This window comes from Callorhinchus milii, unplaced genomic scaffold (genome assembly GCF_018977255.1).
Source record: "Callorhinchus milii isolate IMCB2004 unplaced genomic scaffold, IMCB_Cmil_1.0 Scaffold25, whole genome shotgun sequence".
NCBI classification, from domain to species: domain Eukaryota; kingdom Metazoa; phylum Chordata; class Chondrichthyes; order Chimaeriformes; family Callorhinchidae; genus Callorhinchus; species Callorhinchus milii.
In genome coordinates, this window is record NW_024704766.1 from 6,419,895 (window position 1) to 6,490,440 (window position 70,546).

Here is a 70,546-nt window from a genome sequence, read left to right on the forward strand (position 1 = left end):
TTGGCAGCACAATCGCTAGTTTGTGCTGCTACGATGCTGGGAGGCTCAACACATAAAACTCAGTGCCCCAGGATAGTGAGGAGCAAATCAAGCAGGGTTCCTGCACAGCAAGTTGCCTTTACAGAGTGCCCTTCACGTGGGGTAGCGTCCCAGAGCGCTTGACAACGGTGCGAGCCTGACGCCGAGCCGGGGGGAGGTGACCGTAAGCACGGTCGAAAGAGGAAGGTCTTCATTGCGCAACCTGAAGATGGGGAAGAAGGGATTGAGGGGAGAGGTTTCCGGAGTTCTTGTAATGGAATACCGGGCAGCAACCTCTGATGGAGGTGTGTGTGTGTGCGTGTGGGCGTGTGTGAGAGCGAGAGAGAGAATGAAGCTGATACATGGGATGCCTCCCTCTTGCTGAATAGCCTGACAACATCCACCTTTAAGCACCACACATAAAGCCAGTTACCGGAGGCCGACTGGGGAACCTGCAGAAGTCAAGAAATCAAGTTCAAAACGTCTTCAAAAGGAGAGAACGGGATAAAAGTTTTGTAGCCTGATGACCGGAATAGCTAACCGTGGAATCTCTAACCTTCAACTCCAATTGGAATCACCTTGACTGGCTTTTGAGCAGCTGCACATCTCAGTAGTGACAAGTTCCACCTCAGGGGGAATGGGGCAGATGCGGGAGCCCGGTGACTGTTACCTGAAGGAAACGCGTCAGCCAAGTGGGAAACTAAGGGCAAATAATATGTACATCCAAAGAGAAAAAAAAACTGCATTTAAAGTGCTCTTTCTCTTTTGATTACCGCACCTTCAGGTTTCCTTCAATGGATTCCAGCCAGACAGCGATATCAATGGCAAGTTATGTGGTTTTAGCTGGTTACACTCCAGCAGTTATCTCAACACACACTCTGGGGTCCCCCCAAGCCTTGGGATTTTTTAAAACCTCCCCCACCTACACATGCAAATTCCAATGATAGATTGTTGGAATGGAATGCGCCGTCTCTCTCTCTCTCTCTCTCTCTCTCCCCCCCCCGGAGGGACGCCTCCTGCTTACCTAATTCCGGAAAGTATTAAGCACAGATTGGCCCCGGCAAAAAAAAATTCCATAATGACGACTATTCCAGGGCAGTGTCAAATAAGTTAGCGGTATTAATAACTCAATTGATACTTCAATTCATATCATTTCGCTCACAAAACATGCAGTCAATTCACTTTACTATATACTCTGTGAAGGGCTTTGAGACGTCTCAACTACGTGATAAGGCGCTATATCAAATGCAATGTTTATTATTATTATTATTAGGGAATTCAGAGCAACGCTGAACCACATCAAGTATCAGAGCATTAAGAGTTAAGTCCTGACAAGGAGAAGTGGTTTGTACTACCATCTGTCTTCGGTACTGAGTATTGGTCGGGGTGGTGGGGTGGGGGAGAGAGTTAGAGAGTAAGAGAGACAGAGTGAGTGCAATGCAATTTAGGGAGGCCATCGATAAACTGCTTATACACCATGGTCACCTTAGAAAACATCCGAATGGTCCTCACACACACACACACACTATTACCAGGGGCGGGGGGGAAGGTGGGGGGGGGGATGTGGCTGCTGAGGGCCGGACGCTCTGTTTGAGAAACCTCTGTGGGCCGCATAAGCAATATTTTTGTGTTATAGAGGGAGTGAGTGGGCAGATGAAATGGAGGAAGTGGTGGGGAGGGAGCGCCTGAAATGGAGTGGGGCGCAGATAATATGGAGGGAGCGTAGGTGGGTGTGGGGTGGGGGTGGGGAGGGCGGTGTTGAAATCCGCCTGCTCGCTGCCAGGTGGACCGCCCTGACCTACAGCATAAACAAGTCAAGGTCAACATTGTTTTTAAGAAGAGTCAATCCTACTCTTTGGAAGAAGCGACTGCAGAGTGCTTTAGCCATTGTGTTCAACCAAGTAATGTGGAGCAAGCGTACACCAGCAACAGTATAACACGGGTAAAGAAGCGTCCATTTTTAGTTACATTGGCAGCGCTTCTTCAAACCTCCACTTCTTATAAGTTTTGACAAGTCTGCTACAGATATCGCAAAGTTTCATCCCCCCCCCCCCCCAAACAGAACTGTCCCTCCTGCCAACGCTGCAGATCTATTTAGCGAGGAAAACAATATACAGTATATTACAAGGACGTGGATGTTGGGATGTGTACGAGCCGTCCACATCCAATCTCGAAGCATGGCCTGTGTGTCAGAGGCCTCGGCGTGTATCAGGCATTGTGCCGTGTCCCGTTCTGTTCCGACGGTGATTTCTACCCGATTATTTCGATGCCGAGTTCTTCTGCGGTCTTTTCTATGTTGTCGCCTGCGCCTCCCTCCATCTCCATGGCAGGTTCCTCGCTCTCGGCGACGTGAGTCGAGTTGGTCAGGACGTAGTAAACGATCTCGCTCTCGCCCTGCTCGTTTGTCCGGTTGACCACACGGATAATCGGGCTTTTGTTGGAGTCGGAGTGGGAGGAGGAGCAGTCTAACGGCGGCTGTTGAAGCTGCTCTGGGCCCTCGCTCGGAGCGCTCTGCGAAGTACAGTAACTCAGCGTGTCCATGTGATGTCCCTCAGCGCCATGTCCCTCACCGTTCTCTTCCTCCACTGGCTCCAGAATAATCCCCCGGAGGTTGGCTTCCGACAAGACCAAACTGTCCGTCAGGCTGTCCAAACGCCCCTCCTGCTTCTCCCGGTCTTTCATGAGCTGCTCAGTCAGTTCCACGCTCTCGTAACGCACTAACTGGAGACGCATGTAGCCATCTTCGTGCTCCTTGTATCTGGACGGATGGGGAACAATACAAAGATGAGAGTGGGTGGCTTTGCAATTTTTTCTTAAACCTCTCTGAAGCATTTTACTGGGCAACAGGACAGTAAATTCTTGCTCAGCCTTCGATCCTACCAATAATCCTTCCTTGACAAGATACAAGGTTCTGTGTGGAGGCTTGGGGGGGTGGGGGAGGGGAAAGGGCAAAGAAAAAATGTATTTATCAGATGCCCCATTAAAAACATAGAGAAGCACCTGCTAAATACAGTACGAGTCACATAGGTCGTATCAGTTGGGAATATAACATTTATAACAGGTAGAATACTGCAGATATTGGAAATCTCCACGGTAAAGCTGCCTGACCTGCTGCGTTTCCAGTCACTTCTGCTTTTATTCCAGAAAATGTAATATGACTTACGAATTACTTTGCGCAAGCCATACTATATCATATAAAATATGATTTAATTGTGAGTCGTATAATATGTGATTTAATCAATCATCTGCCCTGCGCGTGTGCGTACTTCAATGCAGCCGGTAAGTTAGGAGATAATTTGCTTTATTAAATAAAGACCAGTGTTAAGAAATCGAAGTGTTTTTTGGAGCGAAAGTGAATGGGACTCATGTACGACTTAGGCAATTTTACGATTTATAAGAGAAGGCTTTCGAGAGATTTACTGTACACAGCAAACACAAACCTCAGAACAAACCTCGGCCAAGTGTCCTCTACAGACACGGCAAATCCATTTCAAGTCACCAGTTAACCTCTGAAAGAGAGATCACTAACCTAGAACCAGTTTATGGGCAGTTCTGCACTATATCCCCAAGTAACTGGGATTGAAACTTCCCCCCAAATCAGGTAGGGCTCTTAAAACTGAGAGAGAGACATGCGCGCAGAGAGAGCAAAGGCTGAATTTCTACATAAGAAAAATGGTTGAAGGAACTGAATATTTCTCAAATATTTGTGGAGTTCTGCAGCGTAGTGGTTACCGCTCTCGCCTTGCAAGCGAGAAGACCCAGGTTTGGTTCCCAGGTGGGGGCGAAACCTTAGGTCAGTTTCCTTACTCTGCACGTCTGTTTACCTAGCGGTAAGTAGGAACCCGGCTGTTAAGTCGATTGGCGGATCGCTTTCCAGGGGTAATAATCCTGGCAAGGCGAGTGCTCTTAACCAACACACTACAGAACTCCACGTGAATTGTGACTAACGGACCTGAAGCGTGGGTGACCTGAGGGCCACTTAAACTGATGTTTCTTCCGGAGATGCACAGTCAGGTTATTTCCTCTGGTGAAGCATTTGTCACAAACGTGACACTTGTACCTGGGTTCCAAATCCCCCTGAAAAAACAAGGTGAAGAAAATCCAGAATTCAGACAAAGTTCAGAAAAATTGGCCCTGAAATCTCCAGACCTTCCGCTTTGACCGTGGCCTTCGGTTATCCTCCCACCCCCATCGCCCGCCCACCCACCTCGATTCCAACCCCCCCAACTCGGGTGACTTGGGAGGTCATCCCGACTTAAAAGTCGATCGTCGGATCGCCTTCCGGGTAATAATCCCTCCAAATTGTTTGATAAAATTGACATGACTATTTGTGGGACGCTGCTGTGCGTAATTGGCTGCCGTGTTTCGCCCCCCAAAAATATACAATCATTTCATTTTACAGTATATTCTGTGAAGTGCTTTGAGACGTCTCAATGACGTGGTAAGGCGCTACATCAAATGCATGGATTATTATTATTCTAATAAATGCAATTTGTTGTTGAAAAAAAATAAATTCGTTGATGAGTGTGACATATCTTACAGTCAGTTTCAGGGTGAGAAAACAAGTCAGTAACGGACTTCTGTTGAGTGTTGGTGTGAGATTAAATACTACTGAGAAACTGCTTTATGAGGAAATGCAGAATTAGTAACCAGGAAATGTTCAGCACAGATGCGAAAGCCCATTCGGCCTATTGTATCTCTCCTCTGCCACCTGTTTCTCTGTGCCACGTAACGTACAGTTGAAGCACTCAACAGTTAGCCTGAATTTCCTCTGATCACGGGATATTAGTGAATGCTTAATAATTATAATAATCCTTGCATTTGATACAGCGTCTTATCACGTCTTCTAGACGTCCCAAAGCGCTTCCTAAAATATATTGTAAAGTGAATTGACTGTATATATATTGTGGGAAAAATACAGCAGTCAATTGAGACTATCAAGGCTGAGACTGATAGATTTTTTAAAAATAGAGGGATTAGGGGATATGGGGATAGGGCAGGGAATTAGAGTTGGGTCTGAAGATCAGCCATGATCTTATCAAATGGCGGGGCACAGGCTCAAGGGGCTGAATGGCCTACTCCTGCTCCTAATTCTTATGTTCTTATGTTCTTATAGCAGTGTTCCGCAAACCTTGGCGGATTATTATTTTGGTTTGTTTTATTTTGAGGGCTTACTATCCCCAGAAAGTGATCCGCTAATCGACTAACAACCAGGTTCCTACTTACTGTTAGGTAAGCAGAGGTGAGTGGAGTAAACAACAACAACAAAATGACACTTATAGAGCGCCTTTCACGTCGGGAGGATGTCCGAAAGTGCTGAACAGTCAGGTGTCGGGGCGTGAGCATGGGGGAGGGGTGGTGTAGGGGAGGCAGAGAGGTGGGAGGGAGACCAAAGACACGATCGAAGAGAAGGGTCTTGAGACCGGCCTTGAAGGACGTGAGGGAGGAAGCGAGGCAAAGGGACCGTGGGATAGAGTTCCAGAGTGTGGGGGCAGAGAGGCTGAAAGCCCGGCCACCGATGGTAGGGCGGGTCGGGTGGGAGACATGGAGTAGGCCGGAGCCTGAGGAGCGGAGGGAGCGGGCGGGTTGGTAGGGAGTCAGCAGGTCAGAGAGGTGGGAGGGGGCAAGGCCATGGATGGTCTTAAAGGTGAGGACGAGGATCTTGAACTCGATCCTCTGGGGGATGGGGAGCCAGTGGAGACGGGCGACGGTGGGAGTGATGGGGTCGGGTGAGGGTGGGAGTGACGGGGTCACTGGTGCGTGAGAGTACACGAGCTACAGAGTTTTGGATGATCTGCAGTTTGTGAAGGGAAGAGTTGGGAAGGCCGATGAGGAGGGAGATTACGTTATCGAGCCTTGAGGTGACGAATGCGTGGGTGAGGGTTTGGGGGCCTGAGGGGTGAGGCAGTGGCGGAGTCTGGCAATGTTGCGGAGGTGGTGGTAGGCAGTGCCGGTCATGGTGCGGATGTGGGGGAGAAAGTTCAGGGTCAAACAAGACACCCAGGTTCCTGACTGGCTTAGTGAGGGTGAGTGTGCAGCCGTGGAGGCTGATACTACCAGCGCCTGAGGTGTGGAGACGCTGGTGCAAGCCAATCAGGAGGGCCTCGGTCTTGCTGACGTTGAGTTGGAGTAAGTTGTCCCTCGTCCAGAACTTGATGTGAGATGGGCAGTTGGTCAGGACGTCAGTAGTCCTGGAGTTCAGGGTGGAGGCAGAGAGATAGAGTTGGTCCATTTAGTCCACATACATGTGGAAATTTAACCCATGTCTGCGGATGACGTCATCAAGGGGGAGCATGTAGAGGGTGAAGAGGAGGGGACCTTTCTTAAGGTTTTGCCCTGTCTGGGAATCAAACCTGGGTCTTCTCGCTTGTGAGGCGAGTGCTCTAACCACCATGCTACAGGACTCCATGATTAAAGCCAGCTTGACAAGGCATCTTTATTTTAATGCTGCAAAGTCAGACGTGGAAACCCTCCTCACCTCATGCACCTTCCTGTAGTGGGACTTAATGGAGTACTGGGAACGGGCACTGAAGGTGCAGCCTGTAATTTCACAGCGATAGGTGGGCTCCTCGCTGTGTGTGTCCAGATGTTTTCTCAGGTCCACAAGATTCTTACAGCTGGAAAGAAATAAACATTTAATCAGAGGACATGTGGTTCCACAAAGTAGAAGGTCCTGGGCTACCTCTCCAACCTGCTCACCCCCCAACCCACTGCCCTCCACCTCCGCTCGACTGGCTCCAGTGTCCTGCTTGTCCCTCATGCCCTCCGTTCCACCATCAATGGCTGCGCAGTACATGCACACAGCAAAATAATAGTGTAAAAGATCAGCCCTCAGCTTTAATCAAATGCAATGATTATTATTATTATTAGAGGGGATTCCCACTTTTCACTCAAATTTCAAAATACACAGTGCAAGAAGTTGAGTGCTACAGGTTTATTTAAACTCAGACATTTTGAGAATTTGTAGCTCATTGGGTTTAATCCTGGAATTGTGATGTGTGGTTCATATCTAAATAGTTTCCCCGATAATTACAGAGCGATCAAATGTAATCTGCGGAGAAGCATCGCATTGTATCCTACAAAAATCACCAGTAAGGTTGACAGAAAGCAACACCCACTGTCAACCAAAGGAACGTGAAGCAGGCACGGCAAGAGTTGCCAGGTAAAAGAAGACCATTTAGTTCGCCTTCCACCATCCTGGCAGTCATTTGCACACATCCTGTCCCAAACTATATACTGTATCCCACGATATTATTTCCTATGCATCTGATTTGTTCTTTCTGCTTCCACTGTCTCCCTGGGCAGCCTGTTCCATATTTTTACTACTGAAATAAGTGCTTCCGCTGATTTGTTCTGAACTTGCCCCCACTACAGTCGCAGAATGGAAACACGTTTGACCCACACACAAGGGGTACTGTACCTATATTCACAGTATTCACATCTGAAGGGCTTCTCGTCGCTGTGCCGAAATTTTATATGGTTCCGCAAAGCCGAAGGTGCTGGGCAGGTCATGTCACAGAATGGGCACTTGTAATGGTTCACTGGGAAACACAGCACACAAGGTTATCATTCAACACCGTCACCATATGATAGAAACTGTTACACGTGCCATACAGTAGGTAATACAGTAAACCTAAGTCGTATCAGTTGGGACCATTCAGTTAATACGACTAATGCAAAAGTATGACTTATGTCAAACTTGCACAGAACATAAACTCTTGAACGGACTTGGGCAGATGTATGACTTAGACGATTATATGATTTATAGGGATCAGACTTATGTGATTTCCCCTGTATTGTGGATTTCCCCTGAAAGTGCACAGCAAAATCATACAGTGAAAATCAGCCGTCAGTTTTAATCCATCGGGGATAAAGGTAAATTAAACTGAGCTGAAAGCTGACAAAGTAAATGGTTTAAGAGCTGAAAAGAGTTTGCATCTAACACAGTCCTTTGCTTACCGTGATGTCGCATGTGATCTCTGAGTAGCCTTTCTGTTGCAAACCTCTTCGAACAATGAGAGCATTGAAACCGCTGGTCTAAGCGAGACAGAGGAAAGAGGCGTTAGGAACCTGTGACAGGGGGATAATAATAATCCTTGCATTTGATATAGTGCCTTATCATGTCTTCAAGACGTCTCAAAACGCTTCACGGGATATAATTGTAAGGTGAATTGACTATGTATTCTATTATTATTTTCTTTATTTTTTTTGAGGGATTAATAACCCCGGAAAAGCGATTCGCAAATTGACTAATGACCAGGTTCCTACTTACTGCTGGGTAAACAGAGGCACAAGAAAACCTGCCTAATGTTTCACCCTGCCCAGGAATTGAACCCAGGTCCTCTCACTGGGGAGTGCTCTAATCACTGAGCAACGGGGCAAAATTGTAACTGCCTCCCTGTAAATAAAGGCAGCAGAGACCAGAGACAGGGTTTTTGATATGGTTCTGCAAAGCACATCATGTCACAACATGGGTACTTGTAATGTTCACTGGGAAACACAAGGTGTACATTCAACACAATCCCAATATGATAGAAATTATTACACGCAATTATTACAGTGGATTTTCTCTGGTTCCTTCATTTGAGTAGAGTGTGAAGAGATAGGGCCTCAGCACAAGGGGACAGGTCTGTTGAGGTTTCTAACGGTCTACGAAAGAGTTTTGGGGACAGGGAATCCTCCAACTCAGCTCCTGTTAACCCTGCAAGCCAAGGCCCTAATGGTGAGGGTGGACAAACAGCAGGAAAGCTTGTCAGACAGCACTCTCAATGGCAAGCTAAGCGGTTAGACTCCAGCAGTTACCCCGCTGCACACTCTCGGGTCCCCCCCAGCCTTGGCTCTTGCCAACCTGCACCTAATACTCTCCAGAATTAGGTAAGCAGGATGTGTCCCTCTAGGAAGAGAAAGAGAGAGAGAGAGAGAGTGCGCATTCTATTCCAACAATCTCTGTTTGGGATTTCCATGTGTGGTTGAGATGCATGAAATTTTCTTTTGGTTCGGAGATTCTTGAGCACAGTGATAAGTTTCCGCAAGTGTCAGACACCCAGCTGACCCCCCAAAAAGTATCCAATGGAGGGATTTTGCTTGCGTGAATATATTTTTCATACCGATAGATATATTTGATTAAAAAAAAACCTTCAATTGAAGGACATCGGACTTACATTCCATTGCAGTCTGTCTCCGGATGTGGTCAAAGAATTTGGTGTTGCTGGCAAACATTCCCCCACAGGTGGGACATGCCACCACTTTCTCTTGAGTGTGGCTGCGTAGATGCTCGCGGAGCTTGAACTTGACTTTAAAGGTCGCTTCACAGTCTTTAAGCCACGAAACAAACAAACAGAAAACTTTCAAATGAGCTGCTTTTTGCTGCTTTTTAAGGTAAGAGATCTGGAGAATTCTGTTCAGCATTTGCAATATAATAACAATATTCCTTGCATTCGACATAGTGCACCACCACATTGTCAAGATGCCTCAAAGCGCTTCACAGAATATACTGTGATTGACTGTAGATTTTGTGGACGAAATGCGGCAGCCAATTACTCACAGTAGCGTCCCATGAGCAGTTGTCGATTGAGTGACCAAAATTTTTTTTGGAAGGGATTATTACCCTGGAAAAGGATCCGCCAATCGACTATTAATTGGGCTGCTACTTACTGCTAGGTAAACAGAGGCATGTGGAGTAAGGAAACTTGCCTAAGGTTTCGAGCCCACCCGGAAAGCCAACCCGGGTCCTCTCGTTTGCCTAACCAATACGCTAGAGGAATCAACAATATACTGAGCAACTAACTCACACAAACCAGGAAGCTTGCTGCTGATCTGTCAAACCAGAAACCAGGTAACATGCTTGCCAGGTAATCTACTGAACTGTAGCATTATTATCCAGTTCTGAGCTCAGCTCACCTTTCCAGCAGCAGGGGATTATTAGATTAGTGTCGGAGATTGCGTCTCGGTCTGAACACATGCCGTGCATGTCCACGTGCCTGTAGAACCACTCGGGATTGTCAAAAGTGCTCTGAGCAGAAACAACAAAGGACAAAGCAAACAAATAAGCGTCTAATAACGGAAACAAAAGCCTTGCACGTTTCATCCTTGCATTTGATATAGGGCTTGCGTTGAACCTGTCTCGCAGGTAGTTGCTGCCGAGTGCAGTCACTGTATTTGTGGACAAACCCCAATACTCAACAACAGCTTGCATTTATATGGCACCCCTCACACAGGGTAGTGTCCCAGAGCTTGACAGTGGCGGAGCCCAACGCCAAACTGGAGGGAGTAGGGAGGTGAGCTAATGGAGGGGGAGGTGACTGTAGGGAGAGGGGAGTCACTGTAGGGAGAGGGGAGGTGACTGTAGGGAGAGGGTTGGTGACTGTAGGCACGCTTGAGGAGGAAAGTCTTCAGGCACGGTCTGAAATGGCGAAAGAGGGGCAAGGCCTAGGGATTGAAGGAGAGAATTCCAGTTTTGTGGAGTAAACAGCTGAAAGCGCTAGATTGAGTGGCCAAATTATTATTATTATTTATTATTTTTTTTCGAAGGATTTATTATGTTATTATATAGGAATTAAAACAAAAAAAACGGCTGACATGAATGCAGCAATTTTAAGCAGCGACTCACATCACAGTGTCCCCAGAGGCAGACAAAGCTCTCTGGGATTTCAGGAATGACGTTGCGACTCTGTTGATCCAGCAAACACTGCTCGAGCTCAGTCTGTGCCTGTAGGGACTGGAGACCCCAGTGCTTCAGTTTGGTGTGGTAACCGTGGAAGTAAACGTGACGCATCAGGTCAGCCGAGCTCTCCACAGAGTAGTAGCCACAATCCGCCCACAGGCACTGGTATTCCTCTGGTGAGCGAAACACAAGGAAGAACAAAAGTGGCATCAATAATAATAAAAATAATCCTTGCATTTGATACACCCCTTTGCATGTCTTCGAGACGTCTCAAAGCGCTTCACAGGATACACTGTAAAGTGAATTGACTGTACCTTTTGTGGGTGAAACGCTAAGGCATGGGGTAAATGTTTCAAACTCCTAGCACACTCTCAGAATGTCCAACCCACAAAGAAAAGCTTTGTTTCCCGTCACGCAAATTAGGTCCGAAGTGGCCTTTTTTCAAAAATCAACAATAACTTGAATTTACACAGCACCCGTCACGCAGGGTAGAGTCCCAGAGCGCTTGAAGAACGCTTCTCCGCTGAAGGCGTTCTTTTCGACCGCGCCTTTGGTCACCTTCCCCCCCACCTCCCCCCGGCTCGGTCCCGGGATCCGAAACTGTAAAGTACTCTGAGACGCTGTCTGGTGTGGAGGGCGCTATATAAACCCAAGTTGTTGTTGTTGTTGTTGACAGTGGCGGAGCACGAGGTTGAGCCTGAGTAGGTTTCTTAAGCAATTATTCAAAGTGCCACTTATTTAAAAACAAAGTGCTGCCTTCAGCTTACTGTCCGTTTCATTATGTGGCACAAAAAGATATTTCGTCCCCAATCTCCTCTGCACAACAGTTTTGAAGTGACAAATCCAATACAACAAGAAACAAATAAATAGTAACCAATGTTAGATATCATAATATTTCAATGCATAATAATAATCCTCCATTTGGTAATAGTGCCTTAGCACCTCATTGAGTCGTGGAAACAGGAGGAGGCCATTCAGCCCCTTGAGGCTGTTCCGCCATTCTATAAGATCGTAGCTGATCTGTAACTCAAGTCCAATTACTCGCCCCCCCCTGTATCCCTTGATACCCCGACCCATACATTGATTCAGTAAATGCCTTCTCATGAGGGAGTGAGAGGGGTGGGGAAGAAAAGGAGAAATTCAGCAGCTGATCTGCTCTAATAGAACGTTCAATAGCAAATCCAGAACGGCTCTGATGGACTCTAACCCCAGACCACAGCCAGACATTGGCCAACAGGCAAAGAAACGAGGAAGAACAGGCAGCTTTTATTACCCGTTACAGATGTAGCAAATTAACTGTGTGTTTTGTGGGCAAAACGTGGCAGCCAATAGCGCACAGCAGCGTCCCACAAACAGTCGTGGATTGAGTGACCAAATTATAATTCTTTTTATACATTGCGCCTGGAAAGGGATCCGGTAATCGACTTAGAAACGGGATCCTACTCACTGCTAGTAAACAGAGGCGAGTGGAATAAGGAAACTTGCCCAAGGTTTCGCCCTGCCCGGGAATCAAACCCGATTAACTAAAAGATGATGGCTAGCCGAAGTGAACTGAGTTGCTCAACAGCTAACGTTACTGTTACCTTGGGGTTCAATGTCTTCTTCTTCACCCTGGAGGTGCGCCTTTAAATGCTCGGCAATGTGGTTGCTGAAATCTTCCATCCGAGATGCTGTGAATCTGCACGACCCCCATTCACACAAAAGCACCAGAGAATCGTACTTCATATTCTTTCCCGGAGCCATTATATCACATCTGAACAGACAAAAAAAAAAGGATTTCTATGTGCAAAATAATTTTGTGTTCCATATTTACAATAATGCTTGCATTTATATAGCGCCTTATCACATATTAAGTGCTTCACAGAATATACTTGAATTGAATTGACTGTGTATTTTGTGGGCGGAATGCAGCAGCCAATTGCACAGCAGCGTCTCACAAAAGCCGTGGATCGAGCGAACAAATTATTATTGTTTAAAAAAGGGATTACCCCCCGGAAAGCGATCTGCCGATTGACTAACAACTACCTATTGCTGGGCACAGAGGTATTCGGTGTAAGGAAACTTGCCTAAGATTTTGCCCATCAGGAATTGAACCTGCGTCCAACGCTTGTGAGGTGAGCGCTCTAACCAATTTGCTACAGGACTCCACAGTTCTTATTTAGGCAATTTTTCTGTATTAGACACCTGCGAGTTTATTTCTTTGGGCGAGGAAAACACGGGAACTCACAGTCAGAATGTTTAACTGAACATGGCGGCAAAGCACGTGATTCAATTAAAAAAATAATGACGTAAATGCTCAACACTTTGAAATGAATTAATAAGCCACGTTAATCATAACACTGTCCAGAAATTGGTCGTTACAGTGGATGCCAAAACCCACAAGTCAGAAAGAGAAAGGGATAAGGCAGAGTGAGAACATTTAGTGGCACACGATCAAGCTGAGCTGTTTTGTTCTGTGTTTAGCTGAGCTGTGGTGTGTGTTAAGGAGTGTTGTTCTGTGCAGCTGAGCTGTGTTAATAATAATAATTAATCCTTGTTATATTGACTTGAGCTGTTCTGTGCTGTGTTAATCTGTGCTGTTTGTTTTGAGCTGTACTGGTTGAGCTGTGCGTGTCTGCACTGGGCTATTATGTTGAGCTGTTATTTTGTGCAGTTTGTTCTGTGCTGAGCTGTTGAGTGTGTTGTTGTATGTCGTGTGTGCTGTGTAGTTGTGTTTGTTGTATGTGCTGTGTTTATCTTGTGTGTATGTTGTGTGTGTATATGTGCTGTGTATGTTGTATGTGTACTGTATATGTTGTGTGCGTGCTGTGTATGTTGTGTGTGTATGTGCTGTTTATGTTGTATGCACTGTGTATGTGCGGTGTATGTTATGTGTGTGTTGTGTATGTGTGTGTGTCTGTCCCAGCGCTTTGGGAAGTCCTCCCAACGTGAAAATCACTCTATAAATGTAACTTTGTTGTTGTTGTGTATGGTATATATGTTGTGTGTGTATGTGCAGTGTGTACGTGCTGTGTATGTTATGTGTATGTGCGTGGGTATGTGCTGTGTATGTTGTATGTGTATGTGGTGCGTATATTGTGTGTGTATGGTGTGTGTGGGTATGTATGTGCTGTGTGTGTATGGTGTGTATGTATGTGCTGTGTATGGTGTGTGTGTGTGCTTTGTACAGTGTGTATATGGTGTGTGTGTTTATTTTGTGTATAGTGTGTGTTTATGGCGTGTGTATGTGCTGTGTACGGTGTGTGTTTATGGTGTGTGTATGTGCTGTGTATGGTGTGAGTGTATGGTGTGTATGTGCTGTGTGTGTATGCTGTGTGTATATGGTGTGTGTTTATGGTGTGTGTGCTGTTTATGGTATGTGTTTATGGTATATTGTGTGTGTATGTGCTGTGTACAGTGTGTGTTTATGGCATATGTATGTGCTGTGTATGGTGTGTATGCTGTGTATGGTGTGTGTATGTGCTCTGTGTGGTGTGTGTATGTGCTGTGTACGATGTGTGTTTGTGGTGTGTGTGTATATATGGTGTGTGTTTATGGTGTGTGTATATGCTGTGCTTGGTGTGTGTTTATGGTGTGTTTGTATACGGTGTGTGTTTATGGTGTGTGTGTGTGTATGTGCTGTGTATGTGTGTGTGCTGTGTTTATGGTGTGTGTTTATGGTGTGTGTATGTGATGTGTATGGTGTGTGTGTGTATGTGCTGTGTACAGTGTATGTGCTGTGTATGGTGTGTGTTTATGGTGTGTGTATGTGCTGTGTACGGTGTGTGTATATGTGCTGTGTACAGTGTATGTGCTGTGTGTATGTGCTGTATACGGTGTGTTTATGGTGTGTGTACGTGCTGTGTACAGTGTGTGTGTATCGTGTGTATGTGCTGTGTACGGTGTGTGTTTATGGTATGTGTGTGTGCTGTGTACAGTGTGTGTTTATGGTGTGTGTATGTGCTGTGTACGGTTGTTTATGGTGTGTGTGCTGTGTATGGTGTGTGTTTATAGTGTGTGTACGTGCTGTGTATGGTGTGTGTTTATGGTGTGTGTACGTGCTGTGTTTGGTGTGTGTTTATGGTGTGTGTATGTGCTGTGTTTGGTGTGTATTTATGGTGTGTGTATGTGTTGTGTACGGTGTCTGTTTATGGTGTGTGTATGTGCTGTGTACGGTGTGTGTTTATGGTGTGTATGTGCTGTGTACGGTGTGTTTATGGTGTGTGTATGTGCTGTTTATGGTGTGTGTATGTGCTGTGTTTGGTGTGTGTTTATGGTGTGTGTATGTGCTGTGTTTCGTGTGTGTTTATGGTGTGTATGTGTTGTGTACGGTGTGTGTTTATGGTGTGTGTATGTGTTGTGTTCGGTGTGTGTTTATAGCGTGTGTATGTGCTGTGTTTGGTGTGTGTCTATGGTGTGTGTATGTGCTGTGTACGGTGTGTGTTTATGGTGTGTGTTTATGGTGTGTGTATGTGCTGTGTTTGGTGTGTGTTTATGGTGTGTGTATGTGCTGTGTTTATGGTGTGTGTATGTGCTGTGTTTGGTGTGTGTTATGGTGTGTGTTTATGGTGTGTGTATGTGCTGTGTTATGGTGTGTGTTTATGGTGTGTGTATGTGCTGTGTATGGTGTGTGTGTATGTGCTGTGTTTGGTGTGTGTGTATGTGCTGTGTTGTGTGTGTATGTGTGTGTATGGTGTGTGTATGTGCTGTGTGTGTGTGTATGTGCTGTGTTTGGTGTGTGTATGTGGTGTGTATGGTGTGTGTTTATGGTGTGTGTATGTGCTGTGTATGGTGTGTGTATGTGCTGTGTTTGGTGTGTGTTTATGGTGTGTGTATGTGGTGTGTATGGTGTGTGTTTATGGTGTGTGTATGTGCTGTGTTTGTGGTGTGTGTATGTGCTGTGTTTGGTGTGTGTTTAGAGTCTGATTCTCACCTGAAGACAAACACACCAACTACACCGGAAGTGCGCCCCTCCCCCGCGAGCGAGTCAGTCAGAGCCACGAGTACTTCCGGGGCTTAACGGCCACCTGGCGGGGGCGGGGCGGGGGGCGGGGCNGGGGGGCGGGGCGAGCGGAGGCCCCTCCCACACACGGGCGGAGCCGCCGCCACGGCATTAAGTACCGAAGGTTCGCGAAGCTTCTGAACCCCCACCTTCCCGTACAGACACCGTCACACAGACAGACACACACACACACACAGACAGACACACACAGAGACACACACACAGAGACACACACAGAGACGCACAGACACACACACAGAGACACACAGACACACACACAGACAGAGACACACACAGAGACAGACAGACACACAGACAGACACACACACAGACACACACACAGACAGACACACACACAGACACACACACAGACAGACACACACACAGAGACACTGACACACACACAGACAGAGACAGACACACAGACAGACACACTGACACACACACAGACAGAGACACACACAGAGACAGACACACACAGAGACAGACACACACAGAGACAGACACACACACAGACAGAGACACACACACAGACAGAGACACACACAGAGACAGACACACACAGAGACAGTGACAGACACAGACAGACACACACACAGACAGACACACAGAGACAGTCAGACACAGACAGACACACACACAGACAGAGACACAGAGAGACAGGTGGAGGTGAGTTTGTGCCTTTAACTTTTTTTTCTAATTCACATCAATATTTTGATATATTAATATCAATATATTATATAATGTTTTACTTGTACATTATATATTGCATTACATATAGTGTACAACAACTATACCCTCTGAATTTTACACATTGAAATATTTTTATTTCATATAAAATATACATTAAGTGTAATATATTTGCTATACATACATCTGTATATTTATATTTGTTTATATTATATATATTTTACATAACACATATGTTACAGCAAATATATATATTTTACACAAATATATGTAAAATATAAATATTTTAATGTAAAATATATTTTTTTATCTTTACATAAAATATTTTTGTGCACAGCACATTTATATTTGCTCTAAACGTTAAAGAAATTAAAAAATTTGGGTAACAGACAGAGGGGCACACAGACAGAGGGGCACACAGACAGAGGGACACACAGACAGAGAGAGAGACACAGACAGAGAGAGAGACACAGACAGAGGGACACACAGACAGAGGGGCACACAGACAGAGGGACACACAGACAGACAGAGGGACACACACACAGACAGACAGACAGAGGGACACACAGACAGAGGGGCACACAGACAGAGGGGCACACAGACAGAGAGGCACACAGACAGAGAGACACACAGACAGAGGGACACACAGACAGAGAGAGACACACAGACAGAGAGAGACACACAGACAGAGGGACACACAGACAGAGAGAGACACAGACAGACATAGGGACAGACAGAGGGAGACACACTGACAGAGAGAGAGAGAGACAGACAGAGACACACATAGACAGACAGACATAAGGACAGAGTGAGACACAGTCAGAGAGCAGAAGCAATGTTTAAACTGTGTGACGTACCCGGTCTGACCAATCAGCGGCAGGGAGCAGACGGGAGACCTGGCCAATCAGCGGGAGGATCGCGGGGCGAGGCTGTCCAATCAGCTTCTCCGATGACTCTGATTGGCTCCCGCTGGCCCTGGTCGGGCAGTGCAGCGCTGCCGGGGGGTCCGGGGGAACTCGTAACCCGGAGCAAAGGTTCCGCCTGAGCAGTGCGCACAGAAACCCCACAGCGAACTGTGACTGATTTCACAATGATAACAATTCCGGCATTTGATATCGCGCCTTATAATAATAATAATAATCCTCGCATTTGATATAGCGCTTTTCACGTCGGGAGGACGTCCCAAAGCGCTTCACAGAACACACTGTAAAGTGAATTGACTGTATATTTGTGGGCGAACGCGGCAGCCAATTGCGCACAGCAATGTCCCACAAACAGTCGTGGATTGAAAATGACCAATTTATTATTGTTTTTGGTTTTGGAGGGTTTATCACGTCATTGCGACATCGCAAAGCGCTTCACAGCGTATACTGTAAAGTGAATTCACTGTTTGTGGACGAAACACGGCGGCCAATTACACACAGCAGCGTCCCCACAAACAGCCGTGGGTGGAAGTGACCGATTTATTATTTTTTTTCTTGAGGGATTATTATCGGGCGTATGTGTGGAGTAAGGAAACTTGCCTGAGGTTTATCTCTGACCGGGAATCGAACCCAGGTCTCTCGCTTGCGAGGCGAGTGCTCCAGTCACTGAGCTACAGGGACTCAACTTACTGCATACAGAGAAAGGGGCAAATACACCAGAGTGTTTTGAGTCTTACAACAACAACAAGATTGCATTTATAGAGCGCCTTTCACGTCGGGAGGACGTCCCAAGGCGCTGTACAGTTGGGTCAGGACCTGAGCATTGGGGGGAAATGGTCAGGGTGAGGGGAGGGAAGGGAGGAGCGAGGAGGGGGAAATGGTCAGGGTGAGGGGAGGGGAGGGAGGGAGCGAGGAGGGGGGAAATGGTCAGGGTGAGGGGAGGGAGGGAGGGAGCGAGGAGGGGGTAGAGAGTCGAGAGGGAGCTGAAGGCTGAAGGTCAAAGAGAAAGGTCTTGAGACCGGCCTTGAAGAAGGAAAGGGAGGAAGCGGCGAAGGCACTGGGGATGGAGTTCCAGAGCCTCGGGGCTGAGACGCTGAAGGCCACCGATGGTAGGGCGGTTGGGGCGGGGGACGTGGAGCAGACCGGAGCCAGAGGAACGGAGGGTACGGGCAGGTAGGGAGGGGGATAGTAGGTTGGAGAGGTAGGAGGGAGCGAGGCCGTGAATGGCCTTGTAGGTGAGGACGAGGATCTTGAATTGGATCCTCTGGGGGATGGGGAGCAGTGAAGGCAGAGTTTCGGGAAGCAGTGGCTGAAAGTGCGGCTACTGATGGTGGAACGGAGGGTATGAGAGACAACAGGAGGCTGGAACCAGTCGATCGGAAGCAGTGGGTTGGGGGGTAAGCAGGTCGGAGAGGCAGGGAGGTGCCAGAGCATGAAGGGATTTGAAAACGAGTGTGAGGATCTTGAAATCGATCCATTTGGCGATAGGGAGCCAGTGGAGCCCGGCTAGAACTGGTGTGATGGGGGTACAGAGTTTAATACGGGTGAGTATACGGGTGGCGGAGTTTTAGATTAGCTGGATCCTGTGCATGGTGGCTCGGGAGACCACGAAGAGGGCATTTGAAAAGTCGAGTCAGGAGGCGTCGAACGCACCGACGAGTATTTCGGCTACGGCTGGGGTAAGGTATGGTTGGGAGGCGGGCAATGTGGCAGAGATACATCAGCAAGAACTACCCAAAGCAGAACAAATCCACTAACCAAACAAACAGTGCAGTTCGTTACAAGCACCACAACAGACTGGAACTCGTTCTAACGCTTTAATGTCTCAAGGTTTAAATGACATTGAAAAAACATTAACAGCGTTGCTGGTGCCTGGCAAGTAACCTTGATTCGAATATTATGCATTAGGTTACAACAAAGAGCAAATGCATTAAACGTTCATTGGTATGTCAGACCTATTCATCGTAATGAAGTAGGGCATGACTCATGCAAAATTTAATTGCATTCTTACCATTTGTTTTGCTGCATATGTTAATTTTTATTTAATTGATCAATTTGATAAATTCTAACAAACAAGTTATATCTCTCTGATTCACTTGTACATATATATACATTGTACACACAACATATTTATTTTTTAAAATAATATCCAGTTGCACTTCACTTTGATCAATACTTCATTCATTAGTTTGGCTGCCAAATTGTACCGCGACGGAGAGAGAAATCAGGATAGGCTTCGTGAAACCACTCACATTGGGGATTACATTTTGAAACCGGTAGTGGGGAGTAACCCGTATACACCCAAAACATATCAAAAGGACACCCGGTTTGGGGAATCTTATGCAACACCATGTTCACAATGTGACGATAAGATGGTACAAAGTTATTGACCCAAAGTGTATCTTGGGGCTATCTTGGCTAGTTGTAAAGCTGATCTCTGCTGGAGGTTCTCATCAAGGTAAAGGCTCTCTATTCTATTTCTCTATTGAATAACAGAACCAAATATTCCCAAAGTCAATTGCAACATGGGTCAGATGCAAGATAACCCCCTGAAAATACATTTCAACACCAGTCTCAGGCATTTGGTTATACGCAGTTAATTGTTCTGATTTTTATTAGTCATGTCGATGCACTAGTGCAAATAAGGATGATAAGTGTGAGAGATAGACCATTTTCCACAATTTTCACACAACTTGTCTCTTTGAGTTGAGTATAAACAGAATCTTACATGATATTCCGTCCAGAAAGTGGATGTTACAGGAATCAGAACTGTGCACAACCCCAAATCGACATGACATTAAATATACGTCGTCATTATCAGTAATGTTGTAAACCTATGATTCAAGTAAACAGTGTTGATCAGAAACAAATACCTTTTATTTGACTGTCCCTTTTGAACATTTCCCACCAATTTCTACCGTAGAAATCAATCGGAGGGGAAGAGAAAAAAAAACTTTTTTCACATTGCATGATCTTGGGATAAAACCTCGGGCGTGTCATAGGCTAACTATGCAGTAATGGAATGATGCTGCCTGTGTAAGACAAAGCTACGCACACAATCAATTAATAATAAGCCTTGCATTTGATATAGCGCTTATCACATCGTTGGGACATCTCAAAGCGCTTCACAGAATATACTGTAAATTGTAGTGACTGTATATTTTGTGGGCGAAATGCAGCAGCGAATCGCGCACAACAATCCCACAGTTATGGATAGTGGCCAAATTATTTTTATTTATTTGGAAGGAATTATTGCCATTCCTCTGATAATCTTTTCTTCTGCTGAAGATCCAATATGGGAATTAAAATGCATCATTATTCACTTTCAATTTGAATGTGTTGCATGGAACTAGAAAAGGCTCTGATTATGTTCACCATAAGTGGGTTCTAATTGGTGGGTGTGGGATGATGCACAGTATTGCTAAACGTATCTTACTGTACATCACAAGTTCCAAATATGTAGGATAGTACTTGAATAAATTGCATGTCAAGCAATCTTTCAATGAATGATTCCTATTTGTTTTAAAACAGGTGAATATCCAGCACATTGAATGCAGGGTCAGTGCAGATCATGATCCATTGTGTAAATGAAGAGTATGGTTTTTGTTTTAAGATTTACGCAAATCTGCAATAAAAATATTTAAAATTTCAATGTGCCTCTCCTCTTCGCAAACAGCAAAGCGCAGATTTGGCTTCATAATATTTAACCATGAATCAATAAAATTATTCAATATCTCTGGTTAATAAATGCTGTCCTCCATCCAGCATGACTGGTTTGAAACACTGGATAAAGGACAATTTACTTGGAATTTAATTATTGTAACGTTGGCAGCCATACAGTTAAAATGCCAGTTAAAATGACATACAGTCATTTTAAGGTGTGTCTCTTGCTTCTTAAATTCTTCAAAAGGGTAATATTATGAGCTTGATTGTCCCTCTCTTCACCGTAAAAACAATCATCTGTTTTCCTCTATTGAAAAAGAAACAGAAAGCAAAAACAAATCTACCAACTTCATTTTCAGCAACATTATTCAGCAATGAAGTGCAGAAGCCAGAACCTAAGTCCCCAGCACTGGCCTAGATCAGCCGATAGGTGCTCAAGTGTCACCGAGACCCAGAGAAAGGACATTCCATCAGTGCAAAGAATCCATTCAAGTGCTCGCAGAGGGAATTCAGACATCGTAAAACCAACGGACGAAGTGGTATCGAATCGTGAAAGCAAATACACTTCCAATGACCTGAAACAGGAGAGATTGAAACTGATATAAGAGAACACAATACCTGGCGAGGAGTGATTGAGTTCTTAAACTTGATGAAAACAGGGATTCTATCGTGCTCCATAGAGTAATGCAAGATGTCTGGATTTCCAGCACATCAGTTTTAATTTCACTCTACACCACTGCCTATGGCATTGCAGACCACAGAGAGATGTCATGAATTCAAAGGAGCGGATATCATCAAAAGATCCAATTTACAGTGACCTCTAGTTCTCCCCTTACTATCTGATTCAACTGAGAATATACTGTGAATCAGGACATTTGTGAGCAATTTAACAATTTTCACAGAACCAGGTCTCTCAGTACTTAAATTTACTGCAAACTTCACTGAATAAAAACCTTCCCCAAACCGTCTCCTGCCTCCTGTCTTCACATCAGCGGAGGGTGAGGGGGAACAGTGAGTCAGAAGGAACAGAGGGTCAGGTGCCTGCTGTGCCTCTCACCTGGATGAGCAGAAGTATAATGGTCAGGTTTCTCTCGTGGGTGGGTCCTATCAGCTTTATGACAAAATTGATCAGCGTGAGGTTGTTGCACTCGATATATTCACCGTCTTCTCCAACTCCGTGCCTCACTTTCACGACCCGGAATGTCTCGGCCACCTGCAGGAAACATTGCACTTCGGTTTGAACAGATTTATAATCCTTGCATTTGATATAGTGCTTTATCACATCTTGAGCACAATCACACAAACCTTTAGGAACCAGTCACTGATATAACCAGTGACGAGTATGGCTTGGAAGAACCAGGCAATTTTGCATTTTGATTTAGCGCCTTATCAGGTTTATGAGACGTCCCAAAGCGCTTCACAGAATATACTGTAAAGTGAATTGACTGTATTTTGTGGGCGATTTCTTAAGGTAAAATATCTATGTGTAAGTAACTCTGTGTAACTAACACACATAAATGGCTTTCTTAGGATATGAGCAGCCATGCTAATGTTCAATATCTATATGTATCTACACTGCTGTGCACAATTAGCTGCCGCATTCACCCACAAAATATAAAGCCAATTCACTTCATAGTATATCCTGTGAAGCATTTTGACACGCATCAACGACATGATAACGTGCTATGTCAAATGCAAGGATTATCATTATTATTATACACAGTTGAATCAATACATTTTTTGTTGATAGGGTGCTCTCATTCAGACTATATCCTTCAATTCACGCAGACAAGGATTTTGTTTCACCACACGCACATATGTAGGCAAAATATATATTAATTTAAAATGATTACCTTTAAGATTAAATATCCAAGTTTAGGCAAATCATTCGTTTTGAACTTTGAGTAACTCATGCCCAGCTTTCCCGTAGCAGGATCCAGTCTGGAGAGTGGGAACAGAAGAGAAAGAACATCACTCCCACTGTGAACTTAATGCCCGTTTACTGCCATGTGTTAGTTAACGCCTCACCTTGAGTTCACTCTACTGCAACAACAAATTACACTTGTTTATTGCTCTTCACATCAGAAAGACATCCCAAGGTGCTGACAGTCAGGGGTTTTTGAACCCAAGCTTTGGGTCAGGTAGAATCTGACTTACAATTAACTTTGTAAGTTTGACGTAACGCATACTTTGCATAAGTCATAGTACAATACAAAATTACATTTGTAAAGTGCCTTTCATGTCGGGAGGACACCCCAAGGCGCTGGGACCATAATAAATGTATGATTCCCAACTGACTTATGTGAGGTTTACTGCATTATCTATTTAAAACGTGGTAAATTGCAGATTTAAATGTGGGCTTACCTTGGCAGCCGGTGCCGGGGGCAGGGAATGACGTGGATGAGCTGCGGTAATGAGTAGAGGAAGTTGAGCACCTGAGGGATGAAGAACAGCAGCATGGTCTTACTGAAGTGCCCGAGGATTCCCACCACGGCAAAGGTCATTCCCGCAAAATAACAGAATGTGTCGCCCACAAAGACACCAGATGGGTACCTGTGTACAAAGAGGAATGAAGATCAAAAATGGCTTTGCCACAGCACATTAATAATAATAATCCTCGCATTTGATACAGCGCCTTATAACATCTTCGAGACATCTCAAAAAGCGCTTCACAAGATACACCGTAAGGTGAATTGTCTATATTTTGTGCACGAAACACTAGGATAACAACAAACAACAAATTACATTTACTCAGGGTCTTTCATGTCGAGAGGAAGTCCCAATCCTGGACAATACTGATAAGATTAACGCAATTACTGACAGACAGGGAGCATCACTGAAGATAAAAGAGAAATGTCAGCACAACCCTAAACACAACACACCCCAAGTTAATGGGTACCTGATTGGGTCAGATGGGCGTTTACCTGGGAGTTGACTCCCCGAGGCAACAGCTCTGAAACAAAATGTTGACCTACCAGTTATGATACAGCAGACCTAATGTGGTGAAGAAGAAGGGAATCATGAAGTACAAGGAGAATAAATGATCGTCCTTGTAATCCCCTAAAAAGGAAACAAGCAAGAAAATACATGGGAGCAAACGAGACAATGGCTAATTTATCTTCTATACTAATAAAGACAAAATATCTGTCTGTCTGCCGCTAAGAACGCAATAACCGGTTGATGTAGAGACATGATTTATACATCATCGGAAAGGTCTTGCATGAGGAAGTGTCATGGGCATATTTTTTGCCGGACATCTCCTATTAAAAAATGCTTTAATTAAGATCCAAACATGTGAGTTACACATGGTAATCTGCAACAAAGTAGGGACAGAGGAAATCGGGAGAGAGACCGAGAGAGGGAAGAGAGTGGTGAAAAATAATTTAATGCCACATTTTTTGAATTAAATCTCTTTTCCCCCCACTCCCCCCAAAAATACACTGAATTTATGTCATTAAATGGTTTGTGAGTGGTATCACTGAAATCTCCTTCGGTTGCAAGCGTAGCTAATTCCTTATAAATGTAACATATTTATTCCCTTATGTATGTTGCAACTAAGCAGCTAACACTCAAAAATCCTGGTTAAAGTTAAAATCCTGATAAAAAACTCCTCTTTATTTTCCTCCTCTCACTTTATCCCTGCTTTCCTTATTCCTGCTTAATTTGACACATTAGTTTAACCTTATGCCTTACATTTGATATAGCGCTTATCATGTCGTTGAGATGCCTCAAAGCACTTCACAGAATATACCGTTAAAGTGGGACGACTGTATATTTTGTGGGCGAAACGCGGCAGCCAATCGCGCACAGCAGCGTCCCAACAGTCTTAGATTGACTGACCAAATTATTAATATTATTATTTAGTTTGGGTGAGAATGTCAACATATCAGTGAGCCCGAGCTCAGATCCCCACTGCACCGACACAGTACCGAAACTTTGCACCGTCCTTCCCACTGCAAGGTTTGAAAGATCAGCTTACCATTTAATTCGATTACATTGAAAACGATGATGGAAGAGGCAATTACCAGCGACTGCCCAGCCTCAATACCATTGATGCCTGCCAGAATATTGATGGCATTGGTGCAGAACACTGCCAGCATTCCCATGTACACATAATACAGGATTCCTGAAAGAAGACAGAAGTCTTTACCAAAGGAAAAAATTGGACAAGCTGTATATAGTAACAACAACGATAAATTACATTTGAAATATTTCAAGTGGTCTGTGTGGAACGCTATATAAATGCAAGTTGTTGTATGTCTTTGAAGTCCAAATGCAAGTCTTTCACGTCGGGAGGATGTCTCAAGTTGCTGAGTAATTGTAAGAGAGTTCCTTTTAAAAAAATCAAACTGGTTTATATCAGATCATAAATTTGCGCTTCGAAATATAATTTCCCTTGGAAGTTGCACCTGATCTACACAGCATGGGGTGTATACTGGCATAACATAGTGACACAGGAATTTCTTAAAGAGGAAGTGTCTGTCTGAATTCTCCAAAATCTGGAACCAGTTTGAACTAATCCTACAGGTGTGAATGACGCTGAGAATGAAGATGTTTTTAATTCCCCATTTGGCCTCAGAACTTATCCAGAAATAATCATTAGCTACTTAGATCCAGTGGATTTAAATAACTTGCTTCCTTTTAACCAACGATAATAATCTTCCCTCTGATACAGCGCCTCACGCGGCTGAAACTCTGGTCCACGCCTTTATCACCTCAAGGCTGGACTATGGGAACTCTCTCCTCGCTGGCCTTACCGGCCCTCCCTCCACACTGCAGGTCATTCAGAACTCTGCAGCTCGTGTACTGTCCCGCACCAGACACCGCGACCACATCACTCCCACCCTCGCCCTCACCCTCGCCCTCGCCCTCACCCTCGCCCTCGCTCGCCTCCACTGCTCCCCATCCCCCAGAGGATCCAATTCAAGATCCTCATCCTCACCTACAAGGCCATTCACAGCCTCGTTCCCTCCTACCTCTCCGACCTACTATCCCCCTACCTGCCCGTACCCTCCGTTTCTCTGGCTCCGGTCTGCTCCACGTCCCCCGCCCCAACCGCCCTACCATCGGTGGCCTTCAGCCTCTCAGCCCCGAGGCTCTGGAACTCTATCCCCAGTGCCTTCGCCACTTCCTCCCTTTCCTCCTTCAAGGCCGGTCTCAAGACCTTTCTCTTTGACCTTCAGCCTTTAGCTCCCCTCTCGACTCTCTACCCCCTCCTCCCTCCCTCCCCTCACCCTGACCATTTCCCCCCTCCTCGCTCCCTCCCTTCCCTCCCCTCACCCTGACCATTTCCCCCCTCCTCGCTCCCTCCCTTCCCTCCCCTCACCCTGACCATTTCCCCCCTCCTCGCTCCCTCCCTTCCCTCCCCTCACCCTGACCATTTCCCCCCTCCTCGCTCCTTCCCTTCCCTCCCCTCACCCTGACCATTTCCCCCCTCCTCGCTCCCTCCCTTCCCTCCCCTCACCCTGACTTTCCCCCCTCCTCGCTCCCTCTCTTCCCTCCCCTCACCCTGACCATTTCTCCAATACTCGGGTCCCGACCCAACTGTACAGCGCCTTGGGACGTCCTCCCGACGTGAAAGGCGCTCTATAAATGGAATCTTGTTATTGTTATCGTTTCTTTGAAACATCTCAAAGCGCTTCATAGAATACATTGTAAAGTGGATTGACTGTATTTTGTGGGCAAAAGATAGCAGCTAATTGCGCACAAATGCGTCGCACAAACAGTGGAGGATTGAATATGGTAACAGGATACAGTTATACCAGAATAAACTCCTAGTTTAGTTTTGCTGTTAAAACACAATGATGCTGGGAAGTGAATAGGAATCCTGCTGATAATCCTCAAACATACCCAAGTCCAAATGGAGCCCCATGAGGGAGCGGAAGGGCTTCGGTACCACAATGGTGGTGTTGCCAAAATTGGTGAAGTAGACCATGAGGAGAGGCAGGGAGGCCATGGTCGGCAACATCAGTTTGTGTCTCCATCGCAAGTTCAGGACATCGTCAGCAAAGCCCAGGAATATCATGCAGCAGATGGCGAGCAGCGCCCCAATCAACTGTACAAACTGGGAGCAAAATCCATGTTAAGATTATAACACAAAAATGGACACCTTTAATACAGATGTTGCACAAACAGTCGTGGATTGAGTGACTAAATTATTATTATTTTTTGGAGGGAACGTGATCCGCCAATCGACTAATAACCGGGTTCCCAATTCCTGCTAGGTAAGCAGAGGCGTGTGGATTAAGGAAATGTGTCTAAGGTTTTGGGGGAGACATTAACAAATGAGACAGTAACCAAATGTTTTGTCTCCTTGTTCAGGTGGAAATGACAGATTCGGATGAGACTGTTTGAAAGGAGAATGTTAGATGTAATGGCTGCATTTGCTGGTGAACGCAGCAGCCAATTTGCTCAGAGCAGTGACCATGAATGATCATTTTTGCAGGCTGGAGAACACAGGGAGAATCTCCCTTCCATTTTCAAAGAATGCCACAGGATCTTTAACCTGATCAGAACCAGCTCACCACAAACAAGTAGAGATGGTGTGTGTGTGTGTGCGAGATACTCACCACATCGTGGGGGAAGCTGGTGCATTGCTCCTTTACCCAGCAGTGCAGGAACGGAACAGGGATGAAACAGAAGAGAATGATGAGAAAGACGGCGCCACTGATCACTCCTTGGGATTCTGGGCTGTGGGAGAGATGAGCAGAAGTTCCATGTAAATAATAATCCTTATAATCCTGGCATTTGATACAGCGCCTCATCATGTCTTCTAGATGTCTCAAAGCGCTTCACAGAATATAAAGTGAATTGACTGTATAGTTTGTGGGGGGAACGCGGCAGCCAATTGCGCACATCAGTCCACAAACAGTTGTGGATTGAAAATGACCAATTTACTATTTTTTAAGGAATTATTACCCCCGGAAAAGCGATCTGCCAATCGACTAACCATCGGGTTCTTACTTACTGCTGGTAAACAGAGCCGTGTGGAGCAAGAAAATTTGCCCAAACATTTTGCCCTGCTGGGAATCGAACCCAGGTCTCTCGCTTGCGAAGGGAGTGCTCTAAACACTGACCCACAGGGATATGTGTCCCAAGTATCTGTGTCTGTCCTGTGTCCCTGAATCTGTGCCCTGTGTCTGTGTCTTGGTGTATGTGCCCTGATGCTATGCTCCTGTGGCTGTGTTTCCTTATACTGTGTCTCTGTGCCCTCTGTCAGTGTGTCTTTGCCCTGTGTTAGTGTGTCAGTGTCTCTGCCCTGTGTCAGTGGGTCTGTGCTCTGTGTCTGTACTGTGTCAGTGTCTCTGTGCCCTCTGTCAGTGTGTCAGTGCCTCTGTGCCCTGTGTTAGTGTGTCAGTGTCTCTGTGCCGTTTTAGTGTCCCCTTGTGTCTGTGTCCCTGTGTCTGTCCCTGTCCCTGTCCCTGTCCCCCTGCCCGTCCCCGTCCCCTGTCCCTGCCCCTGTCCCCTGCCCCCCATGTCCCTGTCCCCCTGTCCCTGCCCCCTGTCCCTGTCCCCTGTCCCTGCCCCCCTTGTCCTTCCCTGTCCCTGCCCCCTGCCCCTGTCCCCTGCCCCCCTGTCCCTGTCCCCTGCCCTGCCCCTGTCAACAACAACAACAACAAGATTCCATTTATAAAGCGCCTGTCCCCTGTCCCCTGCCCCCTGTCCCCTGCCCTGTCCCTGCCCCCTGTCCCCTGCCCCCCTGTCCTTGTCCCCTGCCCCCCCTGTCCCTGTCCCCTGCCCCCCTGTCCCTGTCCCCTTGTCCCTGTCCCCCTGTCCCCTGCCCCCTGTCCCTGCCCCCCTGTCCCTGCCCCCCTGTCCCTATCCCCCTGCCCCCCTGCCCCCCGTCCCTGCCCCTGTCCGTCGCTGCCCCCCAGTCGGTGACCCACATCTGTTGGCTGCTGGTCTTGTTGAGATCGGCCCCGTACAGTCTGGCTCTGATGAAATGCTCCTTGAAGGCGGGGATGAGGGTGAGGGTGGCCAGGCAGCCCAGCAGCGAGCTGCACAGGTTGACCAGCAGCGGCACGGCGGTCAGGCCCGACATGGGCCCCGGTCACAGCGGCAGCTCAAACCCGGGGGTGTGGGGGGGAGACACGGGCCAGGAAAGCTCGAGGCTCGATAGGCCCGAGCGCAGTGCGCCTGCGCGGCGGTGACCGAGCGGGCGCTGGTGCGCGTGCGCAGCTCGCGCGCCGCATCCTGGGAGTTGTAGTTTCTGCGTCAGAGGCTCCTCCCCCTCATTATTACTCAATATAATAACAAAGTAATATTAAAATAGCAATATAGTAATAATCCTCGCATTTGATATCACGCCTTCTCACGTCTTCGAGACGTCTCAAAGTGCTTCACGGACTATACCGGAAGGTCAATTGCAGAATAATAATAATAATAATAATCCTTGCATTTGATATAGCACTTTTCACGTCGGGAGGACGTCCCAAAGCGCTTCACAGAACACACTGTAAAGTGAATTGACTGTATATTTGTGGGCGAACGCGGCGGCCAATTGCGCACAGCAATGTCCCACAAACAGTCGTAGATTGAAAATGACCAATTTATTATTGTTTTTGGTTTTGGAGGGAATATTATTAGGCTCTGTGTGGAGTAAGGAAACTTGCCCAAGGTTTCGCCTTCTGCCTGGAATGTAGGGAAGTGTGAAGTCATCCGCCTCGGTAGAAAAAACAGTAGAGTGGGTTATTTTTTAGAAGGGGAGAGATTGGAATGTGTTAGCGTCCAGAGGGACTTGGGTGTCCTTGTACACCAATCACAGAAAGTTAGTCTGCAGGTGCAGCAGCAATTAGGAAGGGGAACGGTATGTTAGGGTTCATTATGAAAGGATTAGAGTATAAGAGTAGGGAAGTCTTGCTGCAACTGTACAGGGCCCTGGTGAGACCACACCTGGAATACTGTGTCCAGTTTTGGTCTCCTTATTTAGGAAGGATGTACTTGACTTGGAGGGGGTGCAGCGTAGATTTACTACGTTAGTACCAGGGATGAAGGGGTTGAGTTACGAGGATAGGCTGAACAATTTGGGCCTATATTCTCTAGAATATAGAAGAATTAGAGGGAATCTTATAGAAACCTATAAGATCATCAAAGGGCAATGACAGAGTAGATAGTGGGAGATTGTTTCCCCAGTTGGAGAAACTAAAACCAGGGGTCACAACCTTAAAATCAGAGGCAGCCCTTTCGCACTGAGTTGAGGAAGAACTTCTTCTCTCAAAGGGCAGTGAATGTATGGAACTCACTACCCCAAAGGGCTGTTGACGCTAAGTCCTTGAACCTATTCAAGACTGAGATAGATAGATTTCTTATTGCAAAAGGGATTAAGGGATATGGGGATAAGGCAGAGTCAGGTTATTAGCTGGAGATAGATTAGAAGATCAGCCATGATTGAATGGCGGGGCAGGCTCGAAGGGCCGAATGGCCTACTCCTGCTCCTACATGTTATGTCAATTGACTGTTTGTTTTGTGGGGAAACCCGGCAGCCAATTGTGTGGATTGAAGTGACCAAATTTATTAGTTTTTTTGTAAAAAGTTTTTTTTATTATCCCCGGAAAAGCAATTTGCCCATCGACTAACAACTGGGTTCCCAGTTACTGTTGGGTAAACAGAGGCGTCCGGAGTAAGGAAACTTGCCCAACGTTACGTCCTGCCCGGGGAAATGCTGCCAGATTGGCTGGGTTCACGCCGAATTGGACGTGTTTTTTTATTACCTTTGAGCGGAAGCTCAATTTTTATCTTAATTTTTTAGTTATACCTGTCATATTCATAATCACTCCCCCTCCCCTTTGAAGACTTCTTAAACAGTCCCAAAGCTTGTGGCTCTGGGAGGCAAAGGGATGGGGTAAAGATAGATCAACAACGATAATTTATATAGTGCCCCTCATGCAGAGTATTGCAACAAATCAATACTATTTTAAAAATCAAATCAGTAATAATAATAATTTAATAATAATCCTTGCATTTGATATTGCACTTTTCATGTCTTCTCGACGTCTCAAAGTGCTTCACAGAATAGACTGTAAAGTGAATTGACTGTATGTTTGTGGGCGAAGCGTGGCAGCCAATTGCGCACAGCAGAGTCCAGTAATCCAGTGAACGCAAAGGACACAAACTTGAGCCTGGCTGCCTTTATTGCCACCAGAAAGATCTTTCACACTTGAAAAATTGTTATTGATGCCATAGCGGAAGCACCATCTGGTGAGAGTCAGAAACCTTTACAGTGGAACAGACAGCAACAACAACAACAAATTACATTTACACAGCGCTTGTCACGTAGGAAGGATGGATGTCCAAAGGTGCTGGATTTGGACCTGAGCTGGGGTTTGGGATCAGGAAAGGTGGAGGACAGGGAGAGTGGGAATAGGAGGGTGATTGAAGGCGAGGTCAAAGAGGAAGGGTCTTGAGACGGGTCTTGAAGGAGGCAAAGGCTGGGGACTGTGGGATGGAGTTCCAGATGATGTTCCAGGCAGAGGCGCTGAAGGCCCGACCACTGATCATGGGGCGGGCCGGTCGGGACATTGAGCAGAGAGGGGAAGGAACGGACAGATCGGTATGGGCTTAGCAGATCACAGAAGTACGGAGGAGCAAGGCCATGGAGAGCAATAAGCCATTGATCAATAAATAGATTGAATAGAGTATGTGTACTGCTGAATAGATGGTCACATTTCTATTAAATCGTAAGGAGCTAAGAGGTTACATTTTCCCAAGAGTCCAGCTCTGCCTCCAGTTCCCTCACTTGCTCCAAGAAAGCTTGTTTCTTTGCTACCGCATTTTCCTGCATCGTCAGCACCGACTGAAGAGCCACAGTTAGCTCAGCAGTGAGATTATCGATCTTCTCCTCAATGCGCTCCCGCTCCAGCTCTGCCCTTGATTCCAGTCCATCTCTGCAAATACAGATATTAGTGTTTACCAAGAGCAACAACGCATAAAACATGGGAATTGCTAGACGAGAAAAGACCAAGGTCCATCTAGTCCAGTTCTACCATCCTAGTAGTCGCATGCTACAATAATGGAAACGTTGGGCAAGTTTCCTTAAACACAGGCGCCTCTGCTAACACAGCAGGACGTAGGATCGCTTTTCCGGGGTAATAATTCCTTCAAAAAAAATAATAAACTGGTCATTTCAATCGATGACTGTTTGTGGGATGCTGCTGTGCGCAATTGGCCGCCGCGTTTCGCCCACAAAATATAGTCAATTCACTTTACAGTATATTCTGTGAAGGGTTGTGGGACGTCTCGAAGATGTGATAAGGCGCGATATCAAATGCAAGGATTATTATTATTATTCATTCCTTAATACTTTGAGGCCAGCTTGGTAACTAGCACACAAAGGAGAGAGAAGGAACAAAAATCGCAGTGATTTACAGCTTTCTCTTACCCATTGCTCTCCTGCACTCTAATCCGACTCCACAGTCGTTGCGTATTCCTCTCTGCATTTGTCTTTGTGATTCCCTGGTTCTCCAGAGACTTTCCAGTCACACGGGACGTCCCAGCTTCCTCGCACATCTGCAGCTTCTGAAAGATATTTTTGGAGCTCAGTTTGGCAAGTCACTTGGATCCCCAGACGATCAGTGGAAGTGTCTCAAAAGTGGGTTAAATTGGACCAAATGGATTTATGTAAACTAACCTCAACACACGTGGTTACACTTTGAGCTATTATTTAAAAAGGAAGTACAATATGTCCATTCAGAACACCAGATACTCTTGTGTTGTGAGCCTCTCGGGCCTGAAATTCCACTCAGTCTCAGCCCGCAACACGATTTTGCCCTGCAGTTTAAGCTTGTTCAGAATTGCGAAAAAATTCTCAATCTAGTCCTAATTTAGAAGTAGGTTTCTCCCAGCTCTTAAAAAGAAACCAGCTTCCAAATTAAGACCAAGGTTTAAGAATTTTTGCAACTTTGCTTGATCTTGTCCTGTGGTGCATTGATTGGAGCACTCGCCTCAAGCGAGAGGACTTGGGTTCGATTCCCAGGTGGGGCGAAACCTTAGGCTAGTTTCTTTACTCCACAAGTCTCTGTTTACCTAGCAGTAATTAGCAACCCGATAGTTAGTCAATTGGCAGATTGCTTTTCCAGATATAATAATCCCTTTAAAAAATAATTTGGTCACTCAATCCACGACTGTTTGTGGGACACTGGTGTGTGCAATTGACTGCCACGTTTCACCCACAAAATATACGGTCAATTCACTTTGCATAATTCAGACGGTCAAAAACACGATAAAGCGTTATATCAAATGTAAGGATTATTATCATAAGTTCAGGTGCAATTTTAAATGAAGTCCAGAGTATGCTTTTTGCCAATCATTTCGTCTGAATACTGGTGTCTATTAAGCACTGACTGTGAACACCGTCAGTCTTTGGTTTTGTGTGTGTGTAATGCTATTTCCCTTTGTAAACCGATCAGTTGATCTGCAAATTTTTAAACAGGGAATTTAAGGAAGTTGATGAGTGTTGTCACCATGTTCCAAATTGGATGTTCAGAAACATTTGTATCGACGCACAACGTCTGGCCTTACATCGTTTTCAGTTGAGCTGATGACAACACAGCCCAGCCTGGCTCACCATCAGGACCTGGAAGGGCAGACCAGTCATTGAGGACAGGGAATCCTCCCACTGAGCTCCTGTTAAGCCTACAAGCCAATGCTGTAACAGGTAAGGGTGGTCCTAGCTGGACAGCAGGAAAGCTTGCAAGACAGCGCTATCAATGGCAAGCTATGCAGTTTTAGCTGATTAGACTCCAGCAATTACCCCCAACACACACTCTGGGGTCCCCAAACCTTGGCTCGTGCCAAGCTGCGCATCCCATGTATAGGTGGGATGTCTGGAATTCTCAGCTTGGTTTGGATACTCGGTGATGGGTTTCCGTGTCTGGCAGACACCCGGCTTACCCCCAAAAAGAGTTAAAATAATGTCTCACCTCAGCAGAGAATTCCACCTGTGTCGCCTCCTTCATATTCAGGTTCAGTAACTCGGAAATGGTGTCAAAATACTCTTCAGAGCAGAGTTCCCCCGGTAAGGGTTGTCCCTTGAGCGACGGCTCAGCTCACACGCTTGTGAAGCAGGAGTAAGGCAGAGTCGGGTGGAAAACATGTAATTGAATAAGGCTTTGACAGCCTGCGGATTGGAACACAAGAGCGGTTAACAACAACAAATAATATTTGCACAGTGCCTTTCAAGTCGGGAGCACATCCAAAGGCGCTGGACAGTCAGGGATTTAGACCTGAGCTGAGCTGTTGCGCCTCTTTCTTCCCTTGGATCTAGAAATGTTCAGACTTCAGATATTTCTTCTACTGCAGTCGGGTTCCCTGATCACCAATTGCCCTCCCATACCTTGAACATTATTCATGCAAATCCCCTTTTCACCTCCTACCTTTCTGACTTGCTTTCTCCCCACTCCACTACCCGCTGCCTGCGCTCAGCTGGCTCTGGTCTCCTGCTCGTTCCCTCCGCTCCACCGTCGGCGGCCGCACTTTCAGCCACTACACTCCGAAGCTTTGGAACTCTCTCCCTCAATGCCTTTACCTTCCCCACTTTTAGTTTGTGACTGAAGACTTTCTTCTTCCACAGTGCGTATGGGCACCTCATCCCTCCCCCACCAGCTCGATGTCAGACTACGCTACTGGTAAGCTCTCCGAGACACTGCCCCGCATGAAGGGAGCTATATGAATGCAAGTTGTTGTTGTTGACAGTTCTCAACTGGAATCCCCTGTATGCCAGGGGTCTTATCCTGAATAGAATGCTGATTTTCTGTAAACCTGGAAAATGTGTGGTTCCACAATTGATGCCCAGTGCTACAGAGAGGGATTTGAACCTGCAGCTCTGTGTCTTGGTTGTCCTGGCCCAGTCCAAGAAGTGCCTTTAACCACTAGACCTGCCCGCCTCATCCCTGTTTCTATGTAGAAGTTCATTTCCGAATGAATTGTGCACAAATACCTGGTGGAAGAGCCTGAGGAAGAGAGGATTGGTGTCATCGCTCAGTTCATCTGCAGTGACGTGAGCCAGACAGTGGGCCAAAAGGAGGGCAAAATCACCGAGTGATTTCAATCGTTGACGCCGGATAAACAGCCGCCTCTCGGAGTGCTGAAATACATTGGTTTCTTCAATAAATCTCTTACACAAGATTCACAGTCCCTGCACTTTGCAGTAAATAATAATAATCCTTGCATTTGATACAGCGCTTTATCAGATCAATGAGACATCTCAATGGACTTCACAGGATATACTGTAAAGTGGAGTGACTGTGTATTTTGTGGGTGAAACGCAGCAGCCAATTCCATACAGCAGCGTCCCACAAACAAGTCATGGATTGAGTGACCAATTATTATTTATTTTTGGGGGAGGATTATTACCCCTGGAAAGTGATCTGCCAATTGACAAACAACCGGGTTCCTATTTACAGCCATTAAATTAAATCTTAAATTAAATTATTAATATCTGAGCAGTGTTTTGGTATGTCTTCCTGATGCGAAAGGTGCGATACCAAATGTGATACCAATAATACCAATTGTTATTATTTATTATTAAAGTTGTCTTCCATTCCAGGCACTGACGTTTATTTCAGCCTGACATTTATTGTCCTTAATTTCTGCTTCTACTTCATATTTACTTCAAATAAAATTGGTCGCTCTCTGTTGGTCTGTTGTATGGGACACTGCAGTGGGTAATTGGCTGTCACGATTCGCCCACAAAACATACAATCAATACACTTGGACAATATATTCCGTGAAGCTCTTTCAGACGTCTTGAAGACGTGTTAAGGTGCTATAATAATAAAAATCTTTGTATTTGATACAGCGCCTTCGCATTGTCGAGACAGCTCAAAGCGCTTCACAGAATCTACTGTAAAGTGGATTGATTGTGCATTTTGTGGCCGAAACACACAGTCCACTCCATATCAAATGCAAAGATTATTAGCATTATGATTATTATTCTTTCCAGCATCTGCACGTTTCCTCTTTATCCCTGAGATGCATCGTGTACCTGGTAAAAGAAGGAGTTGCGGAAGGCGTTGTAAGTATAATCGTTGCGTGGCAAACTGCAGGCAAGAAGCAGACTGACCTCGGGAGCCTTTAGAGAGACCAAACATGACATTAATCTCTGTCTCACATGCTCTCGACGTCAAGGATAAAAGGTTCAGATCTAACAAGCCTCTTTGTTGGGATTCACGGCTTTGCTGGATCCCCATTCCTTAGAGGATCGAGTTCAAGATTCTCGTCCTCGCCTTTAAAGCCCTTTACGGTCTTGCTCCTCCCTCCCTCTGCATGCTACTAAACTGTTACCGACCTGTCCGTTCCCCCCGCTCAGCAGGTACTGGCTTTCTCCACGTCGCCTGGCCCACCCTGCCCACCCTGCCCACCCAACATCAGCGGTCAGGCCTTAGGGTTTCTGCCCCCACCCTCTGGACGTCCATCCCAGATCCCCTCCACCCTCTTCTCCCTTCTGCTTCCACAGAAAGCTCACGTTGATAGATCGTTTCATGAGTTGCACGATGAAGGTCCCGAAGCGATAGACGACAAATTCCGTCAGTGACAGCCTCTCGGGGTTTACTGGGATCAGTTCCCCTTCGCAAGTCCACTGGGCATCCAGCAGGTCAATAAAAGGTTGGTCTGTTACTACAAGAAGAAGAAGAATTCATTTGGTTATTCTCGAAGGCTCACTTTATTGAAGATTTTTTCTAATGAGATTGTAGCTTGGAGTTAATTTTCACCCATTTTCTAACCCTACTGTGTATTATACGTGGAATCCTATAGCGGAGTGGTTAGAGCGCTCGCCAAGTGAGAGGAACTGGTTTGATTCTCAGGCAGGGAGAAACTTTAGGCAAGTTTCCTTACTCCACACGCCTGTTTACCTAGCAGGAAGTAGCAACTCAGTTGTTAGTCGACTAGTAATAATCCCTTCAGCAAAAAAACATTTAATCTACAGTGTTTGTGGGATGCTGCTGTGCACAGTTTGCTGTCGCGTTTCGCCCACAAAATACACAATCAATTCACTTTACAGTATATTCTGTGAAGCGCTTTGAAACATCTCAAGGGCGCGATAAAGCGCTGTATCAAATGCAAGGATTATTATTATTAATATTTATCTATATATATGTAATATTATTAATTAATCATGTGACAGAGTTATCCTGTGTGACGTAAGCCGTCAAGACCTTGGTATCTGGCCATGTTTGGGCTCCACTCCTGTTGATGGTCTTCACTTTGTCCCAACACCTTTGGCTCCAAGTTGGCTTCCAGCTTTTCATCTGCTTCCTGAAGGTGTTGGAGCATTGGGGATGATTTCAGATGCTGAGCCTGGTCTCCCTCTGTGGGTGGGAAGTATCTCTGTGTAAAGCGGAACGTCAGTGCAGTCTATCCTCCTTGAATCGAGCCAGCCTTCTGTGGCGGTCTCCAGTGCCTTTCCTGAGCCAGGTTCATCTGCAGTATTCCAGGACACTCACTGCTGATGACAGCACAGCCCGGCCTGGCTCATCAGCAGGAACTGGAATGGCAGACCAGTCACTGGAGAAGGGAATCCTCCCCTCAGCTCCTGTTAACCCTGCAAGCCAAAGCCCTAATGGGTCCTAGCTGGACAAGCACGGGAAAGCTTGGCCAGACAGCAATATCAATGGCAAGCTGTGTGGGTTTAGCTGGTTAGATTCCAGAAGTTACCCCAACACACACTCTGGGCTCCCACCGAGCCTTGGCTCTCGCCAACCTGCACTTAATACTTTCTGGAATTAGACAAACAGGATGTGTCCCTCCAGGGAGAGAGAGAGAGAGAGAGAGAGCGAGAGAGAGAGCATTCTATTCCAACAATCTATCTTTGGGATTTCCATGTGTAGGTGGGAAGCTTGGAATTCTCAGTTTGGTTTGGGGAGTCTTAAGTAACGGTGATGGGTTTCCACACGTGTCAGACGCCCGGCTGGGCAAAAAAAAGAAGTCAAATTGCCGTGTTCACAAATAAAACTGACTCATGAGCCAAGGGAAGTCCTGTTGACCGCACATACTTACCCTGGAGTCCAGGATGACTGAACTCTGCCTGAAGTAATGGAATCCTCAGGGGGGAGAAGGTTGCCGCTTGCTGAAAGTCTTTGGTGACTGGGGAAAGGGGAGAAGGAAGGAACACATTGAGTAATAATAATCCTTAACAATCCTTGCGTTTGATACAGCACCTTATCACATCTTCGAGACGCTGCTGCGTGCAATTGGCTGCCGCGTTTCACCCACAAAATACACAGTCAATTCACTTCAAAGTATATCCTGTGAAGCCCTTTGAGATGTCTCAATGATGTGATAAGGCGCTGTATCAAATGAAAGGATTATTATTGTTGTATTATAATTAATTGTTGTTGTTATACCTTCAGTCAAAAGGTGCTCAATTTGACAAGAATATCGAGCATCGTCTTCCTGTTCCTCCACTGCCATCTTTTCCAGAATGTGTCTGAGACCCCAGGCTCTCTTCTGTTCCCTTCTGGCTTCTTGCTCCTTCTCGATTCGCACAGTCTCTTGCTGCAGAGAGGTCTGCTGGAGCCCCAGGCTCTCACTCTGCTCCTCCACCAGGTTCTACAAAGAAGGAAATTTTTGTGAAGTGGTGTCCTGTAGCGTTAGCGAGAGGACCTTGATTCGAACCTTTAGGCAGGTTTCCTTACTCAACACCCTACGATTACCTGGTTAGTTAATTGGCGGATCGCTTTCTGGGGCTAATAATTCCTTCCAAAAAAATGGTCATTCAATCCAAAACTGTTTGTGGGACGCTGCTGTGCACAATTGGCTGCCATGTTTTGCCCACAAAATACACAGGCAATCCACTTTACAGTATATTCTGTCAAGTGCTTTGAGACATCTCAACAATGTGATAAGATGCTCTATCAAACACAAAGATTATTATTATTATTCGAACACGCCTTCTTCTCCCTTCAGCTTGGGTGCCCGTAGCCAGGACCGTCAAGTGCTTTGGGAGGTCCTCCTGAAGCGAAAGGGGCTTATATAGATTTATATTGTATTGTATCCCACAATAGGTACTCGTGGTGATTATTTCTTGGGAGAAGAGTTACCTCTCGGAGTGGGTTGGTGAGCTCTCCTCTTTCCAGGTGGTCCTGGAGTTTCATTCTTTCCTCCACCGCCTGGAGATGCTGTTTTCGTTGCTGCTCAAACCGTTTCTGATCCATGATCTCTGCATCCACTTTCCGCTCTTCCTCCAGATCTGCCTCAAGCTCCTTCACCTGTGGATCAAGACCAGAGAGGTGAGAAGTAAAGGTCTGGGTTGATGTAAGTTAGTCAGTAAATTCTTGTTGGGTCCAAACCTATTTGGTTTGTCTTGTAGCTCAGTGGTTAAACCGTTCACCTCACAAACAAGAGGACCCGGGTTCGATTCTCGGGCAAGATGAAACCTTAGGCAAGTTTCCTTACTTCACAAAGCTATGTTTACCTCCAGTAAGTAGGAACCCAGTTGTTAGTCGATTGGTGGATTGTTTAATGGGGGTAATAATTCCTCCCCCCACAAAAAATAATAATAACTTGGTCACTCAATCTACAACTGTTTTTGCGGGACGCTGCTGTGCGCAATTGGCTGCCGTGTTTCATCCACAAAATACACAGTCAATTCACTTTACAGTGTATTCCGTGAAGTGCTTTGATAAGTCTCAACAACGTGATAAGGCGCTGTATCAAATGCAAAGAGTATTATTATTAATAAAAAACTCATCCCATAATCCCAACAAAACATTTTTTCCCTCTACGGCTTGACCTGGAGGACACTAAATTTGCTGTGATATGATATTGGCAAAAGGATTAGCGAAAGATTATTAAATATCAAATCCGTCCGGTAACTGGATTTGAGCTTCAGATGATCAGCAGAGATTCTGTTCTGGTTCACGAGAGAAGCGATTGAGTGGAAGCAGAACTAAGACAATCACAAGCAAACTGTGACTGTCACAGGGAGGTGAGTGGATGCTGTGAATTTTACCCCTTATAATAAGAAGGATAATCCTTGCATTTGATACAGCACCTTGTCACGTCATCGAGACCTCTCAAAGAATATACTGTAAAGTGAATTGACTGTATATTTTGTGGACGAAACGTGGCAGCCAATTGTGCACAGCAGCGTCCCACAAACAGTTGTGGATTATTATTTTTTTTGAAGGAATTATTACCCCCCCCAGCCCATGTGGATTGAACGCCTCTAGAACGTGTGGTTCTACCTGGTTCTCCTGCTTGTGCCTCCTGTCTTCACGTTGTGCTGTCTTCGCGCTCTTCATTGCCTCCAGTTCCAACCGCAGGCTCTTCATCCTCTCATGTCTGAAGCTTTTCAGCTCCTCAGCCAGATCTTCAGCTTCAACCACACCCTGCAAAGCAAAGAAGCTCATATGCCTACTATGTATGAAAAAGAAGTACATTAACAACAACAACTTATATTTATATAGCACCCCTCACGCAGGGGAGAGTCCCAGAGCGCTCCTCTTGATGTGAAGGGTGCTATACAAATATCATTTATTGTTGTTGCTGTTGACGGTGGAGAAGAACGAGGCCAAACCAGGATGACGGGAAGGTGACTATAGGCACTGTTGAAGAGGAAGGTCTTCAGGCAAGACCTGTAGATGGGGAAGGAGGGGGCAAAGCAGAGGGATAAAGGAAGAGTTTTCCAGAGTTTCGGGGTGTAGTGGTTGAAAGCGTGGCTACATTAAAGAAAAGGGAGAGCAAATAGATTGGATTAGATGGTTCCTTAGAACCATAAAAATCTACAGCACAGAAGAAGTCAATTCAGCGAATGGCTCAGTTGCAAGCCTAAGCATTCGAGTGGACAAAGGTCTTGATTGATAATATATAATAATAATCCTTGCATTTGATACAGCGCCTTATCACGTCTTCGAGACATCTCAAAGCGCTTCGTAAAATACATTGTAAAGTGAATTGACTGTATATTTTGTGGGCGAAACGCGGCAATCAATTACGCACAGATAAACAGTCGTGGGTAAGGAGCGTAAGCTAACCTTGTGCGAGGTGAACTTCTTCAAGGTATCAGCGAGCTCCAGCAGGCTGGTCTCTCTGAGCTCCAGCAAGGCCGTCACCTCCTGCAGTTCCATCAGGGCTAAAGGACGGCCTCCCGCATGTTCGCACACCTCTCTCATCTCCTCATCGGCCTCGCTCACCAGTGGCCACTGAAACAAAATCAACCGGCTCAGAATCACGTCAGCGTCTAAAGCAATTCAACATGACCCAGCTGTCAGGCCAGGTTTTTGGCTTCGTCACATTGCTGTGGGCAAGGATTTGAGTCTAGCAGTTACTGTCTTGATTCACACCTCCCAATAAGGAGGCTACTCGTGGAGCCCTGGAGGGTAACGGTTAGAGCACTCGCCTAGCAAGCGAGAGGTCCCAGATTTGATTCCCGGGTGGGGCGAAACCTTAGGCAAGTTTCCTTACTCGTCACGCTTGTCTTGACCTAGCAATAAGTAGGAACCCTGTTGTTAGTTGATTGGAGGATCGCTTTCTGGGCTAATAATCCCTTCCAAAAATACAATAATAAGTACATTTGCTCATTTAATAATAATAATCCCTCCAAAAAACAAAAACAATAATAAATCGGTCATTTTTCAATCTACGACTGTTTGTGGGACATTGCTGTGCGCAATTGGCTGCCGCGTTCGCCCACAAATATACAGTCACTTCACTTTACAGTGTGTTCTGTGAAGCGCTTTGGGACGTCCTCCCGACGTGAAAAGCGCTATATCAAATGCAAGGATTATTATTATTATTATTATTTAATCCACGGTTGTTTGTGGGGACGCTGCTGTGTGCAATTGGCTCCTGCGTTTCACCCACAAAATAGTCGATTCAAATAGTATATTCTGTGAAGCGCTTTGAGACGTGATAAGGCACTAAATCAACTGTAGCAATTATTATTATTATAAAGTGTTGGTGTGGGGCACAGTGAGGGGTACAGACCGATGTGGTGTTGCCTGGAGTTGTGGCTGTGAGCTGCTCTCTGAGCTGATGGAGTTCATGTTTGAGGGAGACCCATCGCCGAAGGTGACGCTGAACCTGGAGACACTGAACCATCCATTGGACCTCACTCCTCCCTCCGCCTGCCAGGGACGCTGCCATCGCTTGTTCTTCCCGTGACCGCAGCTGGAGAGTGGGGGGTGGGGGAGAGGGAAACTAATCACTAATAAATCTCAAATTCTATTAGCGTTTATATTCCCTAATGAGGACCTGGGTTTGATTCCCGGGCGAAACCTTAGGTAAGTTTCCTTACTCGATACGCCTCTGTTTACCCCGCAGGAAGTAGGAGCCTGCTTATCAGTTGATTGGTGGATCGCTTTCCGGGGGTAATAATCACTCCATAAAAAATTGGTCACCCAACCCACGAATGTTTGTGGGACGCTGCTGTGTGCAATTGGCTGCCGCCTTTCGTCCACAAAACACGTAGTCACTTTGCCTTTGCAATATATTCTGCGAAGCGCTTTGGGACGTCTCAATGACGTGATCAGCCGCTATATCAAATGCAAGGATTTTATAATACAAGTTGTTATGAGCAGTCTTTGAGTACAGAAATAGAAATTCGGGGCAAAATGCTGAAAAAAAGCAGTTTCGGTGAATTTACTCAACTTCTAAAGCGATCACAATTAACAATTAAAGTTACATTAGTTTTAATGTCTGTTCCAAAGAACGACACCTCCGACAATGCAGCACTCACCCCCTCTCTCCCCCCCCCCACCCCTCAGCAAGTCCTGACGTGGGGTTTGTACCCAAAACAAAGTGACTTAGAGACAGGAGTGAGCCAGGTTTGACAAGACGTTTACACAATGTACCTGTTTCTCTATAAGCCTCTCTCGCTCTTTGTGTTGAAACAGGAGTTCCTTTCTAATTTCCGCCTTACACTTCACGTCTAGTTTTGCTAACATCTCCCGGTGACCGACACTGACTGTTCTTCCAGACACAGCCTCGTGTCGATTTTCTTCCTACAGATCAACGCAGAATTCAGGGTTTAATCTCTTTACCACATTTTAACATTACAAATAATATTACCAATGGGTAGAGCGGACGGGGAGGGGGAACGGGGATTGGAGGAGGGAAGATGACCGAAGGCACAGTCAAGAAGAAGGGTCTTGAGATGGGCCTTGAAGGAGGCGAGGGAGGGGGTGAGGCGGAGGGACTGCGGGATGCAGTTCCAGAGAGCGAGGGCAGAAAGGCAGTAGTTGATAGTGGAGCGGGCAAGGCGGGGGATGTGGAGCGGGCATGTGCCTGGCAGATTGGAGGGTGCGAACAGGTTAGTAAAGGTTTAATAGGTCGCAGAATGTGAATGGTATGACTATTCCCACTGGTAGAGTGAATTCTTCAGCTGGCTTTCTCCATCGCTTGCGTTCTTCACTCTGTGCCTGTAGGAGGAGTGACAGCCTCTCCACATGCTCGTGCCTCAGACACTTCGCTACTCCAAAGGCCACGACTTTGTCTCTCTCCTGATCCCGTCCACTGCCAAGGCTGCCGTCAATCTCGCATGAACTCCACCCCTGGACAACAAGCCAAATACAATACAATTAGTCCTTTCCTTGCCGTGTCCCGTAGCGTAGTGGTTAGCACGCTCGCCTCGCAAGCGAGAGGACCCAGCTTCCATTCATGGGCGGGGCAAAAACTTAGACGTCTCAAAGCGCTTCACAGAATATGCTGTAAAGTGAATTGACTGTATATTTTGTGGGCGAAACGCGGCAGACGATTGCACACAGCAGCGTCCCACAAGCAGTCATGGATTGAGCTACCAAATTTTTTTTTTTTGCAGGAATTATTACCCCGGAAAGCGATTAGCCAATCGTCTAACATCCGGGTTCCTACTTACTGCTAGGCAAACAGAGGCGTGTGGAGTAAGGAAAGTTGCCCGAGGTTTCACCCTGACCTGATCGGGATTCGAACTCAGGTCCTCTCACTTGCTACGGTATTCCACACTTAATGAGTCCTAACTATAGACCCTACCTGCAGCTCACTGTAGGCCTCCAGAGTGCCGTACAGACGGAGCTGTTTCTGTATATCCTGGGTCACTAACTTGGAAGCTTCCAGCTGTTCCCCAGTTTGCAGTCGCTCAGCTTCCAGAGCAGCGGAATCCTCCTGTGAGCTCTCACTCCCTGGAACAGGCGCGCGCGAATTCCCATCGCTCAGGGTTGATGCCATAAGCCCCCTCTGTGGAGACAATCACAGTGTGAATTATGACCCGCTGGCTTTAGTCTCAACTCAAGGCTGCCAGCAAGGCTTGAGTTGAGACTATCAAGTTGGTTGAGTTGGTCTTTTTCTGTCTAGTAAATTCTCATGAAATAATATCTGGGGACACAGTGTATAGTTTGGGACATGACATGTCATGGAAGGCGAACTGGGTGGATCTTGGTCTTCTTTCGCCGAGAAAATTCTTATGTGCTGATGTTCTTAACAAGGCTTAAGCAAGTTCTGGGCTATTCCTCAAATGTGTTTGTAACTGAAAAAAGTTGTGTCAACTCCACTCGTAGCTCATAAATAAGTAAATAAATAAACATCTGCCAAACGACTAACAACCGGGTTCTTACTCACTACAGAGGATGTGGAGTGAGAAAACTTGCCTCAGCTTTTGCCCGGCCCGGGAATCGAACCCTGATCCTCTAGCTTGCAAGTGCTCTAACGACTACACTGTAGGACTCCACGATAGGTGGGCCTACTCCAATACTCACCCCTTTATCCCCCAATGCTTCGGGCACTTTGCTCTTCACCCACCCAACGGATTCCTGGCAATCTGACACCAAAAGATTCAGGTTGCTCATGACATCTTCGTCTGTTTCCAGGATGTTCTTCGGTATGACCAGAGCAGGCTCCAGACCTGCTTCGGTCACCTCTGCCGTCTGCCGATCGCACAGCATCTGTTTCGCGACTCTTCGCTTTTGGCTGAGATCCGCCAGCGAGTTCTTCAGCTGCTCGGAGACTTCCTAAAGATTAAGATAATATATAATAATCCTTGCACTTGATGCAGTGCCTCATCACGGCTTCGAGACATCTCAAAGCGCTTCATCGCAAGTTACTAAGAGTGATGCGGCATGGAAACACGCCATTTGACTCAACTTGTCCGTTCCGGTGATAATTATTATTATTATTATAATACTCCACACGAATCTCCCCCCATCCTGTTCACCTATTCCTGTCCCCTTCTATTTCTATTCCCTTCTCTCTCACGTGTGCATAAAGTTCCCCATAGAATTATGTGACCAAATGGAAAGCTCGTTGTAAAACTTGGGGTCGGTTGGTGAGGCCAGGGTATAGATGGAGCAAAAGTGGTGTTGTTTCTTGTAAGACTGATGGTCAGAGCTTCAAAGACTGAATGTAATAGCGACCCATGATGCTGACCTTGTCTTCTCCATGTCTCATCTTTTCTAGGATACGGTAGATCACCTTCATCTCCTCTGTCAGTAGAGAGGTCTCCAAGCTCAGCATTTGGATCACGTGGCGCTCGATGTGGAGCCTGAAATTATCAACGATAAAATAAATAATAATAATAATAATCCTTGAATCTGATGCAGCGCCTGATCACGTCGATGAGACGTCTCAAAGCGCTTCACAGAATATACTGTAAAGTGGAGTGACTGTGTATTTGTGAGCGAAACGCGGCAGCCAGTTTCATACAGTCGTGGATGGAATGACAACACTTTTTGGGGGTGGGATTATGATTATTTGGGGGTGAAAGTGATCCGGCAATCGACCAATAATCGGATTCCTACTTGTCGCTAGTAATCACTTAGATATAATTAATTCACGCAATGATCACAAATCTATGTTATTGCTGTTACCACCACAAATACAAACAGACGGACAGACAAACAGACAGACACACACACAGACAGACAGACAGACATACAGACAAAGACAGATAGACACACACACAGACAGGCACAGACAGACAGTCTGTCTGACTCCTGCTCTTTACCTAATCGATGCCTGTCTCTGTGCGTAGACTCTCACGCTGGTAGGCGCTGGCACACAGGACACTGGTTCGAGGAGAGTCAGAGAGTGTTTGGAAGATTCTGACAGTCCTTTCCTTGTGTTATGAGACTCAGCACCTGCTTGAAGCAGATAGTAATAATAATCCTTGCCTTATCACTGTGTTGAGACTTCTCAAAGCGCTTCACATATATCGTAAAGTGGAGTGAGTGTGTGTCTCATGGCAGCCAATTGCACACAGCAGTGTCCCACAAACAGTCGTGGATTGAGTCACCAATTTTACATTTTTTTAAAAAAAGGATTATTACCTCCAGAAAGCGATCCATCAATTGACTAACAACCGGGTTCCTACTTACTGCTGGGTAACCAGAGGTGTGTGGAGTAAGGAAACTTGCCTAAGGTATCGCCCCGCCCGGGAATCAAACCCAGGTCCTCTCGCTTGCGAGGCGAGAGCTCCAACCACTGAGCCGCAAGGCTCCAGGGATGGACACCACCTGAACTGCTCCAATCCAACAGCGAATGATCATAAGGATGCAGGAGCACACAGAGTTGGACGAGCGAGCAATTTCTCTAGGTGTAGTGGCTAAACAAATGGTTTCCTCCTGCCCGGTATTATTGTGTCACAAACTCTCCAGGGGATTTCTCCGCGAACCGCAACAAAGCAGAAATAAATCCAGCCTTAAAATAATTCCAAGAGTTACCTTTCTTCAACACAGGATTCGGGTTCTCCTGAGGTAGGGCTCTGTTCCTGTCGACCTCCATCAGACTGAGCAGTTGTTTTAGAAGACGCAAAACGTTTTTGCTGGAGGAAGGGCTTCCACTCCCGACTCCCAGATGGTAGTCCCCATAACAGGAGAGAGATCCCGTCAGAACTCCCTAGATTGACATTCATGATTGACGTTAATAGTAACAATAACCCTCACAGCGCCTCATCAGGTCGTTGAGACGTCTCAAAAGCACTTTACATAATATACCGTAAAGTGGATCAACTGTGTATTTTGTGGGAGAAACCCCGGAGCAGATTTGCACACAGCAGTGTCCCACAAACAACGGCAACAACTTGCACTCATATAGCGCCCCTCACACGAGGTAGGGTCCCGGAGTTCTTGGAAACAGCTGTGAAGTGAGTGGCCAATAATATCCTGGGAAGGAGACACTGGGAGAAATTCCCTTCTCTTTTTTTGAACAGGGGCCTGGGATCTCTAACGTCCACCTGAACAGGCAGACGGGATCTCGGTCTAATATCTCATCTAAAGGACGGCACCTCCGATAATGTAGGACTGTAATTGGAATGTCAACCTGGAGTATGTTGGTACCCAGTCCCAAGGTGAGTCTTGAAGCGACCACCTTCTAACTCAGAGACAGGAATCACTGAGCCAGGCTAACGCCCGCATGATACTGGGACCTTTCTAGTGCTTATACCCTCGCTTCGAGCATGTACAGTTCCGACAGAGCTCGGGCATGTTCCAATCTGCTGTATGTCAAGTCCATCTCCGTCTGCCTGCTCATCAGGTTTCTCTGTAACTCTTGCATCAGGTGGGTTTTCACCTATAAAAAGGGGTATAAGAAAACAGAGACAAAGCACCAAAGTCTTATTTATTGCAGGCAAACACGGTGGCTGTTTTACATTCCTACAAACAGCCAACAACAACAGCTTGTATCACAGTGCCCCTCACTCAGGGGAGCGCCCCAGAGCGCTTGACCGTGACGGAGTAGGACGCTGAGCCAGAGAGAGGGGGAGGTGACCGTATGCATGGCCCAAGAGGAAGGCGTGACCTGAAGATGGGGAAGGAGGGATGGGGGTGGGGGCAAGGCAGAAGGATAGAGGGAGAGTGTGCCAGGGGTTTAGTGTCTGAAAGTGAGGCCACTGAGGCCACCGAAGGTGGAACAGAGGCACGAGGGACAAGCAGGGAGTCGGAGATGGTCGAGCGGAGGCAGCGGATAGTGGGTTGGGGAGTATCAGGTCATGGAGCTAGGGAGGTGCCTGGGTGTGAAGGGATTTTCCACAGGTTGAATGATGATTAATCTGAGGCATGAATCCCAGGGGTCGAGAATGGAAAGACTCCCTCCTTCTTTTCCGAGTAGGGATACTTAGCATCAGCCTGAAAGTAGCGAGGCAGTCAGTGAGAGGGGGAATGTCAGACAAAGACAGATTCTAATAATAATAATAATCGTAACATTTAATATAGCTCCTCATCACCTCATTGAGATATCTCAAGGGGCTTAATAATTAATAATAATTAATAATAATTGCTGCATTTGATTTAGTGCCTGATCACGTCTCAAAGCGCTGCACAGAAGATACTGTAAAGCGAATTGACTGCATATTTTGTGGGCAAAACGCAGCAGCCAATTGCGCACAGCAGCGTCCCACAAACAGCCGTGGATTGAGTGCCCAAAATATTATCATTTATTTAAAAAAACATTTTTGAAGGGATTATTACCCATAAATCGAACCACCGATCGGCCAATTTACTGCGAGGTGAACAGAGGTGTGTGCTGATGTAAAGAAAATTACACAGGTTGTGTAAATAGCCGACCGTGCTCACCTGCTGATACCTCAGTGTGGAGGAATCTCTTTCCCGAGGACTCACACCCTCTCGAACTCGGCATATGTGCTGCCCCAGTTCCTGCCTCACCCTGTGGGTAAACTGTGTCACGGTGTCCAGTATCTCCTGTGTCTCAGTCAGCCACCTCAGCTCCCACTCCATCTCCTCTCTGGCTCCTGTGTGTGAAAAGCACGGTGAGCCTCAGGGTGCGGAATCCATTGCTCCTTTAGGGGTCGATAATAAGTAATAATTTGGTCACTCCATCCACGGCTGTTTGTGGGGACGCTGCTGTGCGCAACTGCCCGGCCACGTTTCGCCCACAAAGTATAGTCAATTCACCTTACGGTATATTCTGTGAAGCGCTTTGAGACGTCTCGCCCACTTGGTAAGGCTCTGTATCAAGTGCAAGAATTATTATTATTATTAATTATCGGAAATTACCTTGAGAAACTAGACGTACGATGTCGGCCGGGACATCGTAGGTGGCGGAGTATGGTTCCTCCGTGTATCTGAGCTGAGCCTCCGCCCCGACAGACTGCCGAAGAGAAACGATGTCATCTTCCAGATCTCTCGCCCGCTCTTCAACCTGACGAGAATCAAAAATAGGCAAAAAACAGACCCAGCTCACGTCCGTTTCAACCACTGGCACACCCCCTCCTCCCCCTACACACTGAACAACCACCTCTTCTTAACAATTGCAGACATTTACAGCGTAGAAGAGAGGCCATTCGGCCCATCGAGTCTGCACCTTTTCTCCCAGCAAGTTGTCCACACAATCACCCTGCTCTGCCCAGCCCCCCTTCGAGCCTCCAGTGCTGCGAGATTCTACAGTTCTACACCAACAACAACTTGTGTTTACGTAGCGCCTTTCATGCAGGGTAGCGTCCCGGAGCGCTTCACGGTGGCAGAGTCTGACACCGAGCCAAGGGCGAGAGGGAGGGAGAAGGTGACCGTAAGTATGGTCAAAAAGGAAGGCCCTGAGGCGGGATTTGAAGGTGGGGAGGGAGGGGGCAAGGCAGAAGGGTCGACCGAGAGAGTTCCACAAAGTCCTGTTACCCCCAAGTTTTTTTCCTACAGAGCACTGACCAACAACTGAAACGTGTGGAAGAACGGCGTTAATTGTGTTTCGAAGCGCTCAATTGCATTGAGTGTTCGCGTAAAGTCGTATTCAATGTCACGGTCCCGACTGATACTATTTCTGTGAGTTTTACGGTACTGTATACGGTTAAGAAACGAAGAGTGCGCCACCTTCTCGAGTGCGTTCTCGGCTCCGGGGTCAAGCACCCGCCTCAGCAAAGCTATGACATCAACGGCGAGAGCTCCTTCTCTGTGTCGCTGCTGTTGCCAGTACACGCGACGAGTCCTCAGCTCCTCATCACAGCCGTCAAACTGCGGGGAAAAAAACGCAGAGGATTACCAGCAAACCTGCCGTCAATGGGGAGGGGGCCGTGGGGGCCGGTATGTGCGCACGTGTCGTTTTCTGCTATTCGGTGCAGCTGATAAGTGTGGGAGTATTATTAGAATTATACAGCACAGAAGGAGGCCATTCGGCCTATTGTGTCTGTGTCGGCTCTTTGAAAAGAGCTTCCAAATCAACCCCACTCCCCCGTTCTCTCCCCATAGCCCTGATCAACCCCACTCCCCCACTCTCTCCCCACAGCGCTGATCAACCCCACTCCCCCGCTCTCTCCCCATAGCCCTGATCAACCCCACTCCCCCGCTCTCTCCCCATAGCCCTGATCAACCCCACTCCCCCGCTCTCTCCCCATAGCCCTGATCAACCCCACTCCCCCGCTCTCTCCCCATAGCCCGGCAAACTTGTCCTCCCCAAAAATCTATCTACTTCTCTCTTAAAAGTTGTTATTAAATCGGTTCCCACCGGCCTTTCAGGCAATGCATTCCAGATCCCAACAATTCGCTGTGTGAAAACATTTCTCCTCCCCTCTCCTCTGTTTCTTTTAACAACTATTTTAAATCGGTGTCCTCGGGTTACCGACCCCCCCGCTGCCAGTGGGATTAGTTTCTCCTTAATAATAATAATCATTGCATTTGATACAGCGCCTTATCTCACATCATTGAGAGGTCCGTCTCAAAGTGCTTCACAGCATATACTATAAAGTGAATACACTGTATATTTTGTGGCCAAATCGCGGCAGCAATTGCGGCAAACAGTCGTGGATTAATCGAGCAAATGTACTTTTTTTGAGGGATTATTACCCCTGGAACGCGATACGTCAATTGACTAACAACCGGGTTCCTGCTTACTGCTGGTAAACAGAAGCCTGTGAAGCGAGGAAACTTTCCTAAGGTTATGAGTTAGGGGGGTGTCTGTCGGTGCTAAACGTACCATTTCTATCGCTGCCTCTTGTCTCGTGTAACCCAGTCTCTGGGTGACAGGGAGTACAATTCTGCTCCGTGGGTCTACACGAGCACCAACAACAGGGGCGATCTCACCTGTCACGGGGTCAACGCATCTGGCACCAAACATGATTGGGATCAGCCCTGGGAGAAAACAATAAGTGGTGTTATAGATCAATGAGCTCATAAATCAATGAACGAGAGACTGAGTTGAGACTTCCCATTGACAAGCTTAGCATTTGGAGGAAATGGGTATCATTTGATCCAGAATCTTGCCTCTTGGGACAATTGTGGAGTCCTTCTGCCAGTTGTCTTGCTTTATATCTCCCCCTTTCCTACTCCAAATTTCACTCCAAATTCCAATCAATCAGCCGCTCATCTTATGGTTTATGGGATGTCCCTTGAAGGTCTGTCTCAAGCCCTCTTCTTCTACCGCACCTTCAGTCACCATCCTACCCCTACCCTCCCTGCCCTCCACCACTCCTGATCCCACCCCCAGCTCCAGTCCAAACCCCTGACTGTCCAGCAGATATACCGAGTTCAACATCCAGTATGATGAAACAGGATAACTGTTTTCAGTGACACTGACTAATGGGATGCCTTATCTCTAGCATCAGTTACTTTAATGATGTAATATTTTCTACTAGAAAGACTGCAAGCCAAAACCCTCATAGGTAGGGTGGTCCCATCTGGACAAGCAGTGGGAAAGCTGGCCAGACAGCGATACCAATGGCAAGCTATATGGTTTTAGTTGGTTAGAATCCAGCAGTTACCCCAACACACACTCTGGGCTCCCCCAAGCCTTGGCTCTCGCTAACCTGCGCCTCATACTTTCCAGAATTAGGTAAGCAGGATGTGTCTCTCCTGGGAGAGAGAGCTCGAGAGAGAGGGCATTCCTTTCCAATCATCTGTCCCTGGAATTTCCATGTGTAGGTGGGAGACATGGAATTCTCATTTTGGTTTGGAAACTCTTAAGCACAGCGATGGGTTTCCGTGTGTGTCAGACACCCGACTGCCCAAAATGACACAGGGGCTTTTTTTAAAAAAAGGGATCAGTGTAACGTATTGCCAGCTGAGTGTGGATGTATAGTACCTTTGCCATCAGGATCTTCCATCGTGCCAGCCAGGGGGATGAGCTGCCCGCTATGCCAGTCACTCTCCACTCCCAGAATGGGCACCTCCAGATCAGAGCCTCCGGGATCTGGGATTTCCATCCCGATGAGAGCAGGTATTAGCAGCCCTGTGTTCCCAAACGCTATCACCCCTACAGCACAAGTGAAAGCTGGATTGTTAGCAACTCATCTTCCAGGGTTTGATGCCGGGCAGCGCAAAACCTTTGGCAACTTTCCTTACTCCGCGCGCTTGTTTGCCGAGCAGTAAGTAGGAACTCGGTTATTAGTCGAATGGTGGATCACTTTTCTGGGGTTAATAGTCCCTTCCCGTCCAAAAACAAAATGTGGTCAATTGATCCACGACTGTTTGTGGGTACGCTACCGTGCGCAATTGGCTGACGCGTTTCGCCCACAAAATACACAGTCACTCCACTTTACAATACACTTTGAAGACTTCTCAACGACGTGATAAGTTGCTGAATCAAATGCAAGGACCCTATACTTGCCAGGCGGGCACGTCAACCACTATGCTACGGTACAGCATGAGGATTATAATGATTATTGTACAAGGGCGGTTACACAGGTACAGACGCGTTGCGTGGGCCAAATGGCCTCCTTCCGCGCTGATGGTCTCTGTGATTCTGCGCACGTTTACCTGCAGTTCCGCCGTCGCTCGCTAAGCTCCCCGCTGCTTGCCGCTGTGTCTCCAGGTTGTGTGTGGTGTGAACGAGATGCGCCCAGCCGCGAGCTCGGACACCAGCAAGCTCCTCCAACGCGTTCTTCAGGACCCCCAGTCGCTGCGAGGGAAGGGGGGCATCTCGCAAACCGGAGTCAACGATGGAGTCTCTGTATTCCCTCAGGGCTTGGAGAGCGCGGAGCTCGCAGGTCAGGGTGGCGGAATCCAGCATCGCCAGGTAACCACCGCCACACGGCACGGCTTTAACCCCTTCAAGCCCAGCCCCGGAGATCCGGGTCCACTTCCCGCTGAGCGGCTCGGCAAACGGGTCGCCAAGAACCATCGGCGTTCCCCAAGATGGCCACACTCCCCCCACAGGGACTACCTCGCCTGAGAGAACACAGAGACCGTCTTTGTCAGCGACTGTTATCAATGAGCTTCTGCAACGCCAGACTGAGCAAAATCCTCATCGAGTGAAAATCAGTGAATGTTTTGCAACGAGTAGACATCTGAAATCTGAAGTTCTACCTGGTCTTAGCCTTGGGGACCCCAGAGTGTGCCTTGGGGTAACTGCTAGAATCAAACTAACTTGGCTAGAAAACCCGTAGGGCTTTGGCTTGCTGGATTAACAGGAGCTGAGTGGGAGGATTCCCTGCCCCCATTGACTGGTCACAGCTTCACCCCTCCCATCGCCTCACCCCCTTCCCCCTCCCTCACCGACCCTCCCCCCACCATCACTTCAACTCTGCTGCAGCTTCTCCTGAATCTTTTTCCTTCACGACTTGTGAGGTTTGTTACTGCGGTTACCCTTGGGAACTGCACCCCACAGTCCCTTCCCCTCGCCCTCTCCCTTGCCTCCTTCAAGGCACATCTCAAGATCCATCTCTTCAACAGCGCTATCGGTCACCCTCCTACACCTATACCGTCTCTGCCCTCCACCCCTCCTGATGCCAACCCCCAGCTCGGGACCAAATCCCTGACTGTCCAATGGGTGTCCTCACGACATGAAAGGCGCTGTGCAACTGTAATTTGTTGTTGTTGTAGAGCCATGATTGGAGATTCCCCCATTACCTGTGTTGGGATTCAAGTCAACGCCTAAAATTGGTACGATCTGCCCAGTCTCCGTGTCGCTCATCATGGCTCCGATCTCAATGGGAGCCAGCGTCTCCGTGACCGGGCTGAGGTATGTGCCTCCCAGTGGACAGACCAGCCCCGTCCGAGGGTGAAGGGTCACGGCCAGGATGGGCACTCGGATGCCGGTCACCGGGTCGGGCATGGGTCCTCCCAGCCTCAGCTGGCTCACGGGACGGAGACTCGGGAGTCGCAGTCTCACCGGGAGGCCGGTGTCTGGACACAGAGGGTACGGCACATAGGGAAGGAAACACTCCTCACCTTTCCAGACGTCTCCTAGAGTTTCACACAATCAGGTCAATTCCACTGCTCTGTGCAAAGCAAATCTCTCAATTGGTTCACAGTGAAGAACTGGCCATTTGGCCCATCAACAACAACTTGCGCTTACACAGAATCATTCAATGTGGGGCAGCATCTCGGAGATCTTATCGGTGGCTCTGAGCTCCTGCCCCACATTGAATGGATCTGTGTAAGTGCAAGTCGAAGGTACAACCTCAAGATGGGGAAGGAGGGGGCAAGATGGAGGGGTTGAGGGAGAGGGTTCCAGAGTTTCGGGGTGTAGTGACTGAAAGTGCGACTGCCGATAGTGGCATGAGGGATAAGCAGGAGGCGGGAGCCGGTTGAGTGTCAGTGATACGTAGTGGAGTGGGGAGTAAGCAGGTCGGAGAGGTAGAGAGGTGCCGGGGCGTGAAGGGATTTGGGGCACAGCTGGCCCTAGAGGGCACTTATGTGTCTGTGTATCTTCCATTTAACATTGGCTTCCGGTTCAGTGAACTGACCTGTTGCCGAGTCTGTCATGGGGACCAGCCTGGATCTGACAGAATCGTAGTGGATGTTCCCAGCCGTGGGGAGCACCCGTCCCGTCTGGGGGTGAAGGAAGCAGTCTCTGGGCACAGGAACGATACGTTTATCACCTAAAAGTATCTCCGTGTCCGGTCCTGGCACGAGGAGCCCGGTCAACAGGTCCATCTGCAGCACATCACAAGCTCGAATGGTTCCATCAGAGCCTGTTGTGCGGAAGCAGCATTCAGTGTACACAGACAGCAGACAATTCGCCATTAGAAGGACTGGCTACAGATACACAGTCAAAATACACAGTCAAGTCACTTTACAGTACATCCTGTGAAGCGCTTTGAGACGTCTCGAAGACGTGATGAGGCGCTGTATCAAATGCAAGAATTATTCTTCTTATCGCTATTTCCTCACCGATTAATTCCTCCCTGGAGAGAAGCCCTGTCGTCCCGGGGGCCACCACCTGCGCTCCCGTTCCCTCCCCCAGCACAGCCCAGGCATCCAGCCTCCGGCACTCCACCTCCATGGCATCTGACAGCTGTGACAGCAAGTCCTCTACACGCGCAGGAACTCTGAGGAACAAAGTCACAACGGAAAGTCAAAAGAAAGTTACGATGGAACACATGCATAGGCACTGCACCTCAGGGAGTTTATGATTCACCAGGACGTAAATGGTTAAATTATGAGGCCCAGTTGATACAAGGGCTTAAGTGGTTAAATTTTGAGGACAAGTTACATTGGGATGTCCTCCCGACGTGAAAGGCGATAGATACAAATGTAATTTTGTATTGTATAAACTTTGGGTTGAGAAGGTTGAGGGGATGATCTGATTGAGGTCTTCAAAATAGTAAAGGGATTCGACAAGGTAGGTGCAGAGGAACTATTTCCTCTGTTGGGTGGGGGAGGAATCCAGGACAAGCGGGGCATCATCGTAAAATTAGAGCCAGGCCATTTAGGAGTGAAATCAGGAGGCGGTTTTTCAAAGGTTAGGGGAAATCTGGAACTCTCTCCCTCCCCCAGAAGGTCTGTGGATGCTGAATACATTCACATTTTCAAGACTGAGGTGGATAGATATTTGTTAGGTCAGGGTATCAAAGGGCGAGGGCAGGAAATTGGAGTTGAGGTGCAGACCAAGTTTGATCTTATAGAATGGTGGAACAGGCTTGAAGGGCTGAATGGCCTCCTCCTGCTTCTACGTTTCTTTACAGCTCAAAGTTCGAGTGAACTATCAAATTAATTGGAGTGAGGTGGGGAGAGGAAATAATCTAGAAAATAACCAACTGCCCAGTCCAACCTGAGCAGCTACATCGCTGTCCTGTCTACACCCTCCCTGCCTCCCCGTCTCAAGACCCTCCTCTTCGACCGCAACTTTGGTTACCCTCCCACCCCCACCCTCCCTGCCCTCCACCCCTCCTGATCCCAGCCCCAGGCTCGGATGCACATCCTAGACTGTCCAGCGCCTTGTGACGTCCTCCTGATGTGAAAGGCGTCATTTGCTACTGTTGTTGTTGTGTCTTCCTACCGGCCTCCCTCTGTGCACACACTGTGTGTTGTTGTGAGAAACATCGCATCACATCGCTCCCTCGCACTCTCACGCACGAACTCGTGTCACAAGCTCGATCGCATAAATGCGCAGTAAATACCGCTGTCTCCCCGTGTCCGCTGGCATTGCACTGCTCTCCTCAGCATCTGTGCCCTCAGCGCTCTCCTCCAGCAGTCGGATGGCTTCTCTCATAGCCGCGTTGAACAGAATTCCGTGTTCTTCCCGGCTTCTCCAGTCTGTCTGGATCAGGAGCCACTGCTTGTTCACAATCTCCTGATGTTTCATCCCAATCCGTTTCCGCCTTTCCACCTCTCTCTCGATCTAAGGGGAGGCAGAGCAGAGGGTCAGTTATGTTCCAACCCATAGGTTGGGAACTCAAGGCAGAAATCTTTGACCATTGACCATTGACCAGGACTCTGTCAGCCTGGTGCAGTGGTAGCGCGCTTGCCTCCGAGTCACAAGGCTGTGGGTTCAAGCCCCACATCGGGACTTGAACTCACACAGTCTAAGCTGACGTTCCAAGGCAGCGCTGGGGGGGGGGGGTTGCATTGTCGGAGGTGCCGTCCTTCAAACGCGATGTTAAACCGAGGTCCCAACTGCCTGTTCAGGTGGACGTTAAAGATCCCATTCAAAAAGAAAAGAGAGTTTCTCTCTCCCCTGGTGTCCTGGCCAACAACCTTCCAAATAAAATTGATTGCTCACTCCATGGCTGTTCGTGGGACACTGCTTTGTGCAACTGTCTGCCACGTTTTGCCCACAAAATACACAGTCACTACACTTTACAGTGTATCCAAAAGGCGATTGGGCACCAGAGACAGAAAACGAGCGAAACAGAGAGTGAAAGAGAGAGAAAGAGATAGATGGGAAAATTGACGAATGAAGAAGCTGACAAGTTAGAGAGAGAATAAGAACCAACAGATGAGACGATACCTTGTGGCACAGTTTTTCATACGTTTCCAGGTCGTCGCTGTTGACAACTGGAGCTCGTCCAGAGAAACGCATTCTCTTCATCCACAGCTCCCGGAGTGAGTCTGTTTCCTTCACTAGTTTTTGATACAATGCCTTCACCTGCAATGGACGGGACACACAATTAGAACAATAATTCCAAATCGGTGTTGATTTTTCTTCTTCCCCTGAATTCAGTATCCGCCCCTCATTCCTCATCATTATTATGATTGATTGATTTATTGATTGATTGATTGATTCATTGATTGATTCATGGACTCATTCTTTGTGAAGAATACAGCTCTTCAAACTCCTTACCTCATCCTTCTGTTCACCGAGCCTCAGGGACACAATGACCGACTGCTTCCGCAGCGTCTCATAGAACGCACTCGCACTGAAACCCTCCAAATCCACTTGCTCCTCGTGATCCCAGAATTCATCGCTCCTCAGGATCGAATCTGAAAAAAGGGAATAAATCTTCACTTTCCAGAAGAGCGGAAATATCCTTTAACTCTGACTGGGTTTAGTTAGTGTCAACACCAGCAACAACTTGCATGTATCTAGCGCCCTTCACACAGGTTAGCTATCAACCCACATTGCGCAATTTACACCCCTCAAAAAAACAGCTGGCAACAATTGCTTCACCCTCGCTCTCCTGCTCGGCGCCCTGGACCGTGATTCTCCGATGGCATTTCTTCACCGCGGTGACTGCCGACCCCTTGGAGGAATAATCGTCAAAGCTGTAGGTTTTGTGCCGGGCGCGGTAGTCGGGGGAAACGAAAGCTTTCTCTGGCCAACGCGTACCTCGCACCACAACCTGCAGGTTTGCAACGGAAAAGGGACTCAGAGGTTTTCAAACGTCTCAAATTGCTTCGACAACTCGCATATACACAGCGCCCTTCACACATAGCGCTCGACAGTGGTACTCTATCAAATGCAAGGATTATTATTATTATCCACCTCATGGGTGATTGTGTGACCTTATGGGTATAAGACAGTCAGCAATTTTCCGTTGACGTTATGCCCCAAAACTCTGGAACTCTCTCCCCCCAATCCCTCCGCCTCGCCCCCTCCTTCCTCATCTTTAGGTCGTGCCTTCCTCTTCCTCTTCGACCGTGCTTACGGTCACCTCCCCCCGGCTCGTTTGACAGGGAACGGGGGGTGAAACCCCTTTCTCCTTTCGATCACATCGCGGGATTCTTAATATCCACCTGAAACATCTCATCCATCCAATATACAGTCACTGCACTTTACAGTCTATTCTGTGAAGCACTTTGAGACGTCTTGAAGATATGACAAGGCGCTATATCAAATGCAAAAAAATTACCGTAGACTTAGACTCCGTCAGTCATTACTTACCAGCAAAGCAGTGCAGACAGCGAGGATTATCCCTGCCCCGATCAGGGTCCCGAAGATGATGATCCAGTCGGTTTTGAAGTGTAAGTTTTGGGAGCGAGCGATGCCGGAGCGGGTAAAGGTCGCCGGTGTTGTGGGGAAGAACGGCCCCTCCTCATAGCACTGGCCTCCGACAGGCATCACCTTGACATACTTAGACACATAGCACAGCTGTCAGTCACTAACAACCAGGTTCCTAGGTAAACAGGTGTGTGTGTGTGTGTGCGCGTGGAGTAAGGAAACTGACCTAAGCTTACGCCTGCCCGGGAATCGAACACGGGTCCTCTCGCTTGCGAGGCGAGCGCGCTAACCACTACACCACGGGACTTCACAAATTTCTTTGAGGCGAGAGGGTGAGAGACAATGTGATGCAAGTTGGTGCAGTGTGAGTTCGGGGTGGGTGGGGGATGCTGGGGGGGTGGGGGAGGGACGAGGGTTTGTGTGTGGGGATGAATGAAAGGCTCACCATCTTCCTGTTGACGTTGCTGCTCAGCTGAAGGACGTAGACCCCAGGCTGGGAGAAACGGAAAGAGAAGAGGGAGGGGGGGCTCCATGACAGCCTCATTTCCTCCGCCAGCGCACGGAATCCGCCCCAGTCAAACCCGCTGTTCGCGTTGTAAAGGTTAGCGCTGCAGAAAAGGTGAAGCGTTTTCAAGCATTTCTGGCTGACAACGTCCACAAAGTCAGAAGATTGTGGGTTCAAGCCCCCATGTCAGGACTTTGAACTCACACAGTCTAAGTTGACATCCAGTTCAGGTGAATAAACACAACAACCGATTGAAAGCCTTTGTTAATACAACTCACTCCCCTCCTCTTTTCAAATAGGACCGTGGTCCACCCGAACGGCATCGACGGGACCTTAAATTAACGTCTCATCCGAAGGACGGCACCTCCAACAATCCAAATGTAATAATTGCAATCATAACCCTTCCATTTGATGCAGAGCTTTATCACGTCGTTGAGGCGTCTCAAAGCGCTTCACGGAATACATTGAAAAGTGAATTGACTGTGTGTTTTGTGGGTGAAACGCTGCAGCCAATTGCGCACAGCAGCGTCCCACAAACAGTCGTGGATTGAGGGACAAAATTCTTTTTTGAAGGGATTATTCCCCCCGGAAAGTGATCGACTAACAATCGGGTTCCTACTTACTGCTGGGTAAACAGAGGAGTATGGAGTAAGGAAGCTTGCCCAACGTTTCATCCTGAACTAGGAATCGAAACCGTCTCCCACAGCTCCCACAGCACCTCATTGGAGTGTCAGCCTCGACAACGTGAGCTCAATCCACAATATCCTGACTCACAGTCGAGAGCGCGAAAAATGTACAAACTCTATGGAACTTAGGCTGCGAAATTTCACCCCGACTCAAAAGAACAAACAAAGAACTTGCCATACATGTCATACACGGGGTAGTGCTGACTGGACACAGTAAAGAGCAGGATGGTTCCCATCTGCACACAAGCCGTGGGGGTCCAGATGCCTCGGAACCTGGTCCCATTGTTCGATGACTTGGGAAACTGGCGATGTCCAAACCAAGGCTGATCGCTGCTGAGGTCACTTGGATGGGAGGTCACGTTGGCTAAAAGGCACAACACAGTCAGAATTAAGGTTAACAACAAAACCAGAGGAACTTTGGGGTGGAAATTCTAAGGGTTCTTTTTTTTTCCTTCCCCTCCGTTGCCTCCTTCAAGACCTGTCTCACTCAAGACCCTCCTCTTCGACCGCGGCCTTCGGTCACCCTCCCCACTCCCTACCCCTTCCATTGTCATCGACTCCTCCTCATCCAACCCCCAGCTCGGACTCAAATACTTGACTGTCCAACGCCTTGGGATGTCCTACCGACGTGAAAGGCACTGTGTAAATGTCATTTGTTGTTTTGAGATGGGCCTTGAAGGAGGCAATGGTTTGGAGGCAAGGCCAAGGAACTGTGGGATAGAGTCCCAAAGGGTGGGGTCAGAGAGGCTGAAGGCCCGACCACTGATGGTGGGGTGGGCTGGGCAGGGGACATGGAGCAGGCCAGAGCTCGCGGAGCAGAGGGAACAGACAGGTCGGTATAAGGTTAGCAGGTCACAGAGGTAGGGAGAAGCAAGGTTGTGGAGGGCTTGACAAGTATTTTGAACACTATTCTCTGGGGTAAGGGGAACCTGCGGAGCCAGGCGAAGGTGGGGGTGATAGGGTCACGGAGCCGAGTGCAGGAGAGGACACGAGATGCACACTTACCCGGAGGCTGAGTCCAGACCAGGGGAGGATGTGGGTTTCCGTTCATCAACAGCAGGAGATTCCGCAACTGTTCAGGGTCGGGGTCATATACTCCTAAGAACCCTCTTTCTGTAAAACAAGCAAGACGTACAGAGTAAGAAGACCCTTCGCTTTGTTTCTCCACTCACAATGGAGGAAGTGTCAGAAAACACGGTCAAAGAGACAGGACTTATCAGTCCTGGTGTCTTTGTTTATGAGTGAACACTGGGAGCTTGGGAGTGAAGTCAGGAAGCACTTTTTTATACACACAAAAGGCCAGTGGGAATCTGGAACTCTCTGCCTCCCTCCCCCAAAAGGCTGTGGATTATGGCTGGAGCCATTCACACTGTCCAGACTGAGGTGGAGAGATGTTTGTCAGGTCAGGGGATCAAGGGATATGGGGCAAAGATGGGTAATTGGAGTTGAGGTACAGATCAGCCATGATCTGATAGAATGGTGGAACAAGCTCAAGAGGCTGAATGGCCTCCTCCTGTTCCTAAGTGAGTGATAATAATAATAATCCTTGCATTTGATACAGCGCCTCATCACGTCTTCGAGACGTCTCAAAGCGCTTCACAGAAAATACTGTCAAGTGAATTGACTGTATATTTTGTGGGTGAAACGCGGCAGCCAATTGCGCACAGCAGCGTCCCACAAATAGTCGTGGATTGAAGTGACCATTTTTTCTGATGAAACTGTGACCATGCGAGCGACAGAGATGTTGGCGGGATAATGACTTGCACGATAAGGGAAAGGAATGTCTCACCTGTGGATTCCACCAGGTACACAGGCCAGGTATGTCCGCCCTGCGTGGGGCAACGGCCTTCACCCAAAGAGCTTCCTCCATTCACGATTGGAACGATTCGGTCCAAAGGCATCTCAAGCTGCAGAGATGATGGTCGGGAGGTTTGATTAAACTCAACAATGGTGTGGTTTTGGCGTGGAGCTGGAAAGAGAGGTCAGATGACCTAAGGCACGGTCGAAGAGGAAAATTATTTGAAAACGGACAAAGAGGGGGTGGGGGAGGTGGGAGTGTAGGAAGGGGGGGTGTGGTGGGCAAGATGGCAGGAAGTTCCAGAGATTCGGGGCGCAGTGACTGAAAGCCAAGGCCGACAATGGTGGAATGGAATGTACCAGGGACATTCAGGAGGCCGGAAACCGTCCAGCGGAGGCAGTGGTCAGTGGAGTGGGGTGTGAGCAGCCCAAAGAGGTAATAATAATAATAATCCTTGCATTTGATATAACACCTTTTCATGTCCCTGAGAAGAATATATTGTGAAGTGAATTGACTGTATATTTTGTGGGTGAAACGCTGCAGCCAATTGCACACAGCAGCGTCCCCGCAAACAGCCGTGGATTGAAATGATCAATTTATTATTGGTTTTTTTCTTGAGGGATTAGAATCAGGCGTGTGTGTGGAGTAAGGAAACTTGCCCAGGGTTTCGCCCCCTGCCAGGAATACAACCCCAGGTCTCTCACTTGTGAGGCGACTCTGAGCTACAGGACTCCACAATTTGGGGAGGACAAATTTGCAAGGCTATGGGGAGAGAGGGGAAAGTGGGATTAATTTGGACAGCTCTTTCAAAGGGCCGGCACAGGCACGATGGGCCGAATGGCCTCCTTCTGTGCTGTATAATTCTATGATTCTCTGACTAACGGGATCAACATGACAATGTTCTGTTGCCTTTCATTTCAACATCACCTTTGATCCGTCTCTGGAAGTGATACAGAGCCAAGAACTTCCTTTGCAGATCAGACGGAGATTTTCCCTCTGAGCCCATCTGCACCTCCCATTACACACAGTGTCCACATGACGTGTCCGACAAACACACAGACCCAGAGCGCCGTTGAAGCCCTCATAGTCCACAGGCCGGGCACACACCTGCAAGAGGTAACAGGAGCAAACGTGGACTGGAACCATTTCTATCTCGGATTGACAGTAATCAGGAACCAATTTCTCTCTCACTGACTGAAATAGGGAACCATTTTCCTCCCTCTGATCGACTTCAGGAGCCACTTCCCATCCATATTACGGAAGATGTCAACCCATACATGGCGACAAATCATTATCTGCCATGAACATGATAGTGCTCACACACACACCACACACAACACACACACCACATACAATACACACCACATCATACATCACACACACCACGCACGCGCACACCACGCACACACCATGCACGAACACACGTTTCAGTTGTTGTTCAGTGCACTGTAGGGGAGAAAGCACACATGTGGGTGGGGTGGGGGGGGGTGGGGGTGTAACAGGAATTTGTGAACACCCTGTAGAATAACACTCAACATCGACAACTTGCTTTTTTATAGCGTTCCAGAGCGCCTGCCTCGCGGGAGCAGAACAACGCACAACATTTCACACTGACCTCACGGGAGCAGTGCCGAGCCCACTGCTGGCTGGTCAGACACGCTCCGTCCTGCCTCCTGGTCGTTCCCTCTCGGCAAACATCGTACAGTCGTCTGACACATTCCTTCCCTCTTCCTGATGACATCCGATAACCCACAGCGCACGGGCAGCGGGAATCACTGGCCTTAGACACACAACAGACAACACGTCTCAGAGGGGACCTTACAGAGAAGCTTAGAACTTTAAATTTGAGTCCCGTAGCCCAGTGGTAAAGCACTCGCCTCACAAGCGAGAGGACCCGGATTCGATTCCCGTGCAGGCAAAACCTTAGGCAAGTTTCCTTACTCCACGCACACGCCTCTGATCACACAGCGGTGAGTAGGAACCCGGTTGTTAGTTGATTTGGGGATCGCTTTCCAGGGTCATTTAATCCACGACTGTTTGTGGGGAACTCCTGTGCGCAATCGGTATTCGCTTCACAGTAGATCCTGTGAAACGCTTTGAGATGTCACGTCACTGAGACGTCTCACAGGCTATACTGTAAAGTGGAGTGACTGTGTATTTTGTGGGCGAAACGCGGCAGTCAATTTGCACGCGGTACAACCTTTAACACCAGCACCAGTTAATAAGCCGGCGATGAGACCGACTCGGTCGCTGTCTCTCTCCCTGGGAGGGGGGGGACAGAGAGTGGGAGGGGGGTTCAACGCACCTGGAATTCTCGCCCGTTCCCAGGACAGATGCAGTCGGCCTGACCCTCCTGCGGCTGCTCAGCCTCTGAGCCACACGGGCCGCAGCCGGCTTGCCCCGGGAAGCGGTTGTAGTAGCCGGGGGGACATGGCTGGCAGCTCTCCCTGCTCGGAGACCCCTCGTCTGGGCTGTAGGTGCCTTTGGGGCACGGCACAGGCTCGGCACTGGCTTCAGGGCAGTAATGACCTGAGGATGAAGCGCGTTGTGCTTTAAAGGGATTATTTGTGGGGCTGGTTTCTCATTGACCACTGAGCGGCCTGGGCTCAGCTGAGGAGACAGGGAGAGCGTGCGAGAGAGTGGGAGCGAGAGAGAGGGAGAGAGAAAGAGAGAGCGGAAAATAAAGAATAAGAGAGTGAGTAAGTGAGAGAGAGAGAGAAAGAGAGCAAGACAAGTTTGTTATAATAATAATAATAATCTTTGCATTGGATACAGCGCCTTATCACGTCTTTGAGACGTCTCAAAGCGCTTCACAGGACACACTGTAAATTATATTTTGTGGGCGAAACGGGGCAGCCAATGATTATTTTTATCGGCATCATCAGCATTATTATTACTTTTATTGTTGTTATTATTATTTATTATTATTAGGCTGATACTAGGAATGACTGGTTTGGCCTGTGAGCAGAGATTGGAGCAACGGGAACTTTCTTCTCTGGAGAGAAAGAGACACACACGCAAACATATATGCACACGGGCACGCACACAGAGACATACATGCAGACACAAACACAGACACACACACACGCGTGCACAGACACATACACACAGACAAGCACACCCACACATACACACGGACACAGACACACACACAGACACAGTCCCACACAGACCCACACACACATAGCTGTTACCTTTGGGGCAGATATAAGACCCTGTGTGGCTGATGCTGGACTGGGTGGTGTCGGGGCCCGGGTCGGTGCTGGTGGCCCCCCGGTGACACACGACGCCGGACCGGCACGGCAGACAGAGCCCACGCTGGGTGTGGTTGCCGTAGTAACCGGGCGGGCACACCTCGCAGCTGGTGAAGCTGCCCCTGTCGGCCCCGGTTCGCTCCCTGTAGCCCAGAGGGCATCTCACTGGCTTCACTGCACCGATGACTGCAAGGAATAGCCCAGAGTTAGAGCGAGTCAGGCTGTGAGAGACGCCATATAACAACAACAACAGCAAAATTACACGTGTAAAGCGCCTTTCGTGTTGAGAGGACAACCCAAGGCGCTGGACAGACAGAGTTACGGACCTGAGCTGGGGGTCGGGGAGGATGGAGGGCAGGGGGGGAGCAGGGAGCTCGAAAGCACAGTCGAAGAGGAGGGTCTTGAGATGGATCTTGAAGGTGTCGAGGGAGGGGTCGAGACGAAGGGACGGGATGGAGTTCCAGAGGGTGGGGGCAGAGTGGCTGAGAGAGGCGGGGGACGTGAAGCATGCCGGAGCCCGCTGAGGGGAGGGAACGAGCAGGATGAGAGGGGGTTAGGAGGTCGCAGAGGTAGTGGGGTACAAGACCATGGAGGGCTTTGAAGGTGAGGGCCAGGATCTTGAACTGTATCCTCTGCGTAATGGGAAGCCTGCGGAGTTGGGCGAGGATAGGGTCACGTAGCCCGGTGAATTTGTAAATTCTGTCTCAAAATAATAGTAATAATCCTTGCATTTGGTATGGACCCTCATCGCGTCGTCAATACATCTCAAAGCGCTTCACAGAATATGCCATCTGTGTTTTGTGGGCGAAACGCGGCAGCCAATTCCACACAGCAGCGTCCCACAAACAGTCGTGATAAGGCGCTGTATCAAATGCAAGAATTATTATTATTATTACAGGTGATATATTAAATGTAGGGGGTATTATTAGAATTATTATTTTTTAAGAACATTTGCAATATTATTTGTGCCCCTCCCCTTAATGTTTCCAGTTAATTTCAAAGTGCCGCATTCAGTGATTTATTCCCCCCATGAATCCTGTAACGCAGAGAATGGCTGTGTTCTGTGCTGTCACGAGCATTAACCCGCTTTGTGTCAATTGCCAATTGGTACTTACCCCCCGGGGAGTGTTGATGAGTAACAATGATCTCCTGAGGGCAATAATGTCCCAAGGGACACGGAATGGGACCCTTCGACCCTTCTGGACAGTAATAACCAACCGGACAAGGTAACTGAGACTCGGAAGTGTTACAGTAATAACCTACAGCAACACATCACATCACAACGTCAACAGATAACCAAACATTACAAGGTAATAATTAATAATAATAATACTCCTCGCATTTGATTCAGCGCTTATCACGTCTGCAAGACGCCTCAGAGCGCTTCGCAGAATACACTGTAAAGTGAATTGACTGGATATATTTTGTGGGTGAAACGCGGCAGCCAATTTCACACAGCAGAGTCCCCACAAACAGTCGTGGATTAAGTAACCAAATTATTATTTTCTTTGAAGGGATTATTGCCCCCAGAAAGCCATCCAACCGCCGACTAACATCCGGGTTCCGACTTACTGCGAGGTAAAGAGAACTGTGCCCACCCCACACCCTCCCCCTCTCTGTCCCCTCCCCACCCCTCAGGAGAGAGACAGTGACCGAGTCTGTCTCGTTGCAGGTTTATCAACTGGAGCTGGTGTTAAAGGTTGTGCGTTAGGGACGTCACTGTGGCAATTGGCTGCCACGTTTCGCCCACATAATACACAGTCACTCCGCTTTACAGTATAGCCTGTGAAGCACTTTGAGACGTCTCAGTGACGTGATGTCTCAAAGCGTTTTACAGGATCTACTGTGAAGCGATTGCCGATTGCGCACAGCAGTGCCCCACAAACAGTCGTGGATTAAATGACTCCGGAAAGCAATCCCCAACTCGAATAACAACCGGGTTCCTACTTACTGCCGGGTAAACAGAGGCGTGTGCGTGGAGTAGGGAAACTTGGCTAAGGCTTTGCCCCGCCCGGGAATCGAACCCGGGTCCTCTCGCTTGCGAAACGAGGCCTCTAACCACTGAGCTGCAGGACTCCACGGAATCGTGTGCGGTGCGCACTCCTATGGAGCTCAGAGCATATACTTGAGGAGGGACAGTACCTGCTGGACACAGGGTCTTGTTCAGGATTCCTCCAAGACAGAGCATCCCTGGCTCACACTGGATACAACTGCCACGTTCCTGGAAAGGGTTAAACGTTCCCGGCTCACACGGCCAACAGTCCAGAATGTCTTGGGCACAGCAATAAACAAGACAGACAGACAGACAGACAGACAGACAGACAGACAGACAGACAGACAGACAGACAGACAGACAGACAGACAGACAGACAGACAGACAGACAGACAGACAGACAGACAGACAGACAGACAGACAGACAGACAGACAGACAGACAGACAGACAGACGTTTAGCTTTACTCTGATCACCCAAACACCTTTCTTCACCCATTGCGTTTTTCAGCAAATTGTATTTATCAGTCAGAGTTGCCGGAAAGGGTGGACTTGCTAATAATAACAGTAATTATAATAATAATAATTCTTGCATTTGATATAATAATAATATCGCGTCTTATCACGTCGTTGAGATGTTTGTGGGCGAAACGCAGCAAACACTTGCATACAACATTGGTGGATTGAGCGACCATATTTATTCACTCACTCACTCACTCGCTCGCTCCCTCACTCACTCACTCACTCGCTCACTCACTCACTCACTCACTTAATTATTTACCTATTTACCTATTTACTTACTTATTTACTTATTTATTGGGAAAGATTGTTTGTGGGAGGGACTCACAGAGACTGCAGCATGTGAGGTGTAAAAATACCCCTCATTATGTCTCCCCGAGTCTTGGATGGTGTTAAAAAAAATTGGGTCCACAGTACATACGGCCTAGACACGAGGGGCCGAGTGGCCTCCTTCTGTGCTGTATAATTCTATGACTCTAAATTAAAATCCCTTCATGACCTGGCACCTCCCTACCTCTCTGACCTCCTTACTACCCAACCTACTACCCACTGCCTCCACTTGACTGTCTCTGGCCTCCTGCTTGTCCCTCGTTCCCTCTGTTCCACCATCGGCTCCACTATGCCCAGAAGCGCTGGAACACTCTCGCTCTATCCCTCTGCCTTGCCCCCACTTCCTTCCCCATCTTCAGGTTGCACCTGAAGACCTTCATTTCGACCGTACCTACAGTCACACCACAACTCTGCCCCCCCGGCTCAGCGTCAAGTGCTCTCGGACGCTACCCTGGGTGAGTGAGGGGCACATTGTAAATGCTAGTTGTGGTTGTTGTTGTACAATCACTGATTGAAACGAATACAGATCTCGCCATTTACCTGCTCCCAGTTCGGTGCTTCTGTGAGTACCAGACGGACAGGGAATCGGAAGATAGTGGCCACCTGGTGTCCCTGTTCCTCTGGGGCAGAAGTGGCCAATGGGACAGGGAGATCTTGTGTAATCCGAGAGAGCTGAGGAGAGAGATTATAATTAGGCTCAATGACCACAAGAGCCAAAGGGAGAGATGTTCCTCCATCAACCAAACCCAGACAAGAAACCTTTCCAAAAATCCCCCTCTGTGTAAGTCAGCTGGATAATAATAATAATCCTTGCATTTGATACAGCATCTTATAACATTGTTGAGACGTCTCAAAGGGCTTCACAGGATATATTGAACACACAGCAGTGTCCCACAAACAGTCGTGGATTGAGTCACCAAATTATTATTTATTTGAAGAGATTATTACTCTTCCAAAAGCGATCCGCCAATCGACTAACAATGGGGTTCCTACTTACTGCTGGTAATCAGAGGTGTGTGGAGTAAGGAAACTTGCCTAAGGTTTCACCTCACCCGGGAATCAAATCCAGGTCCTCTCGCTTGCGAGGGGAGCGCTCTAACCACTGAGCTACAGGACCCCACGACTCCACTTTGGGGAACATTCACACCTACCTTGATCCCGACACCAATACCCTGGCTCGCACGATCGGCAAGTGGATGGGTTGGTTGCTCCCGATTCAATGGAATATGTGCCGACCGGACAAGGGTGTTTAACGGTGGTTCCCGATGGGCAGTAATACCCTGGTGAATTATGTATAATATATTAGAATATTATTAATAATAATCCTTGCATTTGATAAAACGCCTTCTCACGTCGTTGAGACATCCCAAAGCGCTTCACAGAATGTATTGTAATTCTATTAGATCATGGCTGATCTGTACCTCAACTCCCAATTATCTACCTATCCCCTATCCCTCGATCCCCTGACCTGACAAACATCTCGCCACCTCAGGAAACGTGAACAGATCCAGCCATAATCCACAGCCTTTTGGGGGAGGGAGAGAGTTCCAGATTCCCACTGGCCTTTTTTGTGCGTGTGTGTTTGTATGTGTGAAAAAGTGCTTCCTGATTTCACTCCTAAATGACCCAGCTCTAGTTTTAAGATGATGCCCCCACCTTGTTCTGGATTCCACCCCTCACCCACCACCACCGTATAGTATTGTAATATCTCGCAGCCAGTCGGGAATCCTCTCACTATACCTGAGCTACAAGGGGTTGGAACGGAGAGGCCAGGAAGAGAGCAGTAAGAGCCAGCGAGGCACGTGAAGCAGTCCAGCTCCCGGACATTATTAGCTGACGGTGAGAATGTTCCCTGTTTACAGGGTGTTGGGGTTTCGGAGCCAGTCGGACAGTAGTGGCCCACAGGACATGGCACCTGAGAAAAAAAAGACATTGTTTTTTAATCCCCAATTGAATTGTACTGTATTTGCTATTTGCTAATAAGCAACGACGACAAATTACATTTACATAGCACCTTTCATGTTGGAGGACGTCTCAAGGCACTGGACAGTCAGAGATTTGGACCCAAGCTGGGGTTGGAATCAGGAGGGGTGGAGGGCAGTAAGGGGAGGCGTAGGAGGGCAGCCGAAGGCACAGCTGAAGAGGTAGGGTCTTGAGACGTGCCTTGTAAGATGCCAGGGAGGGGGTGAGGTGGAAGGACTGTGGGATGGAGTTCCAGAGGATGGGAACATAGAGGCTGAAGGCCCAACCACCGATGGTGAGGTGGGCCAGGCAGAGGGACGTGGAACAGGCTGGAGCCCGCTGAGCGGAGGGCGTGGACAAGTTGGTATGGAGTTAGTAGGTCTCGGAGGTCGGGAGGAGGTGTTTAAACTGTATTTGTAGGTGAATGTTACCTGAGTGGACGACTGGGATCTGGGCGGGCAGTACCACCCTGCTTTGCAGGGGCCGCTTGGCTGAAAGAGGGCAACCACCGGGCAGTAGGACCCAGCGGGACAGTTGACTGGGGCATTGGAACCCGGTGGGCAATAGAAGCCGGGCTGGCACTGTCCTCCGTACCGTGACGTCTGTAACAGGACAAGAGAAACCTGTTACCAAACTGTTTCCGCGTGGCATTCATTCCATATCCTGCTTCTCACATCTGTGTCACGAGCTTTGGCCGAACCTGGGATTTTATCAAAGATAATCCTTCCATCCCCTCTGTCTCCAAAACATCTCCTCCTTTTCACAGCGAATTTCTGCCACTTACAGCGACTGTGTGTTTTGTAGGCGAACGCAGAAACAACAGCAAATGACATTTGTGCAGCGCCTTTCACATCAGGAGGACGCCCCAAGGTGCTCACAGAAGGGGTTTGGGCCCGAGCTAGGGGTTCGGATCAGGAGAAGTGGAGGGCAGGGAAGGTGGGGGTAAGAGGGTGGCCAAAGGCGCGGTCGAAAAGGAGGGTCTTGAGACCGGCCTTGAAGGAGGTGAGGGAGGTGGTGAGGCGGAGGGAATGTGAGATGAAGTTATAAAGGCTGAAGCCAGACCAGGGAGCAGAAGGAGCTCCGCTGAATGTCTCATCTGAAAGATGCCGCCTCTGAT

At 47.7% G+C, this 70,546-nt stretch overlaps 4 protein-coding genes across 4 annotated transcripts; all 4 read right to left on the reverse strand.

Moving 5' to 3' along the window:
• Positions 1-1,558: 1,558 nt before the first annotated feature.
• Positions 1,559-15,655, reverse strand: LOC103171653 (histone H4 transcription factor). Its single transcript, XM_007884441.2, has 10 exons — positions 15,594-15,655; positions 12,265-12,434; positions 10,628-10,854; positions 9,919-10,030; positions 9,180-9,332; positions 7,978-8,055; positions 7,439-7,559; positions 6,497-6,635; positions 3,971-4,095; positions 1,559-2,776 (listed from the first exon to the last, which is right to left on the reverse strand). The coding sequence occupies exons 2-10, from the start codon at positions 12,422-12,424 to the stop codon at positions 2,269-2,271; spliced, it is 1,623 nt and encodes a 540-aa protein (XP_007882632.1). The 5' UTR covers positions 12,425-12,434; positions 15,594-15,655; the 3' UTR covers positions 1,559-2,268.
• Positions 15,656-19,078: 3,423 nt separating this feature from the next.
• dpagt1 (dolichyl-phosphate (UDP-N-acetylglucosamine) N-acetylglucosaminephosphotransferase 1 (GlcNAc-1-P transferase)) lies at positions 19,079-29,072 on the reverse strand. The gene is made up of 9 exons (XM_007912280.2): positions 28,825-29,072; positions 27,508-27,628; positions 26,789-27,002; positions 24,918-25,064; positions 23,914-23,998; positions 23,303-23,491; positions 22,792-22,879; positions 21,996-22,151; positions 19,079-21,513 (listed from the first exon to the last, which is right to left on the reverse strand). The coding sequence occupies exons 1-9, from the start codon at positions 28,977-28,979 to the stop codon at positions 21,448-21,450; spliced, it is 1,221 nt and encodes a 406-aa protein (XP_007910471.1). The 5' UTR covers positions 28,980-29,072; the 3' UTR covers positions 19,079-21,447.
• Positions 29,073-31,379: 2,307 nt separating this feature from the next.
• On the reverse strand, positions 31,380-42,966 carry LOC103191293 (trichohyalin-like). Its single transcript, XM_007912281.2, has 14 exons — positions 42,727-42,966; positions 41,861-42,043; positions 40,909-41,076; positions 40,120-40,263; positions 38,974-39,141; positions 38,278-38,482; positions 37,931-38,017; positions 37,090-37,242; positions 36,399-36,550; positions 35,919-36,005; positions 34,872-35,018; positions 33,856-34,052; positions 32,316-32,452; positions 31,380-31,821 (listed from the first exon to the last, which is right to left on the reverse strand). The coding sequence occupies exons 1-12, from the start codon at positions 42,817-42,819 to the stop codon at positions 33,900-33,902; spliced, it is 1,740 nt and encodes a 579-aa protein (XP_007910472.2). The 5' UTR covers positions 42,820-42,966; the 3' UTR covers positions 31,380-31,821; positions 32,316-32,452; positions 33,856-33,899.
• A 4,176-nt stretch (positions 42,967-47,142) lies between these two features.
• Positions 47,143-52,900, reverse strand: si:dkey-103g5.4. The gene is made up of 7 exons (XM_042343836.1): positions 52,537-52,900; positions 51,863-52,033; positions 50,759-50,913; positions 49,660-49,800; positions 48,853-48,997; positions 48,412-48,587; positions 47,143-47,410 (listed from the first exon to the last, which is right to left on the reverse strand). The coding sequence occupies exons 1-7, from the start codon at positions 52,898-52,900 to the stop codon at positions 47,279-47,281; spliced, it is 1,284 nt and encodes a 427-aa protein (XP_042199770.1). The 3' UTR covers positions 47,143-47,278.
• Positions 52,901-70,546: the final 17,646 nt, after the last annotated feature.

Coding starts and splice junctions, on each gene's coding strand:
- LOC103171653 (XM_007884441.2), bottom strand. CDS start 12,424: ATGGCTCCGGGAAAGAATATGAAGTACGATTCTCTGGTGCTTTTGTGT. Junction 10,031..10,627: donor GCCTCTGGGGACACTGTGAT/GTGAGTCGCTGC, acceptor GTTTCTGCTCAG/AGCACTTTTGACAATCCCGA. Junction 6,636..7,438: donor TGTGAATACTGTGAATATAG/GTACAGTACCCC, acceptor ATTTCTTTCCAG/CTGTAAGAATCTTGTGGACC.
- dpagt1 (XM_007912280.2), bottom strand. CDS start 28,979: ATGTCGGGCCTGACCGCCGTGCCGCTGCTGGTCAACCTGTGCAGCTCG. Junction 22,152..22,791: donor TTGGATATTTAATCTTAAAG/GTAATCATTTTA, acceptor TGTTTCCTGCAG/GTGGCCGAGACATTCCGGGT. Junction 21,514..21,995: donor TTATACTTCTGCTCATCCAG/GTGAGAGGCACA, acceptor CTCCTGTTTCAG/GTCATTGGAAGTGTATTTGC.
- si:dkey-103g5.4 (XM_042343836.1), bottom strand. CDS start 52,900: ATGGTTCTTGGCGACCCGTTTGCCGAGCCGCTCAGCGGGAAGTGGACC. Junction 52,034..52,536: donor GAGCGACGGCGGAACTGCAG/GTAAACGTGCGC, acceptor CTTGTGCTGTAG/GGGTGATAGCGTTTGGGAAC. Junction 49,801..50,758: donor AAGAGGCAGCGATAGAAATG/GTACGTTTAGCA, acceptor TTTTCCCCGCAG/TTTGACGGCTGTGATGAGGA.
- LOC103191293 (XM_007912281.2), bottom strand. CDS start 42,819: ATGTTAGCAAAACTAGACGTGAAGTGTAAGGCGGAAATTAGAAAGGAA. Junction 38,018..38,277: donor TGAGCACCTTTTGACTGAAG/GTATAACAACAA, acceptor CCCTTTCCCCAG/TCACCAAAGACTTTCAGCAA. Junction 34,053..34,871: donor TCCTCAGGCTCTTCCACCAG/GTATTTGTGCAC, acceptor TCCAATCCGCAG/GCTGTCAAAGCCTTATTCAA.